Below are 71,619 nucleotides of genomic sequence, written 5' to 3'. Positions count from 1 at the left end.
AAAATAGCCTGGATGGGGGTTTGGGGGGGGGGGAGGAGAAGAAGAAGAGCTAACCCAGTAAATCCATTATTAAAGGGACTTGGAGAAGCTTATTTTGGGGTTTTCTTTCTTTCTTTCTTGACCATGTGACAAAATTTGCCATGCAAATGAACATGAAGTCACTCACAGAAGGCTGTAAAAACAAATTCTGGCATTGGTGCGATTTGCTTTGTTTTCTCCAAAGAACAACACTTAGATTGAGCTGCAGGAGTCTTGGAGAAATCAAAGGGTAAAACTCCCTCTGCCCTTCAAATATTTTAGCAATGCTAAAGCAAACATCAGGCACTGAGAAGAGAACAGAAAACCAAGCCAAATCTTTCTTGGTCCACAGCAGATAAGATGAGGAACTCACAGCAAGATAATGCTAGCTGAATGGTTTTATTCCTCTTCCTTTTACTGTATTTTTGTAGGTTTTGTATGCCTTTGCATACTACCCTGAAATAGATTTTTGAATGAAGGGTGCTTTATTATTGTATTTAAACAAACAAGCACACAGAATCAAGTAAGGACTTATCTCTACAAACCCTACCCTGTGTCTGGACTATACCATTTCAAATTGCTGGGGTACACAACTGAATAGTGCATGAAAATCCCCTACAGTAGAAAAGGAAGCATCAGGGAGACCTGTGCTCTAGTCTAGCAACAATAGATTTCTACGCATAGGGGTAATCTTGTATGCAAACGTTCCCTCATGTGAGCATTTACCTACAGTTATGAAAGGCAGATCCCAGGCACAGATTTACCACTTCACCTGCTATTTGTAGGAACTAGGCCTGTGATGCTCAGATCATAGCCTATAGTCTTGGGTCCAGCTGCAACCATTTCTGTTGTTCATAACTTTGTGAACTAAGGCCTGGTCTTCAACCTAGGATATATTGTAACAAAAGTGCCAGACTAGTGGAGTGGTCATGGTGTTGAAGACAGGTTCCAACCCCCACTGGGTCTGTCACTGTCTCTTATCCTAACCAAAATAGGTGATGATGGACAAAATAGGTGATGATGACTATGTTTGCTACCTTGAGTTTTTTGCAAGAAAGGACTACCAATGTCATAAATACAACTTTAATCGAAATAGATGGAATTCAGCTTACACCTAACGCACTGAGGGTGTAAGTTTTATGGTAGGAGGTTTTCCCCATCACCCAGAACCTGATTTTCTATGAAGCAGAAAATGGAACATTGAAAGCAACCCGTTAAAGAAGTATGCTTCCTTGCTCCAGTATGTACATGCGCTAGTATATTGAAAGTATTTGGATGTTAGACAGAAAACTATTTAAAGCTGCAGCCCTATACCCACTTACTTAGGAGCAGGTCCCATTGAGTTCAGTGGGAGTAGACGTATAGGGGACTGCAGTGTTGGTTACCTTGATGGAATAATTTTGAGCCCAAACACTCCAATGCAATGGATTGTGTAGTCATTCTAAGCAGGCTTCCTTCTCAGCTATGTCATCATTCTAAGCAGACACGCAAGGCAATTTCTTCCCACTTCTCTGTCACTGGCGGCAAGGAGGTCATTTCAGATTTCAGTAGGCACAGGGCACAAGAGATTTCAGCAGAGAGATGCACAGTTCTGAGCAAGAGAGTTAAGAGTTCACTCTTGGATGTAGTCAAGAGTCCACTTCACAGTGTTTTAAGAGCCTTTCTTGAAACCTTCCTTTTTATATCACATAATAGCCCCATAGCAATGCTGTAAGCACAAATCAAGCGATTCACCTTATTTTCTTTCTTATGGAAAATGTCGTATCCCATTCACATACTTAAGCAGAACGCAGGACCATTTAATTGTTTCATAACAATGGGTGCTTTGTGAACAGGGGTGGCACTTTAGGATTTTGACAGAGAGAGAGAGATTTTCCAGCTGGGGTGGGAAATGCAAGATTCGCAGGAAGACCCCTGTCTTAGATACCTTCAGCCTCATCCTACCCAATCTGGCCTACCACAAGCCCTGTGCATTTTAAGAGCATTTTGCTGGAGTTACATTTCATATCTCTTTTTTAAAAAAATCCAGCCAGAGATATAGCTGCTCCTACAGAAGAAAGGCATAATCGCATATGTTCTGAATCATGGAAGGTGGGAGAGATTACCTTCCCCCCCCCCCCCCACTCCCAAGTGGCATTGATGATCAATGGGACCAAATGAGAGGACTTCTGTGTAATTGGGTTATAGATCTTGCAGTGAGTGGAATAAAAGATGCTGTGTGTTTGTGTCCCTCTTCGGAAGGGCTGATAACCTTGTGCTCCTGAGAAGGGCTCGGTTTTTTGGTGAATTTTATTGAGAGAGAGAGAGAGATCCATTTTGTTTGAGACTGAAGCTGCCATAAATTGCCTTCTTCACCCTGCTGTGGTCCCCATGACATGTTAGCAGGGTGCCCCTGGATTTCGCCTCTGTGTGGGTGTGTGGTTTTTCCTTCTCTTTTCTTCTCTGTATCTCTCTCCCCCCCCCACCCCCGATTCCTCTCCAGTGTTCTCTCCTCATTTGCCGAGGCTGGGATTTGATAAAAGCAGACAGTATTAGAGAAAGAATTTGATTGAAATGGCGTGTGCCAAGCGGATGGGAGCCAGCGAGGGACAAAAGCGCCCAGAATCCATGGCCACTCGAGCAATTATTCCTCCACGCTAAAGGTGGATTAGTGCTATGGAAAGAAGCATATGTTTGGCCTGGGGCGACTCTCCCCCTGGCTGGCTTTAGAGAATGAGCGCCGGGAAAGGAGAGAGAGAGGGAGAGGGAGAGGGAAAGGCTGAACCTGGAATATCAAACTAGGAGAAGGCCAGGCAAGCGCGCTCGCAGCCCCCGCCGAAGGGGAAGGGAAAGAGGGGCCAGAGGTGAACATCGCCCTGAAAATGACAATGGGAACAAATAAGCAGCCGGTCTCCAAATCTCCGGCCCTAAATGGAGGGATCGGGGACAAGTCTTTGCTGGGCTCCTTCCTGCCCAGATCTGGTTCTCCGGCAGCAGCGTCAACAGCCAAAAATCTTGCCCATATTCAGAAGCAGATCAGTTCTAGCTTGTGTTGTGCTTGACCGCATTTCCTCACTCAGATAAAGCGCACACTGGATTTGCAAGCGTCTCTTTTGCACGTTGTATATCGCTAGGGCAAAACGCACGCACGTGCCACTCTCCTCCTGTCTTTCAGTGAGTTGGTTCGTTTGACTTATTCTTTGGGGATGTTTTCCTGAGATCTGGTTTCTGCGCGCAGGTGAGCTTTCAAAAATCCTTTGGCAGTATTGTGCAAAAGAAGCCACATTCTGGAAGGGCGTCAGTCACCAAGACGCCCCAAAGGGCTCTTCTTTCTCGTGTCACCTTCGGGCTGCTCATTTTGCAGATCCACCATGTGGAAGAAACGGGTTATTTGGAGCATATCCTCTCTCCCACCGTCCTCTTCCTGCCTGCGATGATCTTTAAGGCAGCAGGCTGATTCGCCCTCGAAGGCTCCCCTCCTGATTTCTGCACCTTTGCAGGAGGCCCTGTCGAAGCACATAGGAAAGTTGAAAGTTCTCGCTGCGTTCGCGAGTCCTCGTGTGAACCGGCCACTCCTTGTCTCCTTTAGGGTGTCGGCTATTCAAGTCTCTCCCACGATGGATTTTCTAAGAAAATATTTTGCACTGTGTGGGAAGTCGAGATCAGAGAAGACACCTTCAAAAAGAATACGGTTAGATTCAGGGGCCAAAACCGACGTTCCTTTAACTCAATACAGGCTAGTGTTTTCCTGGTTCAGCTGCGGTCAAAGCTCCAGTTTCATTTCACTTTTAATTTGTATACCGCCTTTCGATATTACTAAACACAAGGCGGTTTACAAGCTGAAGAAACAACTAAACAGACAGCAAATATCACACACCGAATAACAATCTGATCCAATACAAAAAAAGTCATAATAAAAACATAACTTTAAAATAAACCGATTGTATCAAATAAAGCAATATTCCATATTCCATTAGAATGTTGAACATAAAAAAATCAAGAAGGATGCCCAAGAAACGAATTCCACTGAAACTAGTAGGGCTAACAAAAAAAACCAGACATAACAACAACAGTGACAATGCTACTTATACTGGTGGTGATAACGATAATTAGTAATAATATTTAATAATTACTACTAATACTTTTTATTTTATTTATCTTCCAGTTCAAGGCTGCGTGCATTGCTCTCAAACTCCTCCTTTTATCTCCACAACAACCCTGGGGGGTAGGTTAGGCGGAGAGACTATGACCTGGACCCAGTGAGTGAGCTTCATGGCCGAGTACACTTTTGAACACTCTAACCACTCCTCCACGCTGCCTCTCCTAAAAACTGCCCAGTGCTGTTGGGCGATGTATATACATGATAAATTATCCATGAGTGTGAACAATTAATTGCGGGGGGTGTCAAAGATTTCTGGATGCCTGGGCAGGAAGTGCTTGTTAAAATTATCTCTCCTCTCTCTTCATGCGTCCTGGGTACAGATAACCCTTTTCTGAACCTAGTGCAGATCAATTTTCCCTAATTGTATGTTATTTTCATTCAAGTCCCAAATCAAGTCTGTTTTCCCTGGGCGGAGCGAAATAATAAATAGCCCGACAACCTGTATACTACTAGACCAAAAACAATGCAGAGAATCTCCTTGCTCTGGACAACATTCCAAGATTACCGGGGGGGGGTGGCGGGGTCCGGATAAATTGCCATCGAAGTTACAGTGGGAAACCCTCGATCGTCTGCTTGGAATCACCTGTGGAAACTAATCCCAGAGAATACTCCCATGTCTTCTACAAGACCTCCGTGAGATTATCCCCGAAATAAGTGCCAGCTGGTAGTGTTTTGCAACAGTCCTCTAATCCTTTTTAGGGTTGTATATGGAAGACAGGGTTAAAATTGACGAATATGATGCCCAATTATGGTTATAGACGTAGTGCGTTCTCCTCCCCTCCTCTTCCAGCTGCGTTGCAGCCCGGAAGGAAAAGCTGGAATATGTAGACTCAAAGTCCAGAGGCACAAGAAAGCACCTATATTGCATTGGCTTTCTTCACATTTTTTAAAAGGTGCTTAATTTAGGCTGGGTTGTGCTATTTCAAACAGCTGCGAAGAATACAGTGTGGTTAAAGTGTGGTCGAGGTAACCTGACCCAGGAAGATTTGTTAAGGCGCAACCTTCCAGAATTAATGAGTGTCTGCTGCGATAATAAAAAGGGGTCAGCAACAAAGAAAGGGTAGAATCCCGCTGAAGTTAACCACTTTCGGTGCAATCCTATGCATGTCTACCCAGAATTCCTCAGGTAAATGTGTATAATAGGGTGGCAGTCCCTTCCAGTCCCACTGATTTGAATGGCAGAAATTCACTCCCATTAAAGTCAATGAGGTTTTCTAGGACTTTGTTTTGGCTGGATTGCTGCTCATGTTAAAGATGTAATTAGGGGTTCGGTCTCATTGAACTCATTGAGTTCATCTTTGAGAAATCTTTCTCCTCTACGTGATTGCTGGGAATAAAAGTAAGATATCCAAAGTTCCTGTGCATCGTTATTAGAACAATAGTTTACCAATGTAAGTATCAAGGTGATTTAAGTTTGGCGGGTGGGGTTTTCCCCCCAAAATATATTTTTTTAAACATACATATTAAGTTTATTTCATTCTTTGTATACAATGAAAAATCTATTTTAAAAAAACTTTTAAAAATAATCTTAATGTAATGTAAGGTTTGACGTAATGCAGAGTGCAGTCTAAGAAAATTTTCAGAGATTCTGTAGTTCGAAGTAGGGGATCTCTGAAGTTCTTCCTTCTTCTAGGGTTTGTGATTAAATATATAAAACACGTTTCTAAAAGTATCTGCAGCCCGGCTATTTTCCAGACCTTGTTTTTCTCCGAGACCTTAAGGAAACGGTTCTATAAAGGCCATTTCCTGTTCAAAATTAAGCGTGCTGATGGTTTTCTTCTTTTAGATGCAGCACAAAGAGTATGGAATAGGCTTGGACCATGTGGAAAGTCCTGTTTCCTTAGGTGAGAATGGTGTTGGGTCTTTATTTGACCTTATGGCATGAGCTGGTCCATGCTGCACCTGCTGCACCCTCTCTGTCCGACAGTAGATTTCACTAAACACTGAAGCTGGCGACCCAAATCCTTCACGACATTCGCCTACCTTGTCCCAAGTCAGACTGTTATGCATAGCCTACTTAAACTGGCTGCAATTCTCCAGCGTCTTAGGCGAGGCTCAGCGGCACCACCCAGTCCTTTGAATTGAAGATGTTAAGGACTGGATCTGGGAATTCCTGCATCAAGAAGGTGAGCTGTTCCGCTGAGCAGCGGTACCCTAGGATGGAGTGCAGAGTGCTTTGACATAATCTATGGAGCGAAAGCAATCTGGGCCACGAGGCACGCCGACCACTAAAAATAGACTAACCTGCCAGAGATGCTGCGATCTAATCTTGTTGTGCGCAGAGAGTTTATGGCATTGACCCCACCCCCAACCCAACCATTCTGCATCACAGGGGACCTATTTCGAGAGGGGTGGGGGCAAGATTGTTAGCCCCAGCATATTAAGGGAGGGAGGGGTGTTTGGCTGGATCCATAGACTTGTGAAATCGAAATTTCGAACCGAAAACGACATGCACCACTGATCCTGGAGCATTTTTACTCTGAAGCAAGTCGCACAGAGCTCAGGGGGTTGAGCCCTGGGGATAACAGAAGAGGCTCAAAGCGAGTCCAACTCCGGTTTAAATCGAGCGTGGGGTGTGTAATTGCACCCATAGTTAGGATTGGAGGTTCCCGGGGGTGCGACGGAAGTGAAATAAGCAACATAATTATTTTACTGCGTATAGAGAAGAAACACTGTTTCGAACTTGCTGGTTTCGCTGTCCTCGCGAAAGAAACAAATCACGTTGTTTATACACAGCTTCGTGCACCTTTCTCCAAAAACGGTTGCGCAAATCCTGGGCAAAGCGATTCCAGGCTTCTTGCCCCCCCCCCCCGTTATGTAAGCTATCTGACTCCGGATTCGTTTATCCGAAATAACTGACGTGCCTGGTGGTTCAATGTTCAAAAAGCACGAATGAGGACTGGGATCTGGATCCCATCGTTCTGGGGAAATGAGATGGAGGGGGGGGATGTTTGTTCCTCGGAGGGATTTCCGGAGCATTTCTGAACGTTCAAAAGAGCAGCTAATTCGGGTGAAGCGAGGTTGAGTCCGAATAGCCGTTCGCTTCTCCTAGAAATTGTGTGTGTTCAAAGTGGGAAACACACACAAGCACACGGTCCAGTCTTCTCTTTCACGGGGGGCTGTTTTCCATTCTTTAAACGGGAGCCACCGAGCGTGACTCACGGAAACGATCAAGAAGTCCTCCTCTCGGTCGTCCTCCTCGTCCTCCTCCTCTAGCTTGTAGTAAGAAATCAGGTGCGAGGGGATGGGATGGAGGCTATTCTGCAGCGAGAAACATCTCACCTCTGCACGGTGGAAGGGTGTTGGTTTGGGAGTGGGGAGCGAGAGAGAGGGGGGAGCGATTAGTAATCCCGAACCTCTTCGCTTCCAGTCGCAACTCCAGCAGCAGCGGCGATGATGGAAAGTCCTTTGTCATGCCCGGCGCTCTCTCCCCCCCACCCCAGTCGTGATCTAACGATCTGCTTCTGCTTTATGGTCCTGACCTCTGCGCCCAAGACTCTCCGGCTTCTCCCCCTATAATGGGCCGATAAAGGGGAAGGGGCTTTAACTGGGGGTCGGTGTGGGAAAGGGAGCAGATGTTGGTTTTCCAGCACTTGTCTAACCTGATTATTCTTTGGACACGTTAGGCAAGCGGGAGTGATGGATAATGACGCTTCGTCGCGGAGGCCCCTTCCATCCCGAAAGAGCAGGGCTGGCTGGGCGGATGACGGCGCGAAGAGATGGAGGCGATGAGATCCGTACAGATCAGCCGCGGCCCCGGCCAGTAGAAAAGCGTGCAAACGAGTTGATAGTGTGATGGATTCGTAAGCCCGACGCGCGTGCTGTGGGCGGCTTTGTCTGTATGGGCGATCTAGCCAGATGTTGTTGCTGCTGCAAACTCCGTTTCTTATGAGGAGAGCTGCGGCTGAAGCCCCTGGTCCAAATCTCGACTTATTCACTAGATAAGCCTTGGACAAATGGTTATCTCGCACCCTTGCCTCCTTTGGCTGTGATATGGCGATAAAAAAATAACGGACGTACCTCGCAGGCTTGTTGTAAATACCAGTCACATAATGGATGAGCGCTCAAGCAGTGCTGCGCAAATGCCTCCACTTATAGCTCGATAGAGCATGAGACTCTTAATCTCAGGGCGGTGGGTTCGAGCCCCAAATTGGACAAAAGATTCCTGCATTGCAGAGGGGGTTGGACTAGATGGCCCTCGTGGTCCCTTCCAACTCTACGATTCCATGATTCTAGTACTGTAGTAGTGAAGCTGGCAGTTGTCTAAATTGTACGTGGAGAGAGATGCCACGCTCAGCACTAACGAATGAAGTGACGAAAGGGAGGTCTTTCAAGACAGCGATCGTTTCCCGCCTCTTTAATTCCATTAAGCGAGCTGCTGCGCCAAAAGCAGGGTTCCTGGTTTTCTTCTAAAAACTCCCTCGAAACATGCATATTCAGCTGTTTATTTAGGCTGTCGTTTTCCTCCGTTAAAATCAATGGGATTCATTCATTCAGTTTCTTTGGCTTCAAGAAAGAGCTGAATTGCGACCGTGCAGCCCAATCCTATGTATGCTGATCTGGAGGAAAATCCCACCGTCTTCAGATAGGATAGTATCCTTCCAGCCCAATCCTGTACCTGCGCGCCCAGAAGTCTCACGGAGTTCAATAGGCCTTCGCCCCCTTATAGGACTGGAGCCTTGGTTGTTAATGGCAAAAAGCCTTCGGGCGTTAATACTCCAAGTTGAGAGGGGCTATGGATTTTGCGATGGCACTTCTTTATTTTGGAAGAGTATATTCGTGAGATATACGTTATCCTCATCTTGGTTTTGGCAGTGAGTTAAGTGGCAGCCCAGCTAACGAATGACATACTGAAGAATCAAGCACATTTTCTACTTCATCCTATACATGTTTTGGAACTTCAGCCCGAAACACATTTACTTAAGAGTAGGTTCAGCCGGTTTCAATGAAACTTAATCCACATTCTGTGATCTAGCATCCTAGTTGTTTTAAGTCGAACTCAGCGAAATCGTAGCTTGCCTGTGTATGTATGTGTGTGTGTGTTAGAGAGAAAACGAGATATACCCATTATGGAATTTACAGCGATTCCAAGCAAACAAGCAAAGGCTTGATCTGATTATGCACTTAGATTTAACATGGGCAATCAAAGAAATCTCCTTTATATTTAAGGATTTGGATAAATGAATATTCCTAGCAAGTGAATAAAATGTATTCAATTAACTCAAAACCTCCTGCACTTCTGAACTGAAGTGGAATCGACTGTAATTGATTTATTTGAAACCAGAGGTTAAGGACTGAATTAGCTAAGTACAACTGGGTATTTCAAGCCACTGACTTATCAAATGTCAAATCTCTTCTATTTTAAATATTATTTCAGCTGCGGGGCATTGCTGTCCTGATGGCTGTTCCACCAGTTAAATCTCAAATTATATTAATATTCGATTTTGGAGGTTGGAAGGGAGGAGGGATAGATGATGATTTATTACAGAGGAGGGTGGTAACCATTCAACTCGAAGAAGCATTGTGCTACATTTTTAAAAATGCATAAATTAGCATAGCATGAAGGAACTGAGCTATAACTCATTAACATTTAACCATCCATCCTAATTTCAGTTAATCTAAAGAGCAAAGAAAAAAAACATTTTGGGGTTAGCAGCTAAAAGCATGGCCTAGAATTTGAAAGGCTGAAACAATGATTGATTACAATGTGTAAAATACCACCCTCCCCCCCCCCAAAAAAAAAGAATGTGAAAGTAATTAGCACGATTTGGTAACTGCACTTTGGTCACAGCAGATGAGCCCCAAACTTCAATGAGCAGCATTTCCATTAATTTCACATGCAAAAGTTACCAGTTCCCTTTGTTGTTTTTTAAAAAATGGTAAACAAAATGAAATAATAGCAGGATAGAAATTATTCAGTAATTTCATTCAATTTCTCCAAAGTGAAATAGTGAGGGTACCTTACTACCGTAATAATCAACACCATAGTTCTAAGTAGGTTACTTCCACTGAAAATGCAAATGAATGAGATTATGTTCAAGTAAGGATCTAAACAACTACACTGCACTGAAAATACATTTCAGGCTTATTCAGCTTATTTTGAGTGCAATGGAAGTCAGCATATATCAATGGTAAATTTCAAGAAAACTATCAATTAGCAGTTATAATGTTCACTTACTTCAAAGTAGACCCACTGATTTCAATTGACTTTACTTTGAAGTAAAGGTACTTAACATTGGATTGTGGGGGGGGCATAGAATGCAATGGCAAATCTCTAATTGATTTCACTAGGCCTAGATTGTAGTCTTAAAAATATAGAAGTCTAAAATCAATTGGTTAATTATATATAATACACCTTTTAATATTACGTATATCTGGGCTATGTATAAATGTTAGTCATTCCTTACACTGACTTTGTATAATAATGTTACAAGGCCACAATCATGAAAACATCTTAAAATAGTTGTTTGCAGTGTATCAAATACGCAATATTATTCATTGCATTTAATTTCTTAAATTGTATTTTATAGCCACATCCTTAAAATTATTAGGACCTCCTTGTGTTTCAAGATTAAGTCTGTTTTTATACATTGCCCAGCTACAGCCTAAAACGATTAGGTAGACTTTAAAAAAAAAAAAAGTAACAAGCATCTGTAAAACCAGATATGAATGAATGGTATTTAATAAGATTGTTTTTACTCATTTAAAAATGAGTATTTATGCATAGCTGGAGAAAGAGCAGCAGTGTGTGCATTGCTGTTTATGAATGCCATTGTGCCTGAGGTTAGGATCCCCCACACAATCTGTGATGCAGCCAACAAAAACAGCCCAGATAGACAATGCTTCACTTCACCTGCTACAACACTGTGCATTTCATTTATGTCAAGGCTGCGTGTACAGTTAGGGTTCATTCACCTCATTATTTTGTTACATCCACTTTACAGTTAACCAATGTATCTTGGGGAGGAAAAATGAATAAGCATTTTCAAAATGATGCCATCTTTACAAGCAGAAGATCTTCTCTCTCTCTCTCTCTCTCTCTCTCTCTCTCACACACACACACACACACACACACACACACACACACCCCATTTCACCAACAGTCTGTCGCTGTAAAAATAGCATTTCAATTTCACCGGCTCTCCTTCCTCTGCTTGACCACACTGGTTTTCTACTGCCTTCCCTAATGAGATTACCAAACTGGGAGAATGGAACATCTTGTGCTTTATCTTATGCATTTGGCCTCACCCACCTACCAACAGGAAAATCACAGAAGCAGCAGGCCCAATTCTCTTTGAAGGTACACTGAGACATGTATCAAGCTTGCTAACCTCTCTCAATTCTGCCTGAGAAATATAAAGCCTCCAAAAACACACAGTGCAAAGTTGCCTCATAAATACCATCACACATTCACCTATTTTGCAACGCTTCACGAAATACAAGATGGAGCCAACCAGATTGCACTGGGAGTTAAGTTTCACAATGTTTTGCTCAGTCAGACGCTTCAGGTTTAGCATTCCAAATAAGCACTGTGAGCAAATTGTTTTGCTGTTTTTTTTTTTTTCAAAGTTACCACAGGGAGAACATCTTAAGGACAGCCCTGGACATCCCTCCACATCCACTTCTATCAAAGCCACCTTTGCATAGACAACCCTGCACCACAAAACACCACAATGAAGCTGAAACAATGAGGCTAACTGCGTTTTTTTCCACCATTCTACATTCTGAGACAATTTAAGTTGGTTAAAAACAAGCAAGTATCTGTTTCCACTGAATACCTATTCTGACTGGAGCCGGGATCTGCACAATATGAGAATATTCTATATCCAATATTTAATTTGCACTGATAATAATTTGGAACATTTATTGCTGGGATGCCACACTTTTCACATCCTCCCTCATCCAAAACAATAAAAAATGCTGAAATCTATGAATAAATATGTACATCAGATATATATATATAAACTGAAACACAATTATTATCAAATATGAACAATAAGCATTGCTTCAGTATACCTTTATACCATTATATACTATAGTCACACATTAAATCAATTATTTAAAAGTTGTGTGCAAGCATTTGCATGTCTACACTTGCAGTTATCCTTAACCAGGTATATGCTTTCCCCTTCCTCCCCAACTGGCTAATTAAGATTATGTCGGACATTTATGATAAGTAATACTGATCCTTAATTATGAAGCAGGAATAAAAACCTAAAGATCAAATAAATAAAATAAAACTTTATTTTTTAAAAAATAAAAGTACCTTTCAGTTAAAGAAAAGTATGCCATTTCTTTAACAGTACAATTTTTTTTATCCAAAAGAGTACATTGTGTTTTATTGTGTAATTTGTCTGAATACAGACTCGGTGGAATATCTAAATGATACCCTGCTCTGAACTCCAACTTGAAAGTAAGTTTTTATTATACTTGAGGGAAACAATGGGTTCAGCTGCTTATTGCAAGGAGCAATTGTCAAGGGAGAGTTAAACTCAATTACTGTAACCATACTGAATAAAAAATACTGCCAAGAACAAAAATACGCCTGGGTAAAGACAGCCACTGAATAAAAAAAAAAATCGACATAAAGCGTATCAAATATTTATTTATCTGGGCAACAAAGGACTATGATACATTGACAGGCATGGAAACTACTGCCAGCACAACTCAATACAATACAACTATAACTGCTTCCAATATGGCTGGTGGAAATAGAGGATACCAGGTGGTTCCAAATGTATGGAAGTTCTTTGAATCAAAAAAACCCAACTCAAAATGAAGGGGGGGGGGGAGAGAAGATCCCTAAATCCTTTATCTGAATAGACAATATCAATTTATTGCTCTGATGATGCTTTCAGTAGAAGAACACGGGATATCAACTTTTTGTTTATTTTTTCCCCTTCTTTTTAAGCCACAACACATAAGGGGTTGTTAGAAACTACTAATACTTGAAAAAAATCTGTCCTGAAGGAGACTGAACATCATTTCAGGTGGTGGTTAGGGGTCCTTTTCCGCTTTTATCCATTAGAAACTAAAGGTCATACTAATAATATATATTTTTAAAATCCAGATTATTTTGTTTAGCTGCTTTATTGTTTCCTTTAAAAAAACATGCTACAACAGGGCTGAAGTGATGAATCCCAGAAAAATTCCACCCCCTCCCTCCAAAAAAGCTTCCCCCTCCCTTTTTTTTTTTATTTCTAAATAAGTAACCATGAACCACAGTGATGGAACTAAGGAGGGGGAAAGATTTAAAAACCCACTAAACAAGAGGCAAACGAGATCACCAGATAAATAAAAAAAAAAGTTTCAAACAGACTCACCATATTTACAATTCCCATTAAATTACACATAAATAAATATATACATACATGAACACTGATCCCCTTATAGAACAACTGCGGGTTGGTGTTACCATAAGAAAGTTCAAATTGGTCGCTTTACCTTGGGCAGGAGAAAAGTTCTACAACTGAAGACATGACATGGAACTGCATGTGGTTTGTGTTCAAGTTTATTCACAATACTGATAAAATGTCATCATCGTCCTTTTTGTCTCTCTCTCGCTCTCTCTCTTTTAAATATGGCTACAATCTTAAACGGAAGTTTATGTAAGGGAAGATGGTGATTCAGTCCGATGAAACTCATTTGTTTTCTCCACATTTACTTAATTGTTTATTAATTGTTTGTTTTAGTTCTCTCTCTCACTCACACTTTGTCTTTTTTTTTATATAGAAAAAAGTTCTATTTGTTTGTTTGTTTTTTGAATTTTTCATCGTTTTTGTTTGTTTTTGCTTTTTTAAAAAAATGGAAAGTCCACACAAACTGAGTCGACCAGAAATAAAAAATAAAAAATCCTAGGCTGGCTCCATCGCCTTGTTCATCTTCCTAGGCTCCAGACTGGGCAGCAACTGAGAGTGAACTGGGAAGTGCAGAAGGGAGAAAGGGAGGGAGGAGATTGGGGGCGGGGAGGGCCGTGGGTTTCCAGTCCTACAACGTGGGGTAGAAGATCTCTGGGCTTCTGCTGCTGTAGCCTTGGGGCTGATGAGGGAAGGAGGGAGAGACTGAAAGGAAAATGCAGAGAGAGCCAGGCTGGCTGGTTGGGCAGGGGGGTTTGGAGAAGCAAAAAAACCCTCATTTTCTGTGCTTCTCCTCTTTGTCGCCGCTTTTGGTGCTGTTGTCTGTGTGGCTGTTCGGGTTGTTGCTGAGGTACATTTTGTCCATGGCCTTGAGCGCCTCGGTGAGATAGTTCTGCAGGGCAGTGACTGCAGCGCACACAGCAGGGCTGCCGAAGCCGTGCGAGATGAGGTTGAAATGGGTCAGGCAGCTCTGGATGCCCGGCTCCAGGATGGGGGTGGGCCGAGAGTTCCCCAGAGGAGATCGGTCCTGAGCCAGCAGGTCGGTGAACTCCTTGCAGATCTGTCTGCAGCACAAATGGAGCAGAGAGAAGGAGAAGAGGAGGAAAATGAGCCAGCCTTGTCAGCAAGCAGCCAAGCCAAGGAGTCAATGCCTTCAGAGATCAGCGGACACAAACACACACACACACACACACACACACACACACACACACACACACACCCCTCCATGTGCACATTTCTTCTCCAGGAGCAATATTTTCCTTTCTGCTTTCTAACATATCTATGCATTTTTAAACTGAAGAAACCTCTTTTTTTGTCTGCAACACACACATTCTCGGCCAGCTTTCCTTTGTGTTTCTGCTAGTCTCCTAGGCAGTTTGCCTGAAGGAGGGGGCAGTGCCTTTATTTCCTTCTAAGAACAATATTTGGTTCCTGTTTACTTTAACTAACAACAACAACATTGTCAAGAACACACTGTCTCAATAAGCTTACTGAGCCACCCACAAAACCTTACAAAAGCACCATACAAATGCTATTAATAAATAATTTCAACCCTACTCCCCTACAACTATCAGGTGTAACCTATCTAGCATTTATTCCTCCACTTGCAGGCACTCAGGTTGACTTCAGACACACAAGACCTCTCTCTCACACACAATACAGGTCTCTCTCCCTTTAACACAACTCCTCACTTTCATAAACAGATGTGCATCTTCATACACACACTAAATACAGCAGAAACCACACAGGCACACCCCTTCACTACACAATTTCTCTTTCACTCCCTCTCTACATCTTCCTTTCCCCCCAAAAAAAATGCATCCCTTTCAACCATTTTTAAAACTGCCATACCCAAGTTCAAGTCAGCAGTTAGCTTATAGCGTGATTTTAAAAGCCATTATTTGTTGGAAGTAAGTTGAAGAGATTGCAATAACACTTACACCCAGTAAGATTTTAAAGAGATGGGGTCCTTTGAAAGTTCTGCTGGGCCTATCAACCCAAGGACTTCCCCTTTGACAGAAGTAAGAGCTACTTTCCCTGGAGCTGAAACGTGGAGGGTCTTGAGCAGAAGTCACATTCAGAACGGTATCTGAGCCAATTGTTTAGGGGTGGGGGAATACAGCAGAAAAATAAGTGGCATATTGAAACACTTGGCTCTCTAAAGGCCAGCGTTAAATATCTCCCAGGCATAAAGTACCTCCAACTTCAGCTGGTGGGTGCCCTCTGGCGAAGTGCCCTTTGGTGACATCGCCACCGGTAATTAAGGAGTGCTAAACAAGGCTTTTAATTTCCAGCAAACACATCATGCACAACAGCCCGGGCTTCTCTCTCTTCCTCCCCCACCCCACCCAACCTGGAAGTCTAGTTGGTTTTCTTATCCACTAGACTTTACAAACACATATCCTTCTGCTAAAATAACCCCCACTGGCATTTTTGCAGTTTGCAGGTTCAATTATTTCTTCAAGTTAATGGACAAACTTGTGGGGAAAGAGTAGGAAAATGTTGCCAGTTCTTAAGATCTAGTATGCAGTCTGTCTGATCTTACACGTGTTTTGGGTATCTCAAGTTCCACTGAGATCAATCCTATTTACTCCCAAGTAAGTGAACACAGAATTCTGATATCCTATGTATGTTTACTTGGGAATAAGTCCCACTGTGTTCAGTGAGGCTTTTTCAAGGTAAGTGTGCACAGGCTTACAGACTTAATGAGCCATTTTTACTTCACTGCTAAAAAAATGGAATATCCTTCCTCTTTGAATTTATAAGCTCAGATCTAACCATCACTTTGCAGACATCACAATCTCCGGGGGGGGGGGGCATGTGGAAGGGTCCTTCTCAGTCATCTACACAAACTTGGTTTGGACAACTTGGTGTATCTGAAGAAGTGTGCATGCACACGAAAGCTCATACCAAGAACTAACTTAGTTGGTCTTTAAGGTGCTACTGGAAGGAAATTTTTTTGTTTTGACTATGGCAGACCAACACGGCTACCTATCTGTAATTGGTTTGGACAGTAATAATATACTCTTGAATGAATGCATGTTTTATAAAGTTAATTATACAATGCAAATCTTGTATGCATGGTGAAAGCTATCGCCCACAATTAATAAATGTGAAAGCTAATAATCACACAATATCAGAACAAGCAAGCAAGCAATGGAAAACCTTCCTTACAGCTCAGTGATACTCCACAAAGGTAAATGTCTTACTTTGTAGCTAGAAGCATGTTTTTTCTTGTGACTTGCTCATTTGGATCGGAATGTTGTCGGTTGAGAAATTCAGCTACTGCTTTGGCAGGAAATTCTGTTTCACAGACATAACCAAAATCTCTTGCTAGATGAACGGCTTCTCCTGAAATGAGGGGTAGGTGGAGTGGGAAGACAAAGCTAATCAATACACAAAGCTCAAGCAGGGCTGAAAAGGAGAACTTGCTAACATGGTTGAGCAGCTAGCCCACTCCATTACAATCAATGGGAGCTTTCTAGTTGACTTCCTTGGTGTATAATTGCACCTTTGGACTTTTACCATATACGCCAGACAATGAAGACCCCAAACTACTAAAAAATCTGCAAATGTATAATTTGTAAGTAAAAAAAAAAAAAAAGCTGGTTTAAAGAAAGTACTATGAAAACACCTGATTGTTATAAATGTAAGATTTCAGTGCAAGGAATATTTTGTAAGCATTTCCTGCAGGAAATGATCAGTTCCTCATTAGCTGCACTAGGAGAACACAGCTTTTTAAAACCTTGTTTTAAAATCAAGCAATGGGCATTGTTTACATAATGAACATTAACACTGAACACTGTCTCTTCACAGGCAACAGATCATATTAAAGTTTGTTAAAATTTGCTGTGGGGGAGGGGACTGTGATTAATAAACACCTTGGTTAAACTGCTTATTAATCCACTAAGCTCTTTCAGTGTTATATCATACCGCAATATATTTTGTTTTAAAATACACAAAATTTATCCGGAATACTTATTTTCTGCAAATTGAATAGTGAGCTTGTGTTTGTACACGTAAGGAGATCCATTCACGCCTTATATACAGGAAGAAAATATATATATACATGCCTGGGCAAAAGCATATGTTTAAACTATGCTAATTCTTCTTATTTCTTATCACATACTAGAGATTAATATTGATTATTGATCACCATTAGAGCTCCCCTAAATGGATTGCATTAAACAGTTAAGTGTTTAAAATTTAACTTGATCGCATATAATTATCCACCCTTCCCTTCCCCCCTCCCTTCAAACGATTAACCATAAGAATTTTAGGGTCATTCTGCTGAGTCTGTCTGTTTTGTTGATTTTCAAATCTTTGGTTTTAATTTCCTGAACCAGTTGGTTTTTACTGCAGGGCTTCCTGCCATTAGCTTTAGGTCCGGAAGAACGCATGCGCCAATTAGAGCTTCAAAGCCTCAGTCCAGTGAGCTTGTTTCCATAAAATGGAGCGGATCATAAACAATAACAGTACTTTAGAAACTGCCTCATCACACAGGGACTCACAGCCAAAACAACTGTATATTATCTCTCAAAGGGAAAAAAATTGCCCACTATTATCAGTTTATCTGAGCATTAGCCTTTACTCCTTTGTTTTTTCTCTAATATAAGTGGATCAAACCCTAGCCAATTGTTATTTTTTATAAAACCTTTATAAAGAAAAGTATGAGGTCAGCAAATAGATCCTATTAAACCTTTTACATATTACTTAACATCGCAAAAGCATTAGCAGTGGCCAGTTGCCCCTGCCAATTCTTTTTGCATGTTTCCCATTTTATTATTTTCTTCAGTATACATTGAATTCTTTTTTTCCCTTCAGCTGCTTGTAAACTTTGTTTTGCTTTGCTTGGTTACGCATCAGTTACTTATGCCATGTAAATATACTTTAGTTACAAACGACAAATGAAAATCTCCTTGATACTCTTTCAGTTGTGGCTGGCATTCTTAAAATACTCCAGCTTTACATCTTTGAACCGTTCAATATTTTTTAAAGCAGGCCACAAAGCAAAGAAAACTATTAGGCTATTTCTAAGCAAAACCAAAGCTAACCAGGGGTCCAGAAAAGCTTAAAAAACACTCTACAGTTATTGAAATCGGGGTTAAAGACCTCGAGAATTAAACACTGGAGAAGAAAGGTTGCATGAGTATCAACCCCATATCAACTTCCTTGTGTCAACAGCTGGGGCAAACTAACCCCACTTAAAGCTGGACCAATATGTTTCTTTCCACATTATAAGGCATTTGGCTAAATGAAGCTTCCTAGCCCTTGCACTCTCATTAATGTTAGAATAGTATGTCCTTCCTCCCCCTTTTTACAATTGGAAAAGATATCAAAGAAGGTTCCCCCCATAATATGCAGCAATTGGGAACAAAGGAGGAGTTCAGTGGCTGGCTGCGAAGCTTTCAGGACACCATTAAATCATGACTTAGGTCAAGGATTCCAAAACTAATTCAGGAAGTAATGGTCACGCATTTCTCAAATGCAGATGTCAGAACAACTTAAATTATTTACTGGTATGCAGTTTGAAGCAGCAGAGGCTTACTTCTTTTCGGGTGGCTGCAGCACCTAGCATTTAGTGATGAACTGAGAATGAAAGGGGGAAGGCTGGTAGCTGCATTGAAAGATGGTCTGCTCAGATAGACCTGTTAGACTGCATCAATGCAGCACGTTAATAAATTGCCAAATGAAAACGAAGAAGGGTCTGGCCTAATTTCCAAACAAGTTTCTTTTTTCTACCCAACTTCACAGAAATTGGAAAATTTGTTTGAGGCAGGAATTTGTTGGTGTGGTGGTAGTCTTGGTGCAGCAACTGGCAAAGTCGGGGTCTTCCTAGCAAAGCGTAACGTTGCCATGCACTCTTTCAACGTAGGCCGTTCATATAGAATGTGAGAGGCTAGAACACTTTTAATACACTATTTAATCCTGAACAGCAATCACATCCCACAGATTAAAAGGCCAAGATGTTACTGGTAGTCTAGTACTACCCCTGATATATGTATTGGAGCTGTTGTGGTACAGGGGTTTGATTGCTGGACTAGGTCCAATGAGACCCTAGATCAATTTCCCTCTCACTCATAAAGCTCATGGGGTGACCTTACCCAGCCTTTCTCAACCTCAGGTCCCCAGATGTTGTCAGACTACAACTCCCATCATTCCTAGCCAGCATGATGGGAGTTCAAGAACATCTGGGGGCCTAAGTTTGAGAAAGGTTGGCTCGATCTCACAGGGTTTTTCTGAAGATAAAATGAGGCTGGGGAAAACAGATAAGCCACTTTGACTTCTTTGGAAGAAAGGTTGAATATAAACTCTAATAAATAAGTATTCTGTCCAGCTTTATATTTGTTACATTTATAAGGCCTTCACTGGTGATGGGACTTTTTGAGATTGGAAGTGGTCAACAATTATTGCAACATATTAACATTTTGAATTCATTATAATGTCCTTTCTGCAAGCATCTACTCATATAAGCAGCAAAGTAGCATGGGTCTCATTTTACACACAAAGCTCTTGCACAATTAAGAGTCATTTTGAACTTATTTAGGCCCATTCATTTCTGCAGAACTAACAGAACAGAACCACAGGCTTCAACAGTAATAGACTTTTCTCTCAGTATTGCAATGAGTATTATTTGTGCCTGATTGTCATCTGGATTCACAAACTAGCAAAACAGGAATGTTTGAATTCAACCTGATTTGAAGATTACATACAGACCTACAATGCACTTAAGTTAACATATTTGGCTTTTAACAAATTTACACCCAGATCCTAAACACGTTTAGGCTGCAATCAAACCAGGAGTACGGTATGTCTCATTGAACTCAATGTATTTTACTTCTGAGTAGACATTCATAGGATGGTACTGTCATTAAGATCTGTTAATTTATTTATAACATATTTAGAGAGAAGTCTATTTGGAGAGCAGCCTTCATTCAATTGATGTGAATGACCTAAACAGGTTTAAATGCAACTGGATTGCAGTTTTACATATCAATTTAAAACAAAAAGTTCTACCCATACTGACTGGTGAATTGGAATCCAGTAATCTATAGTAGCACAATTAATCAGTTAATTAATAAACACTAAGTTTCACTTCTCCCGAAAATAAACTTCTTTTGACTAAGAAGTCCAGCTAAGTCATATGTTGTTTATAAAACCATCACAACCCCCAGTCCCTGTTGTCTGAATTAAGATGTGTACAATGATTGTACACATCCTACCATGCCCCTTTCACTGGGGACTGCACTGATGAAAATCCAATTAAAATCCACCATGTCAATCAGTGATTAATAAATTAATTCATTAATTATGCTTAATTAATATTTTCAGCCCTACTTTTTTTTAATGCAAGTGAACAACCCAGTTAAACTGAACTTTCAGAATTTATAACCAACTTAGTTTCATTCACTTCATTGAGGCCTAGCAACCCAGATCCTAACCACATTACAGGGATTTAAGCCCAGATTTCAACAGAGCCGGCTTCAAATTATATTTAGACATAAATGGATTCTGGACTGGGCTGACAGCTTCAATTCACCTTTTGAAAAAGTACAAAGCAAAAAGGTCAAAATGAGCATTTTCCTCAGACATAATGATTTAAATTAAACAATGCCCATAAACATTTCAGCACAGGCCTCCAAAAGGTTCTGGTTTTGTTCAGTGGTAAAAACAAACGATAAAAATACACATTTCCCAAAGAATGCCCTTCTCCTCGCCAAATCCAAAGCCATCACTTACCTTCCACTAGTGATGTCAGCAGGGTAACATTAGCAGCCTTACGTCTCCCGGCTGGCAAATTTAATCCTATTTTGTCCAGTTTTTCTCTCAAAGATCTCCCTCCATTTTTTGATTTCGCCCTGTTCCACACGTTAAAAAAAACAACAGCAACACTTAACACATGACTAATATCTAGCAGTTCGTATTGCAACTCTTTCAAATATTTTCCTCCAAAGCTATTTTACAAATCCTTATTATAAATGATATAGTGGCATTCCATTTCAGGAAATGCTAGGTGTGGAAGACATGCTATGAAAGGGACAATTAAATGCAAAACAGGGAAATGCCCTGAAATATTTCCTTGTGTCTGAAATAACCATGGAGATAGAACAGCTAAAATTAAGCCCTTTACGTTCTCACAGTGTCTACTGCAAATCATAAACAGGCACCAGGTGGCCCTTACCTTATCATGGTCTTGACCAAAGTCATAACCACTATTAGTGCTTTCACACATTTGCAATCCAGTGGGGACTTGCTTAAGCCAACCCTCTTTGCATTGTTAACTAGCCTAATTCACAATTGTTAAGTGTGTTCATTTGTCTTCCATTATGGAAACTGCACTCAGTTTGCTCAAAATATGAAGTTGGAATGATACCTGCTATTTTGTCCCTCTTCAGGTGTGGTTTTCTTTTTAAAAGAAAATACTTCATCGTATCCCTGTAGCCGGCAACTTGGATCAAATCTTTTTAATATTCCTTATTGTATTGTAGCTTAGCATTACTCGCTTGTTGCAGCATTACTCAGCAAAGCAATGCTGGCAGTGCCCTCAGCTGGTGTGTGTAAGCTTTCAAGAAGCTTTGCTGAGATGCAGGCCCTTCTATGATGAGGGGACAGTGTTCCTTGCTGAGGCTGCTGACTCGATGCATTGGCGTTGTGTGGCAGTGTTGTGTGATTGTGGCACATGCTACATACAACAACAACCACAATGATAACAGCAGATATAATAGATGCTTTTTCATATTTAAGGTCATCTCTGCACTTTCAGGAAGCACTTTTCTATCTGCAGTTTACAAGATGCTGTGTAATGTGATCTCATTATTAACAACCCTGTGAGATGGGTGGTTCATTTTGCAGAGGGGTGTTGCTGTTTTTCAAGGCCCCAAACTAAGGCAGAAGAATAGTTACTTGCTCAACACATTTTCCAGGTTCAACGGCTTGAAAGCAAGTGATGTCCTCTCATTAAAGACACTCAGGTCACTACTGAGCTAAGATTCTGATCTCAAAATATTCTGCAGATCTGGTGTGTTAACTACTGCCTTCTCGTGCCCCATGTAACAACATATCCACACAAAAGGGATAACTTTTTACAATTGTGGACCCAGAACAAATATTAACACAAGAGGCATGGGGGCTTTGCGGTTGCACTGAGGCGAGAACAAAACCACTTAACACGTGAGTAATATCAGGTCTGCAATTGTCGGAAGTCAGGTGAGGCCACCACCTTGATGAAACTACACAAGTCTGGGTCTGGTTAGTGGCTGGATGGAGAGACTGCCTGGGAACCACATATATGCTAGCTTGGGTTCCATATTGGAAGAAAGGAGGGAAATAAACAGGTGAAAGATAAATAATACATTTCCCTCCAAAAATCTGTTACAAAGTATCCTTATTATGAAGGATACTTAGCTTATCCTGAAATGAAGCCATAGGCCATGAAGGCAGACTAGGCTGACATGCTTTTACTGTTTCAGGTAGGTAGCAGTGAGGGTCTGACGCAATCAAAATAAAAATTTAAATTTTAAAAATTGTCCAGTAGCACATTAGAGACCAAGTTTGTTTGAAAGCTTATACCCAGAGAACAAACTTAGTTGGTCTCTAAGGTGCTAATGGACAATTTTAAAAAATAAATAAATATTTATTTCGATTATTTTATTGAAATAATTGTGGAGCTTGGCTTAAAACGACCAGGTTGGCAGCACCTGCTCTGGTCTCTTCTTGAATGTGACCCTGAAGAGTGTGGAGCATCATTGACAACACAAGCAAGAGCAGTTTCCCCTTCCCTTCTGACTAACCCAAGGCACCGTGGAGGATCTGCCTAGGTTTCTAGCCTAGGGGGATGCACACTGAACAATGGTGCCTCGGGGCTTGGGAATTAAGCACTGGCAGAACTGTGGACGAGTGGCGCCCTTTGGCGAGCAAGTGATTGGACGGGGCGCTACCACCTCAAGTCGCGCGCACGGTCCCTTCCAATGGGCTCCCTTCCCTCCAAAAAGAGATCCCGCCCCGCCACCCGACCTCCTTTCCCCACGGCTGGGGCTGCCTCACCTCCGAAGCACTCCGCCCAGCAGAGACGCGTTGAGGCACTCCGGCGGGGACAGGCGCCTCTGCACTTCCGCCACCGTGACCTTGTACTTGGAGGTGGAGCTGAGGAGGGACAGGCGCCCGGGCACCGAGCAGAAGACTTCGTTGGGGTTCACCACGCCGCCGAAGAGCGTGTCCTTGTTGATGGGGATGGAGGAGACGGCGTTGGCGTTAGACTTGGACAGGGACACGGGGCCTGCAGAGTCCGGGAAGGGGGGGGCGGGTTGGGTAGGAGAGGAAGAGGGGAGGGCGAGGGGAGGGAGAGCCGCGTTAGTGCACAAATGCTGAGGGGATTAGCAGCTGCCAGCAGCCTGAGGGGGGAGGGGCGCCTGGGAGGGGGAGGGGCTGCCTCGGATAAACTTCGTGGTGGGGGGCGGGGGAGAAGACGACAACAACAAGCCAGGAAAGGTGGCGGCAGATGGAAGACGACAGGGATGAAGAGGAGGGGGGCGCTCAGTCGACCACTATGGCGGGCAAGAAGCGGAGCCCCCTCGGGCACTGTCCTCCGCGCCAAGGGACGCTGGAAAACCCCGGGGGCGGCTGGCTGGCTGACTGGCGGCTGCTTCTTTCTTTCTCCCCCCCAGCTCCAAGCACCACTTCCTCCTACCCCCTCGCTTTTTTTACTTTGAAGGCCGAAGGCTGAGAGAAGCCTTCCTTCCCGCACATTGCGCAGGAGGAGGCAGGGGTGCCAACTCGAATAAAATACTCGAGGGAGCGGGGGCAGGTTAGCCCCCCACCCACATAATCGATCACAGGACACGGCACATGCACACCATTTGAATGGCCAGGCCCATCTCAGATATTTTATTGGCTCCTATGCGAGGAGAGAGGGAATGGGGGACGACGACATGAAGGCCTGAAAGCCCAGACTCCGCCGCCTGTTCTGAAATGCCACCAAATAAACAGGCAAACAAGCAGCCGCACCACCTGACTCAACCCAAGATGTTATTTACAGAGCACGCCACGTTTTGTTTTGTTTTGTTTTGTTTTGTTTTGTTTCTGGGGGCGGGGAGACATTGTGGGGGGGGGGGTGGAGAGGTGAAAGCTCAAGGGGCTTGCAATCTCTGGCTTAAAAGCCTGATGCATATATTGACTATGCCTTGAACTGAATTAAGCTTCTTTAAAGGAGCTGGCATGAGGCAGGGACACCGACAAGGCGAGCGTCTGGGCTGGTTTGTTCTCCGCCCGCCCCCTTCGGGGGAAAGGCCAATCAGAAGCGGGGGTTGTGTCAAGCGGAGAGGAGGGGGCGGAGCTTACGGGGAATTGCCTCTCATCTGCTAAACGGTTCCAGGGGCATCTAAGTCCTATGGATCTCGCTGGAACTTGGAGCCAAATTAATGTTCTCAAGCTGGTAGCCTGATGAACACTTACCATACTCGCTATATCACACACAGAGAGAGATGTTACATCCATCCTTTTAGAGATAAAAGGGAGACGTTCAAACAATGCACCTTAGCCGGTTCTGGAACATCTAAGCGTGCCATTGTTCTAGAGTAGCCTCCCCGCTTCCCCAACACACACTGTCTCCAAGTGTTTCAAATAAACTGGGCCGAGTGTCGCAGCCTCTCTGCGTGCAACTTTTCACACTGGGAAGCGTGAAACAAGGGAGGCGGTTTCTAGCGTCAAAAGAACACGACAGTGGAGCGCTTTGTTTTAAAAAAAAGAAGCACGCAGCCAAAACAAAATAGGAAAACAGAAACTTCCTAGATCCTTAAAGAGCTGCTTCTCAAAATGGGAAGAAAACAAAAACAAACCACCTCCCTGCTGCCGCCTTCATATCTTTCCCCTTAAGAGACAGAAAGATCTAGGGCTTTGTTAGGAGATATCCAGGACCAGCACAAAACTCAGCAAGCCTTATTTTTCGTTTCCCAACTTGGCTAAGCATAAGTGAAAAAATAAGGGCAGCCGCCTTTGCATGCGATGGGCGCTGTGCTCACGTTCCAGGCCGGTTACACTATAAATATTTACTCTTTTGTCATCATCTGCTTCTTCCCCTCGTTCCCAATCCCACCCCCGTTTCACATCCTCACTTTAGTGGGCCTAATCCAAATGTTAAAGGGTGGAGCGAGGGGGGGGATATCTAGGTTTTGGATAGATCACTTGTGACATTAATAGCTCTGGGGAGGCTAATAGAGACAATAGGAGTTAAACGAACTCTTGAGATTACTAATAAAAGAGCCAATTATCATGTCGACTCGGAAAGAGCATCTCTTTAAGATTTATTCCTTGCACATCTAATTTGACGTGACAAAAGCTCCCCAGATTGAGGGGGGTGGGGTGGGTGAAACTTTAGCTTTCACTGTGGCAGTGCTGAGGTTTCCAAAGCTTTGTAGAGCATCAGACCCTGGCGGTGCCTAAAATACCCAGACACTCCGCTAGAGCGAAGGCAAACACGCGCCCCTTTCCCAGCGAATAATAGCCGAGCGCTCAACCCGGAGAGAGCTTCACTCTCTCCAACAGCAGTCCTTCCGAGCAGTACCCAAAAGGGGAGCCCATCGTTTCGCTCCCTTGCCAACACCGACAAACCAAGAAAGGAAAGCCCAAGCCCCTTGCAAAGTCATTTGAAAGGGGCTGAGAATGAGAGCACTCTGTCTTCTAGACACCCAACGACAGCACACCATTAAGAACCAGTAGCAGCAACAACAACCCAGGAGAGACTATTCCAGTTACAAGCGGAAGCCACCGCCGCGGAGACGACACCAAAGTCCCCTTCCCATATCCTTAGCTCGCTTGTTACAACAAAGCCTACTGATATAAACAATTCAGAACAATCTCATGAACCTGAAGTCCGCCGTGGGGGTTGGGGGGGGGGGAGAGACAGAGAGACCAGGGTCTGGAAAGGGTTGACGTGAGGTTCTGATCGCGAGAGATAATTTCCCTGTAGAAATTCGAAGTCAGTTCCGAACCGCGGATGGGATTATTAGGAAGAATTAAAACCTGGATCCGTTCAAGAGAGATAATATAATGGCACACATACAAAAAACACGGCGCGTCTGGGCTCGCGTGAAAGGTGGTTTGCAACCAGGACTGTCCATGTCGTTGTCCACTTTCAAAAGCCTGTTGTGAATTACATGGAAGGGGGTGAGGAGGGGAGGGGAACAATGGCTTTATCAAGTTCTCTCCGCAACAGCACCGAGCTTGTGAGGACATGCCTGGAATGTTAAAGGAAATGGCTTACCTTTCTTAATTACAGTTTGATCTGGGATGTTAATACCCGGGTCCTCTACGTGCTGCAACAAAAGGGATACACAAGGATGTGAATATTTAAACATACCAAAAGAAACATGTTACGAAGCTGCTTCTCTCTCTCTCTCTCTCTCTCTCTCTCTCTCTCTCTCTCTCTCTCTTTCTTTCTTTCTTTTTCTGATATTTCTGCCTTACGGTACTTGGATCCAAAACACACAAACAGATATGGATATATATGCAGTGCGGAAATGTTTCATTTCGATGCATTATCGTGCAAGGATTTAACAAACCGGGGGGGGGGATATTTTAACCACAGCCCCAGGTCTAACCGGGATGGGGCATTTGGCTGGGCTGTTGGAATCTTACAATTAATAGCTCAATCTTTTCACTACGTTTACTCGACAGTAAAGCCGCATCGGTTTCAATGCAACTTACTTCCAAAAACGCATACACACGATTACAGCCTGTGCAGGGGAACGCTGAACATATTTACTCGCAAGTAACACCCGCTGACTACAAATATGGGCGTCTATTTGCAGCCACGCAACGGAATCTTTTGCATGTTTACTCGGAAGTAAGTTGCAATTGTGTTCCCAGGAAATGTGCACAGGACTAGTGTCTTAGTCTTGCAGTATAAAAAAAAAGGTGATTAAAAGTGATTTGGAGATTTCGGAATGGTAATTTTGTGCCACCATTGGGCACAGAGAACAGAGGGGGAAATACAATGGAAACCAGGGAGAAGAAGCAGAATAATCCGTTTGGGAAGGAGGCACAGAGGTGAGGACATTTTTTAGGGGGAAACGAACTGGAGGGGAAAGGAAGCCAGCTTTATATTAGCTGAATAACCCAAGAACATGAAGCCTCGCTCGCGGCTCTATTGTCCACTAGCAGATTCGGCTTATGCCTTTTTAATTCTCCTACAGATGGATTTGCGCGCGCGTGTGTGTGCCCGCGTGCCCGCCAGGCGCGCCCTCGACTTCGAAACGTGATTAGAAAGTAAAATGAAAATCATGTTTTCTAATTCCCAACCTGACAGTCAATCTAATGTGTCTGTCTGTGTTTACAAATTAGCACTAGCGCTGCTGAGATATAGAACATTTCGCGGCCGCGTTGCAAAAATTGCAGGCGACCGGCCGCCGTTCAAAAGACAGGCGCGCAGAGATACCCCCAAACCCCCTTTCCCCCCCCCCTTCCTTCTCTGTCTCTGTCCAGCAATAATACCGAGCCTAACATTTTCCATTCTGCCTTGGATTTATGCTCCTGTTAATTGTGCCTGATCTCAATGATTCCGGGTGGATGGTACGAAGTTGCTTTATTACGGGTTTTATTGTACTCAATGCTCTCATTTGTAACTTGCCTAAAGTGCTTCTGGATTTGAGCATAATTAAATTGAGAAATGTTCAGAAATGACTAACGCTGCAGTTTTCTTTGGGGGTCTTTTTTTTTTTTAACTATATAGGGAAATATGATCCCTTCAAGCGGGAGGCCCCAAACCCATAAAGTAAATGTAGTGGGGCGTAACGTTTTTATTTGTCTGATCCCTCTACCTATATGGAGTCCACGCAAGCCACCGACTGTTAGGTTTTAAAATCCCGCCGAGATATTTATGCTTAAATAATTCTCGCCCTCGACTTAGCATGTCTTCAGAACCGAGGAGTCACTCCTAGGGAAAGGTTAACTGCGGCAGCAACGGGGACACTGAAAATGACCCTTTTTCTGTGACCCACATTTCTTGATAAAGGGATTCACAACCAACCCCACAAGCGATCTCTCTCTCTCTCGTGTGTGTGTGTGTGTTCAGTTGCCAAAGCAGTTTCATGCCACTTTTGTCTGCTTAATGGAACCACAACTGAAAGCAAGGTGCTCCTGCTTAACTGTGTTGTGGATCCGGCTCAGTTTAAGGGCGGGCGTGAGGAGTGGGAATTTAAACTAGCTGGCAACTGATTTTTCTGAAAACGTGCCAGCGATAAGTCATCTCTTGCCAGAGCAGGGAATAAAATGGGGTGTATTTTTCATTCAAATGCAATTTGCGCTTTGCAATAGACTTTGAACAAAACGAAATTCCGAAAGAGGAATATATTTTAGCTCATGTTCCTTGCAAGAACCGAAACCCCAGCTGCTAGCTTCAAAATCGTTTCCATCTTGACATGTGTTGGGAAGTCCCATTGGTTTCAACTGTACTCCTTTCTCTTGGAAGTAGATCCCGGCCATTTAAAAGGCGTCTCCATACAGAGAAGTATTTTTAAGAACCGCAGCCTGTCCCAAACGTGCTTTGCGTATTGTTCTGTTCTTTTAATCCCCAACCGTTCCCTAAATTCCCACACACGGGAATGCATGCGTTTGTTGCAAAACAACCGAAGGTAAGACTCGGTTTCGTAGGGAGGGCGGGATGTCACGAAATCCCCTATTCAACACCACCTCCAAGTATGATTTACTAAACCGGGAAGGAATAAAAGGCTTCCAAAATGACCCCCAAATAGGTGAACCCATCGGAACATTATCCTTGCAACATGAAACTGTAAATCATTAAACTGTCAGTGGACATATTGTTATAATATTTGATCCTGTAATTTGGGGTGGCGTTTTAGCAACAACAGCAAAAATCACATCCAGATACCAGGAGCTGCTTCTACCAGCCACCAGCCCCAGCTCCCCCCCCCCCCGCAAATGCTTTTTGCCTGGTATAATGAGCCTTGCATAATATTACTGGCCTACTCAAATACTCTTTTCAGCCGGGGAGCCAGAAGGCAAGGGGACCTCTGACGGTGAGTTCCCCTTTGGAGCCAAGCGCGTAAGGTGCTTCCCCGCGGACAATGGCCCTCTTCGCTTGCAAAGGGGCCGAGACCCGAACGCCGGGCTTCGTGAGAAATCTTCCCCAACGAGTAAGAGAGCCCAACTCCAGAAAGTGGGCAGCAGATATTCAGGGTACTAAAAGATATTGGTCAGAATATGACTACTTATCTGTTGTTAGCTACTAGTTCCTCTTCACCCCCCAACGAATAAACGACATTCATTTTAAAAAACACACCCAAAAATGATGCATTCTCTTTCCTCCATCCGCCTGGCTAACCACTTCAGACTATGCCAATTCTTCAGTCCGGAATAACGTGGTTTTTTGTTTTGTTTTTAATGGTTTGGTGTTGATTTGCAATTCATTTTGCAGGCTCCCTTTCTTCTCCTGGCCGAGAATAGCATGAAGCCTTAGGCATGTTTAGGTCGACTGATTGCTTTCCCAAGACATCTAGGATCCTACCGAAGGCAAGGCCCGAGGATCACATTATTAATTCTAATACTATTATTATTATTATTATTATTATTATTATTATTATTATTATTATTATTATTATTATTATTATTACTGCACGGCCTTCCCTATAGCTCCCACTCATTGTCATTGGGCATGGGGGAAAAACCGTCAAGGATTATTTTGGTTGGATCATTTCTCTCCTGGTGCGTCTCCCTCTCAACTCCCCGTTAATGCAGTGGTAGGGACAGATGCAAACAACTATTACTGTGTGCTGGGTATTACTACTATTATTCTATTTTTTGCAAGGGAGACGCTGGCGCGATTTAAGCGGCCCGGTTGCAAACGGATGGAGAGACACCCTCGCCTCACTGCCTTTCTCTGCGGTCATTTGGCTGGGTGCGCCCAGCGCAAGTCCCATCCACCAGCCCGAGGGCGCGCGGGATGTGCGCATGGCAGGCCGGAGAACGAGGCATTGCTGGTGTCAGCCGCCGCGAGGATACAGGCGCGGAGTTCTCCTTACCGGTACGTCTTCTAAAGAGTGAGGTATCGAATGAATGGGGATGTCTCCTAGTCCTGAGCTCAAGCCATGAGGTCCGTGCAATAGATCTTCATGCCGCCGGTAATCCCTTCGCGGATCCAAGCCGGAGAGCTGGTGCGGAAGTCCTCGGTGGGTGTGCAAAAGCCCCGTTTCCTGGTTCTGTCTCTGTCCCGGCCAGCCTGGGTGTTGGGGTTGGGGCTGGGCGTGAAGAGGGTTCAAGCTATAGGGGTCGTTAACGTGGGAATAGGGGTCTTGGGATTGAGGGTAGATGGGCTGGTACGGCGGCGGGAAGTAAGGGGGCTGGAAGTCAGCGTTGGGGGTGTGGGAGAGCGGTGGGGCGCTGGTGTAGGGTGACTGGCCCACGCTGCCCAACTGGGGTAGGCGGCCTGTCCCGTTGCTGGTGCCATCGTGACGGTCCTGGGGAACGAGGAAAAGAGGGGGAGAGAAAGAGAGAGGAGATCAAAATCAGGACGGTTTGAAGGCCTCGCACACCCCCCATTATACACACAACGCACACACACAAAGGATGCGATTTGCAAACATTTGGTTCCAAGCATCTTCCAAACGGAAAGGCGTTGAAATTCCTTACAACAAAAGGAAAATCATAAATAGAAAAACCAACCAAATCCGTACGCTGACGGCAGATCCGAGGGCGGGGAAAATCTTAGAGGGGATTTGGTTTTTTTGTCATTCGAAAATTCAGCCTATCTTTCTCCCCACCCCCACCCATCCAAAGCGTTCCCACACCATTTACGAAAAAGACTCTCATCTGCCTAGAACTTTTAAATGGGAACGACTGTAAATGGTGCAGAAGCGGACCTGTATCGTCGTCGCATTCCCAGGGCAAACCCAAAAGAGCTGCTATTCCTTCAAAGCGCGTCCATAAATATGATCAAAATGTGGGTTTGAATAAGTCATTTGCAGAAAGAAAAAAGTCTGACGACTCATAAAAAATGTGCTGCTTTGTTAGTTGGAACTGTGATATAATATAAAATATCACACACACACTATACATACATATATTGCATATGCACACATATTCTTCATAAAATAATGAAATGTCCAAAAATTCAGGGGAATAACTAGAAAACAAAAATAAAAATAAAGCGCGTGGGGGAAGAGGAACGAAAATGTAAATGGTTTTGCCGGCGTGCAATTGGGACTTGGAAGGTTATGAAATTATAGCCCACAGGTACGACTAAAGGAAATTAACAGCCACAGAAATGGAAAGGGGGGGGGGGACGGGCGAGGGCGGCAGTTGGGAATTATAAGAAAGATGTCGTTAAATGCCTTCGACTTCAATCTCTCAAGGAGCGTGATGATCCCCGGGAAAAAGAGAGGAGCGGAAAAGATGTGAAATCCAGCGGGGAAAGCGGGAAGGGACAGAACAGGACAAAAACACCAACACAATAGACGGGCATGGAAGCGGAAACGAGGATTTCTGTAGTTAACTTGCAGCAGCCAACGCAATAATAAAGAAGTTGGGTTTTTTTTTGTATTCTCGAAATAAAAATTTTTTTAAAAAAGGAGGAAAGACACAGAGGACAGACAGACCCTGGCGGGATGTGAAACACGCACACATATAAGCAAGACTGAGAAAAGGCACAGGCAAGACCAACCCATCCCGCCACCCCGCCAGCCCCCGATAGAGAATGCTAAGAAAGCCACTCACCATCGCTGAGAAACTGTGAACTAACATCTGCGCGGATTCGGGGGGACCAAGTCAGGGCACAGGAGAAAAACAAAAAGGCAGAGAAAAGTCGGCTCTTTTTCGCTCTGGCTCTCGGGCTCTCTCGCGCTGCCTGCGTCTCTTGCTCTCTGCCTCTCCCGCACGCGAGCAGCGCGCTCTCCCTATCCCTCTCCTCTCTCTCACACACACACACACGCACAAAAGGAGGAGAAGAAGCCCAGGTCTAGACTGTGACCACACCAAGTGCCCAACGCCCAGGCTGGTCCGCGAGCAGCACTGGGGACGCGGCGCGACTCAAATCCATCAGAACTTGACCCAAACGCCCAGCGATCTGCAGCGGCGAAAAAAAAGGCGAGGGAGAGCCGGATCCGGCGGTGCTATTGCGGTGCAAAGTTGTGTGTGTGTTCCTTAATCCGTGTGTGCGTGTGTGGTGCGTTGCCCCCCCACACCTCTCTCTCTCTCTCCCCCTCCCTCTCCGACTGCTTCACGTGAGCTCCTAATAAGAGAGAGAGAGGGAAAGAGAGAAGGAGGGAGGGAGAGATCTGCGGCTCGCTTTCCTCGAGAGTCCTAATAGCAGATATTCATGACTGTTAATATTACACGAATACTTAATAAGGGAAGAATGGCTGGAAATCGAGCGTGAAGCGAGGAAGCAACTCAAGGCAGAGGCTGTTCTAAATGACGTCCATTGAATGAAGAATCAGTGTATCTAATCAGAGGGGGGAGGGGGAGCGAGAGGGGGGGGGAGGACGGAGAGAGAGAGAGGGAGAGACAAAAAGAGAGCGAGGGGAGGGGGGGAGGGAGAGAGAGAGAGCCATGCCGCCGCCGCCGCCGCGTCTGACGAATCACAGGAAAGGGGCAACATTTTAAAAGGTTGTAGGGCATGAAGAAGTGAGAGAGAGAGAGAGCCAGGCAGAAGCAAGAGGGTGGGAGCAGGCAGGCAGGCGGGGGGGGGGGGGAGAGAGAAGAAAGGCGAGTGGATAGGAGAAGGAAGGGCAGAGGGGTAAGTAGAGAGGGAGGGGAGCGGGCAGCGCGCGTGGGAAAGGGAAAGAAAGAAGCGGCAGGCCGAGGAAAAGGTCCCGGGTGGGTTCCGGGGCTTGGGGTGAACTTGGGGAGGGGGCAGCAGGGGAATTTGGGGGGGGAGAGAGAGAAAGAAAGAGACTGAGAGGGGAAGGCAGGAAGGCAGTGAACGAGGAAAGCGAGAGGGAAGAGACGGCCCGACGAGGAACGCAGCGAGGAGGCAGGCAAAGAGGAGACCTGGGCCCGGTGGGGCAATCGTGGAAGGAGCGAGGGAGGCCCAGGCAAGGTCCTGGGGCAGCAGGGAAGCGAAGAAGGGCGCACCTCGGGCGGCGGAGGCTGGGCGAAGGCCGCGCCGTCGAAGGGCAGCGCCAAGAGCTGCGCGTCTCCGGCTGCCCTCTTGCTCCGCGAGGAGCCGCTCTCCGAGGAGCCCGCCTCGGCGCCGCCGCCTCCTTTTTGCTGCCCCGGTTCTCCTGGGCCTGGCGGCTCGGCTCCGGCGGCGTCCTGCTGCGTCACGTCCATGGCTCGAGGGCCCGAGGCGGCGGCGGAGACGGCGGCAGCAACAGGGCCTCGCCGGAGCCCCGGGCTGGAGGGGAAGGGCCCTCCCTGCTCCGCGCGTGGAATCTCCGCCGCCCTTTCGGAGCTCCGTTCTCCCAGAGGTTGTGGCGGCGCAGGGGACGGGAATCGGGGCGGCGGAGCTACTCTCGGGAACCCCGCGGAGCCCTTTTTTTCCCCTTTGGGGCTGAGGATCGTGGAAAAGGGGTGGTGAAGACTGTCGGGGGGGAGGGGAGGGAAAGAAAAAGGGAGGCGACTGGCGCTTGGCTGGCCCGGACAAGCTGGGGCTCCCAGGCTCGGCCCAACCCGCTCAACTGGCTGGGCAACTCGCAGCCAGTGAATCCTGGGAGGTGACAGGCATGCTTCACTTTTCCTGCTGCTGCTGCCGACTTATCATAACAACAGGCGCTCTTCCGCCGACCGAGCATGTCCCTGCAAAACTCCCAGAGAGTGCACCTCGCCGAGTGGAGAAGGATAAGGGGGGGGGGGCGGGGAGAGAAGCATGCACCTTCAGCTTTTGTAAGCCTGTTATCTCCCGACTTTCTATTTCCATATAGAGAAAAGCAGGAGAACTGTAGCTTCACCGCCGAAACACCCTCTCTTACGATTGCTTATGTCTCCAAATTGCTGCATGGGCGATTTGGGGCGCCATCCGAAGCCAAGCGCATTAAGCAAACGCCGAAGCAAGTTCAGTCCAGCTCAAGAGCACTACCGCGTTCCAGAAGCTGCTGCCGCACACAGACAGACTTTAGAAATAAAACTGAAATCAAGCCCATCTCCTCCGAACTCTGGAGCACTCCGTACCTTATGTATGTTTACCTGAAGTGAATCCCACTAGGATCAATGAGATTTACTTCTGCGTAAGTGGGCGGGTGTCACTGCAGCCATAAGCTGCAATTCTGCACCGAGTGACCTGGGAGCAAACCCCATTTAACTCCCATGCACGTCTAGGATTGCGCGCACGTCTAAGATTGCGTTGCTAGTCCATTTCAAGAGCTGCTAGTCAGCTTCAAGCGTGGTGCCACCGCCCTAACCGTAGCGATACCTTCTCTTAACAGAAGAAAATCGCGCCTAAGCACTCACAGCTCTCCAAACACACCACCCTCGCCTGCTCTGGAAGCCTCACCGCTGGATTGGTTTGTTTATCAGCTCCATGTGAAGCTACACAAGCCATTTCCAAGCAAATCCACAACCGCACGTTGTGCACTTCGCTTCGACACTGAGAATCGAACGGCTTTCGCCCCAAAACCGCTTTTTTTTTCGGAGGGGTGGGTGAAAAAGAGGGAGAGAACCACACATCCTTTTCCATTCTGTAGAGAAAGTGAGAATGAGATCTGCATGCCGCCTACTCTCAGTTTCTGACATTTGTAGACAGGCTCGCCTCTCCAAAGGAGCCATAAATCTCAGCACCAACCCACATTTGTTTTCTTAATTAATCTTCCAGGCTGGCGCTTGTCAGATTCTATTCTGTGCACAGAATTAAGGAAGTGTGCGTGTATTTGTGTGTGTTTGTGTGTGCGCGCAGAGAGAAATACTGTGTTGCTCACCAAACCGTTGGATTGAGATAGAAAAGAAAGACTTGCAAAACAGGAGTTTTGAAGCACCAAATCCCACCAGGGAAACAAATGTTTTAAAGTATTCAACAGTACAGCTCTTGTACACAGCCACGCTGAGATGCGTTCATTTGAAAAGCATCCTTGAGGTCACCCTAGCGGTTCAACCTATCCATCTGTGCCTGTCTATGCACCTATCTCTCTGGCTTTTTAAAAATAATAATCAACATCAGACATCACATATATGCATCTCTCCGTGTCCTTCATCAACCTCCAACATCATCTCTAGTTACATTTTATATACCTCTAATAAATATCAAGAGTCTTGTAAAGCGAAGGAACGAGTAAGCATCTTCTCCGCCACCGCGCGCAGAAGGCACCCCAGATCTGCTTCTGTCTCTCCTCCACACTACCTGTGCGAGGAGCATCTCCCAATAGCCTTCGAGGAGGCTTTTGGAGTTTGAAAGGCGTGCTCTTAAAAGCCCAGCAAGTCGTTAAAACCCTCACCAACTGGCTGAGGAGAGCGAGGAGAAGAGCAGCCAGCAAGATCTGACGCGGAAGTGACAACGGTCCAAACCAGAGGAAAAAGTCGCTCAGTGCGCCTCAGCAGAACTTGTGGCTCAAAAAAACCTCTGTCGGGGGCAGACCTCTTTAGGACATCTTGGGGCTCCTTCTGCTGACTCAGAAGGGTCGTCTCGCTCGTCCTCATTCATTCGTTTTACTCATCCATTCCATCTTCTCCCCCTCCTCTCCTCAATAACTATTTCAGCACTGGTGCAGAAAGATCTGCCTGGGCTTCCTCCTCCCACTCCACCCGCTTCCTATCTCCTTCTGGACTCCTTGGGCCGAGGAGGTCGATCCCCCACCCCCACCCCCATCCTTCCTCAACGCGTAGCCTCCTCCACCTGGCACCCAGGTATAAACCCACCACAGACGCCCTCTCTCCAGCTGCGAAGTCTGCTCAGTCGCCTAGCGCAGAAGTTGGTCTTCCAACGGCATCGCTAGCTTGTTGCAAGGTGCTTCCCCCAAACAGCTGGGTTTTCTGTTTGTTTGTTTGTTAGGTGGAGCGGGGGTGGGGAAGGCTGGACGGATTGGGGGACGGGGGACCGGGAGATCCTCTCTGATGTGTGCCCCAGCCGCGGGAAAGCGCTTACCTCACATTCCTCATATTTGATATTATCCGTCAGTTTCCAAAGCATTTTCATGGATTGGCGCGGCGAGAGAACGAGAGAGACAGACAGATACAGACAGAGTCAGAAAGAGAAAGAGGGAGGGAGAGAGAGAGAGAAGGAGAAAGAGAGAGAAGAGGCTCTTTTGCCCTGCCTGCCTGCCTTGCGCTCTCCTCTGGCATGCAGAGCGCGCCCGCTGGAGTGCTTGAGCAGGAGGAGGAGGAGGAGGAGGAGGAGGAAGAGCAGCAGGAGGAGGAGATCTCCCGTGCCCGCTCGGAGATCTCCCTCTAATGGTCGAAACTTTTCCCTTTTTTCTTTCCAAGCGAGTCTTTTCACCAACAGCCTAATCGCCTCATTAGCATAGCAACAATAGGCCAATTGCTCCGCTGCGCAACAACCTGCGCGCGAATGGACTCAGGTAGCCAAGAAAACGCCCGCCGCCGTCGCGTTTGGGTTGGGCTAAGCTACTTTTAAACACAGCAGGACTCTTGGCAGGCGAGAGGGAGGGAGGTGAGACAGGAGGGGAGGGGTTTATTGTGATGGAGGGGCGTATGTGTGTTTTTAAAGTCACTATTCTTGCGATCTTCTACCTTGAGTCCATTTACTTTTTCGTTCTCACATCCTTCTGTTCTTACTTTTGCTATCTAATTGCTCTCTGCCTCTCGCTTTCTCCCTCCTCTTTAAATAACTTTTAAACTTTAAACTAGATGCAGTTTTACTTGCAAAGCTGTCAAAAGGAACATTCCCATGGGCGCGAACGGAACTCAACGTGCAACCCGATCCTATGCACGTTTGCAAGTGTGCGGGGAGTGGCGCTAGTTTACTCCCGATTGTGATAAGGTTTTACCCGCGCAGCCCTGTCCTGTTCGTGTTTACCCAGAAGTGAGTGCTATCCCACCGAGTTCGATAGGATTCCTTTCCATAGGGTTGCAGTTCTTTGACTTAAGAACGCTACGGCGTTTAGGAGTTCCCAGCAAAGCACTCCATCCTTCCTTTTCTGATTTGGGTTTTGTTTCGCCAAACTGAGGCCTACTCTCCCCCCTACATCGTAAGGACCAGATTTGAAGCAGCAGCTCCTTTTAGGGGACGAAAACAACAACGCCCACTTCCTGGGGGTTTTAACATCTCCCACCCCCCCCCCGCCGTTTGGACAACCCAGAGTCTATTATGTATTTGTGTGGTTTTCTTTGCTTCTAAGGACAAGCGACGCTTGGGCTGAAAGATACATTCGTGCAAATAATCCTAGACTGCGCCAGTATTGTCCAAGCGTGGGATCCTGAGCGCAATTATTTCGGAACAAGTTCGGCAGAAATCGAGGAGAGCTGTGGCCAAGAAAGGCGACGGTGCAGTTCGGGGAATTGTAGACTCCGGAGTTAATGGACTTAGTGGGTGGGTGGGATATCGTTACTTCAAGATGTGCCCTGACGCCTTTGGGGGCCCTTCAACTTGTTCTGCTGAGTGGAGTCCTGAATTCTTCTGCCACCACCCCACGCCCCGCAATCCTGCCCTGTAAGGGCACCACTGAAGTACAGTATTAGGAACCGATCAGAGGGCAGAGACAGTGGACAGTGTAGGAAGTTGGGGTGGGGTGGGGAGTGGTCTCCTACTCTACCTGTTTGAACCCCATGCAAACCTTTCTCTCAGCCACTTGAAGAAAGGCATAAACGCTTAGCCCGCAGGCTATTTTGCGCTGTGATCCTAAGCAGACCGCATTCAGACGAGTACAGACAGGCAATAAGATTTACTTCCGGAAGACTGCCGTGTTTGGGGTCGGATGGAGGATGTGAGGGAAACGCAGTAGTACCACCGGAGTCAATGCCACCTGAGCTTAAACTGGGAGCTGCGAGATCCAGCTTCAGTTCCCGTTACCCTCACCCTCTTTTATGCAAAGGCTTCTGCCTGCTCTCTCTTTTCGGAACCCGAGGGCGGATGCTGGAGCATGTGACGTCATACTAAAAAGGAAAGTGCCTCATAAGCATGTGCAGAGTGTTTTTCTCTCAACAGCACTCTGTCCCCGCAGCATTCAGGTTTAAACAGCAGGTTGCAGAGCAGAGCATCCTGGCTGGTTCGACCAGGGTCCCGGCATTGCTGTTTTGATCAGCACTGACACCAGGGACAGACAGGTAGGTGCATATGTGAACTTGCCCCTAAAAAAAGTGAGGACTGCAACCTTGCGCTCTAATGGGAACGGCTGCGCCCCCTTCCTCTCCAGCTCCCCGAGTGCACACCTGATTCCTTTCTTATATTTGCTTTGTATAGCTCAAACACACTGTTTCATAATAAATCCCTTCGGACTGGGTTTTTATTTATTTATTGCCTTGGCTGACACTGTTTTTGATTTTTAATCCGGATTCATTTCGGATCGCTCGGGTTGGGGTCCTCCTCTGTCTTTTACTAGAAAACGTGCTTCCTGAGACAAAGAAGCAACATCTTTCCTACTCTCCCAGCTTTGCAGGTCAGGATCAAAAGACACCAGGTGTCAAGGCAGGTGTGCTGCCGGCCCTTTTACAAGCGAATCGTCGCATTTGGCGGATTCAGATACCGACATGCGTACATTCTCATTGGGGTCTGTACGTGTCTGGATAAAGAGGCCACCTAGAGCTGCAATTCGAGACCAGCCTCCTGAATAGAACCAACCTTCCGCGATGCGCTCCTATTGTTGAACCACAGCGAGATCTACAGGTCCAAGGAGGCAGAGGCATCCTTTGCACGGGAAACGCGCTGCAATTCGCCTGTCTGGGAGACTCTGAAGTTCCCCCAAAAGGAGAACCTAAACCAGTTAAACCGGATGAAATTGGATTAAGGTCCACTGGAGAATTTAGAATTTGGCATCGACTCAGGTTTGTTCCGGCTTAAGCAGCTTGTAGATCGGGATGGTAAGGGATTTTCTTTTCTTTTTTTGAGAGAGGAAAAAAACAACTACAAGTCAACGTCGCGGCACCAGAGATTCTGGACGACCCAAGAAACGGCGAGTTTCCCCAGAGATTCTGGACGGCCACAAAACGGTGAGCCCCCTTTATCGGATTCTGCAGGACCACCGCGCCTGGCTGGCTCCCTCGCCACCTCTGGGCTCTTCCTAGGAATAAAAGAGTCGGTGCACTGTCCGTTGATGGTCCACTTCCAAGGGAGCTGTGGGGAGGTGGCGAGAGAGAGGCCACTCCGACTAAGGCGCGGTCTCCCTTCCTCTCACCCCTCTGATACACAGGAGTCCAGGGTCCGTCTAAAACGCACATTGCCTTGACGCCAGGGCGCTCGGTGGCAGATCAATGTGCACGCGCGCGCGGCCCTGCGCCTTCCAGCGGCGATTGCGCCACTGGGCTCCCAGGCTCTAACGGGAGTGGAAGATTCCCCCCAACACACACACACACAGACACACACACACCTCAATACTACTGCCGGTTGCACGGACGCACGGGAAGGGGGTGGATCTCTCTCTCTCTTTCTCCGCTCCTCTCCTCTCTTCCGCTGCCGGAGAGAGAGGGAATCAGTCCAACCCGCCTCCTTGGCGGCACAGCCGTGTGGGAACTTCGCAAAGCTTTGGGTGCTCCCTCCCGCCGAAGACTTCGGCGGTTGCGAAACCCAACAGAGAGCTAGAGGCGTGCAGCTTTTGCAAGACTCGGGGAAATGCATTGCCGGACAGGGCTTCAAGCCCTCGCAGGAACCAAAGCTAGTGGTAGTAGTTCCCCAGGTGGCTGCAGAAAACCGACCTAAACACACACACACACGCGCGCACTCACACGCGCGTATCTATAAAGATTAGCGAGCGAAGGGCCTCAAGGCGCCGCGTCGCCTTCTCCTCCCTCTCCCTCGCAGCGCCTTCCTTCTGTTGCCCGCCTGATAGCGGCTGGATGAGTCCCAGTTGACTTCAGAGCCACAGGTCGAAAGCGAGGCGACTACTTGGGAGTAAGTGGAAAGAATGGCCGGCCCTGGGAATGTAAGGAAAACGCGGGGTCCTAATCAATCGCTTAGGGTCTTCTGTCCCCTTGAGCTGAAATCAGTGGCGCTTCCTTCCTTAGAATTAGTGGGGGAGGGGGTGCTGCAAAGCCCACACCTTTTGTGACAATCCCCATACTGTTTGTACTGTTTGTACAGCGCTATGGGGAAAGCATGATTAAGATGAAATTGGGACTAGTCCGGAATAAGATCTACTTGGGTGGCTACCCACCTCGCGGTGGGGGGGGGGAGAAGATTCAGTCCGAGGGGGTTAGGCTCAGAATACTATAAATATTTGCGACCCCGATCAATATCTGCATAGCTGTACTTAAGCCAATGCCATTCTGTTAAATAGGGACAAAATAGGAAGACCAAACAAAAAACCTTAACTTTTATCCAGCCTCATTTGGACACATTTTCCACGGAAGTGTGCTTAGGATCAGGTTTCTTATAGGTAAGTTATGCTCCATTCAAACAAATGTCAGGTGTGCGCCCCCCCCCCAAGCAAATGCCTTAAAGATTTAGAATTGCTCTCCATGACTCAGCCAAAGTTAAGCACTCTTAAGTCCCTGGAGATTTTCAGTTGGAGAGAGTTTAGCTTCTGGTAAACCTCCCCGGTGAAGTCAATGGGGTCCCCTGTTTACGGTCGTTCCCAAAGGATAATTGGGGTACTGAAAAACCATTCGGAATAAAAGAAACTGAAGGCAAGAGCTGAATTTTAACTTCCTCGGATCGTTTACTCGACGAGGAAAAGCCACCGGTTTCAATAGCGCACCGAGTTCACTTTTCCCTGTTTGCGGGGCCTGAAATCGGGGAAAAAAGGCGCGAGCCACAAGGAAGCGGCGCAAGTTCGGCCACAGGTTGAGCATGGAAGTTCGACGCGGAGAGGGAGAGTTTCCCAACCCTGCTTCCCTTTGGAAAAGAAGGCCCCTACCTTTCACCCAGTAAAAGCCTGCGAGGCCTAGTCTAGCGCGGAGCAGCGTTCGGCTTTGAAAGTGCTCAGAACTGGAGTACTTTAAAGAGTTAGAACTCCTGCAAAACTTAGGCTGGGTCTATTAAAACCTTCTTAAAAACCTTTCACACAAACCAGTTTTCGGCGCCCAACATAAAGAGAACCAGTTTACAGGAGAACTCCACCACCGGTTTGCCAGATCAGCGATCACGCGGCAAGTATCCTTCGAAATGTTGGTGGGGGCGATTGTCGTGGACGAGGAAGCCCGTGGCGCCGTTTGCTGCTCCGTGGGCTCTCTTCCCCCACCTGTTGAGCAGCCATCAAAGGTCTCCTTTACGCAAACAATTTTACGCGCTGTGAATTGTCCTTATGAGGTGGCTTGTCCTCCCCAAAATGCCCCGAGAGAGGAACCCCAAGTCGCTCTTCGTCTGTTGGGTCTGGATCCGAGCCTCCTAGTTTTTCCTATCCTTAATCCCCAAGCAAAACGAGGAAGAAAAGCAAAGGCGGGCGGGGGTGGAGAGGAGAGAAGAGAAATCGCGTTACCTGCCAGTCTCCCATTTTCGCAAGGAGTGACATTCTGGCTCCGGGCTGCCTATCACAAGGTCCCTGCCGGTCATGGAAGGAGTGATCTGCCCGCCTGCCTCTCCTGCGATCTCTTTAGGCAAAGCCTTCTTTTACCTGCCTGAGGAGCTCACCTGGTCAAAAAAAAAAAAAAAAAAAAAAAAAGGCAGGGTGCTGCGTGCCCGCGCCTGCGCACTGGCGCAGGAATGCTTTTCGACCAGCTCCCTTCCAGAGCTCGCAACCTGTCTCCGCGGATGATGGATTTATAGCAAACAGCAGCTCTCTGGAGCGGAGTTTCTTGACTTCCCACCTCCGGGGAGCCGTCCTGATCTCCTCCTGGAGGGGATCAAAACAGCAGGGAGTCAGAGGAGCTGCTGGGATTCCTCTTTCCCCTCTCGTCGCCTTTCTCCCCTCACCCCCACTCTCCTTCTATTGTTTGGCTTTGCTGCAGTGTGGAGAAAAGCCAGGGGAGTGAAATTGGGTGTATATTGGTGGGTGGGCGAAGAAAAAGGAGAGCGAGAGAGATGGAGACCGGCAACTAACTCCCGCGGGCCCCAGAGATCCGGAGCGTGGAGCCGGCGCTGCTGGGCAACCTGATTTTGAGCTGGGGGGGGGAGGGAGGGGGCAACTACAGAAATAAGGAGAGACGAAGAGTTGTGTGCCGAAAAAGCAACTGCCACAGGGGTTCAGTTGCAGATTTGGGTGCTTTAGGTCTCCTGTTGCTCGGGGAAAATAAAGACTTCGCTAGAGAGAGGCTGTCTGCTGGGACAAGCAACCCCCCCCCCCCCCCGCGCGCTTCCAACGGAGGGCAATTGCTCTCCAACCCCCCCCCCTTCTTTTCCCCGGCTTTGAGACATGACTGGCGAGGATTCCCCTTCCCCTGGTTCTGATAGCGGGCCGCGCGGCTCTGTTTGCGCGGCCCTTTGCCAAGACGACCCACTTGCGCAGAAGCGCCCGTCGAGTCCGGATTGGAACTCGATCGGCTTTGGCGCAAAATAGCCGGGGCTGTAGGACGAGTTGAGGGCCAGAGCAGCAGCAGAGATGATATGCACCGGATCTCTCACGTTTAAATAAAGCGGGGATTGTTTTAAAATGTGTTCGGTATCCGTTAGCAAGACAGTTAAGACTTTTTGGAAAACTAAGCCTGGGGCGCGGGAGGCAGTAAAAACAGTGCTGCGTACGCGGAAGAATTGCGGGTTCCAGTTGCTACAGCGAGAGGCACGATTCTGTTAAATCGTCGCCGTTCATGGGTTTAATTCAAATTGTGGATCGGGTTGTTAAATTCTGCACGGACTCTGTTTACCGAAACAATGCAGCTGTTGGAGTGATAATAGAATGGAGGAATGGGGTATAAGACAACTAAAAGCAGCATCTTTTATGGGTTTAATATTTTAAGTGTTCGGGGTCTTTTCAAACGCGTCTGGCTTCACTTTTCCATAGTGAACAAGGGGCTTCCACTATTGTTCCAGAAGAAGCTGGGTCTGCTTAAATGTATGAAAGGATATTTTTCACCTAATTACGGCGAGCGAGCAGCAGAGCCAGAGCAGATCACCGCAAACTGTAGTTTTCGTTTTACCAACTTTCAGAGACTTTCCACAAAATGTTAAACTTCCTCCCACAAAATAAATAAATAACAAATCTTCAGACTAGGTCTAGGAGTTTTCAAAGCCTTCTTTTCCCGAGAGTTTTAAAAAAAGGGGGGAGCCGCACTTCCTGTGACGCCATTGTGTGCAAGTATCGGACGAGAGATCTGCGCGGAACTGTGCTTGTATCAAGATGAAACTTTGTAGGTGGAAAGGGAAATGCGGTAATAAAAAGAGAGTCACGCTCCTTTCTCCTTTTCAGCTCTGGTCTCGATGCGCTGAGCCGGATCTCGGCTAGGAAATAAGTTTTGGCTAGGAAATAAGTTTTACTCTAGAGTAGCTCCGTAAAAAGTTTAGGGTCAGTGGCGTCTGTAGAATCTGCCCTCTCCCTAAATACCTGGAAAAAAGGACGGGAAAGAACCTGCATAGCCGCGAGGTGATTCTCTCTGGGTAGACAGAGAGACTTTGGTCAATTTCAGAATTAGGGGGAACAGTTGCATGGTCCCGTTTTCTGAGTTTCAGCAAGAGTGGGACATCAGAGAGGGAGGGAGGGAGGGAGGGAGGGAGGGAGGGAGGGAGGGAGAAAGAAAGAAAGAAGAAGGAAGGAAGGAAGGAAGGAAGGAAGGAAGGAAGGAAGGAAGGAAGGAAGGAAGGAAGGAAGGCATTAGAGAGAGAGCTAGCCATGTATGTAGGATTTGACTGAAAGCGCGCTTTGGATCCTGTTCACCAGTGATTCCTTCAGGGCGCAGGACCTTGGGACGGAAATCCAGGCCCCACCAAAACCAGCAGAAGGAGCAGGAGAGCTTCCCAAAGGCAACAGGTCCGGCTTCTCACATTTTGAAGCAAAACACCTCACCTGTCTAAAAAGGGAACTCGCGCCCTTCCCTCCTCACGGGACCACGAATCAGAGTCCACAGCGCCCTAACTGTGCCACTGCTGCTCAAAACAACCCCAATTTAAGCAGGGAATGAGAGACCCTTTAAGTCACCAGACCTACATCAGCTGCGTTGGGTTGCGGATCGGGGCCCTAGTTTTTACACAAGTTTTTCGCAAGGGGCTCCTTGGAAAAGATCCCTTTCCCCAAAGGAGGGAGGTTTTGCACGCGCCCTAAAGTGGGGTTCAGGTAGCTAAGCGATTTTTAAATTTTATTTTAAGGGAGCGTCCTTTATTTTTCCGAAGGGCAAAGAGTTCTTCCGACTAGCAATTACGAGATTTCTATCCCTGCGGAGGGGGCAGGGCGGGCTGGGAAGTAGAAATCAGATATTTGCAACGAAACAGCCACCTATGACCACCAAACACTGGCAACATCTTCACCACGGTGCTTTGAGCGCCAGGAGGGCTCAGAACCAAGCTATGCTCTGAATGAATCCAGCTCACGGATTTCCCCCCTGGTCAATTCTCCATTGGGATTGCTGATTTCAAAGGTCTCCGGCCGAAATCCCTTGTGAGTCTCAGTCCCACCAACGCCCACTGGCAAGCCTTTAAAATCAACGAGATTAGATCCAGTCCCATGTGCGAATCTCTGTGGCATCAAATTTTCCCTCTGCACCTGGTCCGTCCTATAAAAAAAGTTATATTAAGTGGCTCTAAACCCTTGGAGAAGGGCGAGAGGACGCGGTTTAATCGGAAAAGAAGCGTCCGGGTCTGCCCCATTTCTCCCCATGGACAGCAATAGCGCGAACAGGTTCACCCCGCTGCAGGGTAGGCTGTTCAGAGGGCGCAGCAACAGGTGAGAGTCGTTAGGAACTTCAACGGGGGAAGGCTGACAGATGGGCGGGGAATAATATTAATAATAATAATAATAATAATAATAATAATAATAATAATAATAATAATAATAATAATGGTTGTGGGTGCAAGTCGGCTCGGACCCCTGTAGTGTTCCATTTTGGGTATCTGCAAAAAAATAGCGGAGACTTCAAACCCTTTACTGGGATGCAGTGGGATGTACCTCCTGAACCACCAACCAATTGCTTGGATTATAAATTCCTATTGCAAGCAATGGAAACTTGATTCAAGAATGTATGAAACTCACCCGATACTCCACTTTTCGAGTTTCTGCCTGTTGCAACATGAAACTGGCAACCTTTCCTTGCTGATTCCCAGCAATATATACTTCTACTGTTACTGGAGGTTCCACTGAGTTATCATTCCGTTTGGAAAACCTCGCAATAGACACTCCCACCCCCCCTACACATCTCTTTTTTTAGCCGTCTAAACCAGCGGATGTCGCCACATCTAGCGACCCTTGGAGCCAAATCAGTGGGCATAGGATTGCAGCCTACATACCGACAAGTTTCTGGTGTGCTGCAATCTCATTAGTCTGCAACTGACGGCCAATCAGTTGCATTGGAGTATATGGGACAAGTGGAAAAAAGTTTTCTCTGCATTCTTAGAACGTTATGACCCCTTATCTTGCTTCTCGTCAGGATGAGCAAAAGGTAGTTTGGGATCTACTGGTAGATCTCTGGATGATTTAGATCAGCAAGGGTTTCCAAATCCCAAGAGCAGCAAAATTAGTTTGCTAGGGGAAGGGCGTTTATGGGGTGGACTGACTGACTTATTTAGTGTCAAATGACTTAGGAGCTTGATTCTGGTACTGATCACACATTCTTTAGCTCCTCCTGTTCTTAGAGGCACACCTTTACTTACTTGTTAACAGAGTCACGGTTGCATTTACAAAAATACAACAAAACCCCACAGCCCTGAAGTATGTGGACTAAGCTATGCGCAAATCTGCCCCAAGCAAATAAATGTGACTGAGGCGCTAGTCCGTGTGAATCGCGCAGCTATTGTTTAACATAGATTTAGAGCCAATAATAGTGCTAGGCGCTGCGGCTTCCCCCAATTACGCGGGGGACCACGAATCTGGGCTAATGTTGGACTTTGGGTGATCGTCATCGTCATCAGAACAACATACTGGTCCTAGTCTTGCTCCCTATTCCTGCTGAAGCCAGGTTCAATCCTATGCCTATGTATCCCGAAGGAAGTCCCACTGAATCCAAGGGGATTTACTCGGAGGTAAATGCGTATTGCAGCCCTGGATGCAGTGTGCTCCATGGAAACCGAGCCGTCAATAACTTCACCTGGATCGGCGCCAAAATCAATTCAACAGGACATCATTTCCAAGCTAGTCTTAGGATGGGGGTCCGAGGCAGAAAATACCCTTGAACTGTGTGGATTGAATCCCCAATCTCCCGGGGAATCGCGCGGACCATCGTAGATGGCGGGAATTTCTCAGCCTAGCCGCGCCCATGCAGAAACTATTCGACTTCATCCCAGTCCCAGCGCCTCGGGGCGACCTGCTGCAGTTAGAGTGAACCGGGAAACACGCGATCCGCATTATGCGAGGTTAGATACGTTTAGATCGTCGGACTGTAACAGCCGGCAAGGTAGAGACGTTGCATTAATTTCTCTCCCGCTCTCAAAGGTGGGATTCTACCTTGGGCCAAAAAAAGGGGGGGCGGGGAAAAGTTAGCAAGGATCTGGGAAAGAACCATAAACGCGCCTCTTTGGCAGTGGAAAGGAGGTTGAAGGTGACACCTCAAAGGAACCTACACTTTTGCACCTTGGAGATTGTAAGCCTTGAGGGGAGGGCTTGCCTCGTAGCAAAATTAATTGAGCAAAATTAAAGTGCTGCGTTCAGTAGGTTTCTTCCACAGTACTCAGTGCAGACTAGCCAAAATCTAATCTTGATACTTATACAGATATAACTGAAAGGAGAAAGGACACGATCCAGCCAACACTGAACTGTTTTAGATCTCTTTGGCTTCAGCTGAGGGATTCACTGCCTCTCTTCGAAATCAAGAAGACATAAAAATAGTTGGCTGGCTGGGTCGTCGTGCCTGCCTACATCTCCTCGGATTTCATTGATGTTTTCCCAGGTTGCAGCTCTGAAACCGCTGGTTCCCACTCATGTAACCTACACGTGAACACAAGGGTGTCAGGGGGTTTTCTGGCCCCAGTACACTGTATGTAGTCTGAGTCCTCCACTTCATCCGCAATATATTGGCAAAAACTATTATATCGCCTACCATACCCTCACTAGCTCCTCCTTTGGTTTATGGTTCTGTTGTTGTTGTTGTTGTTGTTGTTTAGGCTGCTACTTGGGAGTAAGTACCTTTGACTCTACTGGGACTTATTCCAGAGGAAACCTGCATAACAGGACCGTAAAAGGCCACAACCTTTTCGGAAAAGTGGTCCAAGCGGCGGCCTATGATGGCCCCATAGCCTTGGCCCATGAATTGTGCGTTTAATCAAAAAACCCGGTGAGATTATAACGTAGAATTTTATTTCTCTCGCACCCTCCCATTTGCTACCTAGGAACTGGCCAAGAACTGCCATCCCCGCAGAAGAGAACGTTGCGCCCGATCCTAAACAGATAACCAGTTGTCCGGAAGTGGAGTCGCTGCAGCCGACAGGAGTGGACTTCGACTTTCCAGGCAGCCTGATCTAACTCCGTTAAACTAAAGCCCAGTGGGGGCAAGGGATTAAAACTGGTTTAATCCCCAGTATTTTGGTTTACATCCGCCAACAAATACAACTAACCCAGCACTGGGTCCTCACCCCCTACCCAGCGATTATTTCTTCTGTGGATCCTTTCAAAGTGCGCGCGCGGAGAGGGGGGGCGTTTCTTCCCCCTCCCCTGCGGCGCAATTGGAGCGGGAGGATTGTTCTGTAAGCTTTCGCAAGTTGCTGCGGAGGCATGGCCATTATCAGCCTGAGATTTTCCTTCTGTTTACACAGCAATCCCGGCATCAAAGGAGGCGAAATCACCACTTATCCGTCCTGTCAAAAGTTTAATCCGCCCTGGAGGAAAAACCGTATAAATACTTGTGCGGGGAGAGGGACGGAGGCGAGGAAACCAGAGGACACACTTCAAAACGCAGCTTCTTCTGTGACTTAAAACGCATTTGAATATTGGCCAAGGCTGCCCGTGGAGCAAGACGCCCTCCCTCAATAAATCCATTGTCTGCTGCGTAATTTTCTTCTCGCCCCACAAAATAAGAAAAGACATTAGAAGGACATTATATACAATCCTATATCCATTTATCTGGAAGCCCCTTGAACTCACATTGAGTTTCTTCGGGGTAGAGTTGTATAAGATTGCGCAGATAGAGAAGTGTTTGAGGCAGTTTATAGAAGCGTCCACTCCTTAGCCTTTTGTTGCGGAATGATCACCCTCAAAAATCAGAGGGAAGGCAATAATACTTTCCATAAAGAACTTCCCTGTTCAACAAGGATCCTTATAAATGGACTAGGAGTTCAGCTGGGAATTCCCACTGTTTTCCATCGTGAAACGTCCACGGGTTGCAGCGGGGGAGGCTCAAATACGCCTCGGTAGAAAGCGAAGGGGATTGAGGTTCTAGGCGCACGCGCTTGTGAACCCCATTGGACTCATTCAGTGCGGCTTCTGCGCAAAGATTCTCAGCGCAGGGTTTACCTCCGGAGTTGCCTTTTGGCTAGAGATCGTGGCCCTGTCCGTTCACTTCACGTGATGAATTTGGGGGTGGAGGAAAGGGGTTGTTAAAAAAAAAAAGTTCTGGGTCACGAGCAATCCAGACAAGCAACGGGATCTGGATCCCGGAACATGTTAAGGTCTGAACTGAATGAGGTTTGGTGTGTAATTTGAGCGATAGATAGAGAGGACGGGTTGTTGCTCACATTACTGCCCTCGTTATAGTGACAAACCCACTTACCTGGAGGCAATGCGGAGCTGAAGACCAGTGGGTGACGGCTCGATCCTAAATATATTTACTCGGAAGTAAACAAGCCTCGGTTTTTTTGCTTATAAGGGAGACTGATACGCCTTCAGGCAGGGCTAATTGTCCCTAGATATACGTACGTGTGTACGTGTGTGTGTGCATTTATATATGTGTGTATACACGCCCCGCCCCGCCCCTCCGGGTTTTCACATTACAGTGGGAAAGAGGCTTCTACGTATTGTATATGAACCCTCTCTTATCCAGTTTTGTGTTTACTTATCTTTAACATATAATCTGAGCATTAGTTATAAATAATATGTACATTTAGAGTAACCCTCGTGAATTATGCTGTCACCCTCAAGACAATTATGCTGTCACCCTCAAGACAACCCTGAGAGGTAGGTCAGTGTTAGTAAACAGAGCGAGATTATATACCATGTTAAAATGCAATCCATGTTATACTTGGGTCTTCCTCCCTTTTACACACTTTCCCAAGCGTTTTGTATGAGTGTTGCTTTTTCCCCCTAAGGAAAATTTAAAAAAACGTTTTAAATACACAATCATAAAAAAACAAATCCGAAAAGACTCAAGCTATGCAATCAAAGCAAACCACCTTGAAGTCCCTTTGATTTTAACTGGAATGTGAAGCGTCTATTGAAGCCAATGGGATTCAACGAGCGCTTCGCTTTGCGTCCCGCGCAACCTTCCAGCCCGTGACGTTTATCGGGCACGAATGTTGCTCTGCGAGCCTTTTACTCTGGTGAGATCTCCCTGAAACCCGGCTGTAAGTGTTCTACTGGAGTTACTCCAAAACCATGCTTTGGGGTGGATTATAACCCTAGAAAAGGGCAAACGCTGCACCCACTGACGTGGGTGTCAGGCTCTACTTGTTTGAGGTGCTAACATAAATTATGCAATCTAGGATTCCGATATTTACGCAGGTTTTCTTAGACGTAACTGCCATTGGAAATAACGCAATTACTCCTGGGTAAATAAGAGGGGAGGGACCCTAGAACACGTTCAGTCCTCGGCACCTCCAGTTGCAGTGAATAGTAGTTATTCTTAGTCTGTGTACTATACATTTAAAGCACATTCTCTCCCCCCCCCCCGAGATTTCTGGGCTCCGCAGTCTGCTCCTCACAGAGTTACAAATCCTAGCAAACCTTAACGAACTGCAGAGCCCAGAATTCTTGGAGGGAAAGAAAGTGCTTAGAACATGCTTTAAATGTACCGTGTGAACACAGACTTCGTAAATGTGAAGTGCGTTTGCAACGTTTGCGTGTTCCAGGGCGGGACCTTTATGCAGGCCAGAGTTTTGGGGTCGGATTAAGCCTTAGTGCTGACTAATCGGTAGGGTAAGGCACTCACAGAAGAACGAGCCTGCTGCCCCCCCCCCCCCCACCTGCTATGGGAGTTTCACTGCTTGGTTGAAGCAGTAGAAGTTGACCGACGTTCACCGTATCCACCAGGGGTCGCCAAAGCGGAGAGATTTCCTGACAAGTTAGCGCGCAATCCTATAAAGGTAAAGGAACCCCTGACCATTAGGTCCAGTCGTGGCCGACTCTGGGGTTGCGGCACTCATCTCGCTTTTTTGGCCGAGGTAGCTATACGTCTCCCCAAAAGTAAGTCTCACTGAGTTCGGTAGGAGGACTCGCTTCAAGTCAATGGATAGGATTGCAAATTTAGTCACCCCCTTGGATAATCAGAGGCTCGCAGTCTTATGGACTCTTACCAGGCGGAGGAAACCTCTTAGGACTTACTATTTGTGAGTAAACATGCATAGGGTTGAGGGGGGGGGGGGAGTCAGCCTCAAATAAGACGTTGGCATTTATATGTGAATACACATGCAACTCCCATTCTTCTCAATGGGACTTAAGGATGACTCCCTTCTCTAGGTCGGACCCAAGGGTGTGTTAAAAAAACAACTCAGTGGGGATTTTGTTTTTGTCTTAGGAAGTCGGGTGACGCCGCTTCTCCTGCACAGCCCTTAAAGGTGCAAGGAACCCTCTTTTCTTGTTCACCTGGACTCTTCTGCAGACCAAAAGAGCAGAGAGTTTTGAAAGTTTCGCTTTCTGACAACTTCGAAAAACAGCTCTTCCTCATGACTGGGAAAGTAAAGTTTGGGGAAACGTGGATCTTTTTTCTATCGCGTTCAAGCTGATCATCTGCAACCACGAATGAAGAACTTAAAGCCCGTCCCTCTTGTGTGTAGGAGTGGCATTGTAGTTCCAGATGAATTACAAACTCGATCTTCAACTCAGTGGCTCTAGAACTGGATTTAGAAGAAATCCCCATTAGGGTGAATGGAACTGGTATTGTAACCAGCTGCGGATTTCGAGCAATTTATCTTGAGAAAAGCGATTGTTTAAAGCTGATTGCAACAGACTGAGCATTTTCAAGGACTGCAGTGTAACTTTATTCAGCTCTTCAGGCCGGATGCGCATGCTAAACGCACCTAAGTAGATTCAATTGATTTGAAATCGGAACTGTTTCCAAGCTTCTACGCATGTTTATTCGCCACTGTTTGATAGGGTTACCCAGGGAAGTTTGCAGATGCTTGCAGCCATGCTTCCCAATCCTATACAACGGTAAGGCAAAAAAGGCAAAGGATCCATGGACGGTGAAGTCCACTCAAAGGCTACTATGGGGTGCAGCGCTCATCTCGCTTTTCAGGCCGAGGGAACCGGCGTTTGTCCACAGACAGCTTTCCGGGCCATGTGGCTATCATGGCTAAACCGCTACTGGCGCACGGAGGACTGTGACAGAAGCCGGAGAGCGGGGAAACGCCGTTTACCTTCCCACAGCAGCGGTACCTATTTATCTCCTTGCACTGGTGTGCTTTTGAACTGCTAGAAGCTGGATAGAGCAACGGGAGCTCACCCTGTCGAGGGGATTCGGACCTCCGACGTTCCGATCAGCAAGCCCACGAGGCTCAGTGGTTTAGACCACAGCACCACCCACTCCCTTTTTCCTATACAAAGATCAACACCTGGCAGCCCGATCCCTATTTAGGTTTACTCGGAAGTAATTCCCACTGTGTTCAATGGGATTCACTCCCTTGAAAGAGCTGCAGTTTACCTCTGTGTAAGCTCCCGCTGTGCACTTGCAGTCGTCGGCACGTTTACCTGAGAGTGCACCTTTGGACAGTGTGACTTACTTCAAGTAAGGGCATATTATTGGGGTGCTCTCATCTTACTTTCAAAGATCAGCAAAGATGTTGAAATGAGTATTTGGCAGCACAGGCGGCATTCGGCAAGTAGGTTATCAGGAGATCAATTTCTCTCGAGTGAAACGCAACCCTCCCCCTCCCCCGCATCATTTAGAAAGCTACCTCCAACGTTTTTTGGATGTGGAAATATACTCTTGGCAAAAAGACTATCAGCACATAACGTGCTTTCCAGTCAGCAGAAGCCTCAATTAAAACCAGTCACAAAATTAATCTACATTTGAATTTCTAAAAAGTAAGACTTCCTCGATGAAGCACGACCAGTGCACCAAGTCTTACTTAAGGCACGCCAGGTGTGTTCAAAGTCAGGTTTCCCCAACCTGGTGCTCTACAGATTTTGGATCCCAGTTCGTATTTGCCCCAGCCAGCGGGATCCAAGTATGATGGTGAGCGGAGTCCAAACTCCCTGGAGGGCACCAGATGGGGAAGCGTGGTCGAGACAAAAAGCGCATCGCCCAGTAAAAAGTGTTATTGGAGCATAGACCATTTCAGACCGCAGGTGAAAGACTGGCGAATGATATTCTCAGAACACGCAATGCAGGAATATGCAGTTGCAAATCTCCTTGTGCACAGAAAACTCAGGCAAAAGGATTCCAGGCACGGAGTTTTTAACACCTATACAAAGCGATCCTCGCCTGCATGCAACAATATTGAGATGGATTGCCACATTACAAAAAAAAAACCCCAAACCCCTAAACGTGTGCTTCCGCTAGGTGTCTAAGACAGCGGCTTTAGTTTAAAAGAACGTTTTCTAGGCAAAAAAGCGAATCCTCCCCGCGGGTTCCTTCCTGGTATCTGTGTCAGCCAATAGCCGTCAAGGGACTTGACAAACGTTCGCCTTCCAAGCATTTGTTTGCTTTTCACACTTCTTCGCTTCCGATCTCTGGAATCCACCTGCAAAGCAACTCAGGAGGAGTCTCCTGCGGCAGGACTTGTTGGGCGGTTGCCAGCCGGGATTGGACAATCTATCCTTAGGTCAGGTGCCGAATTGCAGCTGAATTAGCCTCCCAAAACCTGGTGCCCTCCAGATATTTTGGATTGCAGTACAGTGTATACAATCCCCACGGTGCTGGGTGGGGCTTGTGTGTGTCGTAGTCCAAAATATCTGGAGGCTGCGAAAGCATTTCTTCCTCCAAGAAAGGCAAGATACGCAGGCAACCTCTGGATCCGGGATTCTGGGAAACCCAGGCCTGAGTTTCCCTTACCCCCTTCCAGCAAGGCATCCTTGGAACGCTACAGCGCCACCTTCCGAAGGAGAGGGAGACTCGCACATCCGGTTGTGGCTGGCGACACTTCCAGCAATGTTGGCAGCCACTGTCCCCATCGGTTAAGTGGGCATAACCGTGCCTCCTCCCCGCACAGTGTTGCCCTGAGGGTGACCACTGTAAAGATGAGAAAGAACTTTAAGGGGGCGGGCAGAGACACGGGGCGGGGGGAATTGAGGAGAGGCATAAATTGTGGGTTTCGCTTTGCTTCTGGTGCCAGATCTTGCGCGCGCGTTTATAACTGTTATAAAAGGACTAAACCTTTAAAGCTGCGATTCTTCGCGCCCATTGATAGGCATTTTAAACCCCCCCCCCCAAAAAAAACCCCGGAACGATTAGACTGCAGTCGGTTCAGTCCCAGTGCTGTTAACAGGAACGAAATCGCTTCCTAGGATTGACTGGGGCGCTCGCCTTTGGTGTCTGCTACTGAGCCATCCATCTGCCCTTAAAAACGCTGCAGTCCTCTTGGTGCCTGCTCTACTTGACGAAATGTAGCTGCTGGCAAGCGCGAGGCACCTTTGCCTTCCTCTTCTCCTTTGATCAGGACCTGCTTTTCCGGGTGGGGCTGTTTGAATTCCTTTGCCCTGAGAACTTTTGTCAGCTTCCTCCCCTAGCGCCTCGGGAACGTGAAGGCGCCGCCCTAAAGACTTTCTCTGCTTGGAGCAGCAGAATTTCAGAAGCCTCCTTTCCATTCGAATGACTCCCCTCCCCTGACTCCCAAAGCAGGAATTGGGAACCTGTGACCCTGCAGGTGTTGCTGGACTACAGAGCCTATCACCTGTGACCATGCTGGCTGGGGTTGATGGGAGTTGGAGTCCAACATTTAGAGACCTATTTGTTCCCTATCCAGAGGCACTAGCTGCAGAGCCTCTGGGAAGCTGCAGAGGACGCCACAACTGTTATTTAGAATGGAGTGTGCGAGAGGCGGCAACATTTTGGAGTTGCACAGGGTGCCACTGAAATTTGAGCCCTCAAGGTCCACCACTGCCCCATCCTTTTTAAAGAACTTGTGGGAGGAATACTGCGAAAGCAGAGAACATCTCCAATGTATTGTTGGTGGCTCAGGGAAAACACCCTTCTGTCCACCACCCCAAGTTGAGTCAAAATGGGGCATGGAAGGTCTTTTAAAGCTGCAGGCCTGCCCTCTTTGTCACCCACCAAGTGGAAAGCAGTGGAACAACCATGATGATCCTTTCGTTTTGCAGTTCCCCCGACAGGTATGAAGATCGGGGTCCATCCAACATAGTTGATGGGTTTGGTTTGGTTTTCAAGCCTGGATGAATAATTCAGCCCTGTATTCACAGGAAAGCATATCCCCAGATAATATTATTATTATTATTCCAAATCCTTGCTCACCTATGTTCAGTGTGTGACCTTGTGCACCCATTGTGCACAGTATTTATTAGGAAGGCTTACTGTGAAGTTTAAATGAATTCAACGTACACCACGATGAGCTCATCAGAGGATGGGCAGGAGATAAATGTCCTCACTGCCACTTAAGCACATTTGCAAGAGTGTGATATGATTGCTCCATCTGCACCCAGGTCCAGTCTGTTTTTTAGCTAGGAATGAAGTAAGTGAATCTAATATCCTGATCCCCAGCATTTCTTTCTTCCTATCTAAATTGCTGGAGTGCTGTTCCTGCAACTACATTTGACACATTTTTTGTCTGACATTGTGCTAGTATGCTGGTGGGTACATCCTTTAAAAAACTTTTAAAGCTGTCTTAAACATGTTAAACTCTCTGAAGTGGTGCTTCTATTGCAAGCGCAGACCAAGCCTCAATCTGCCTCCAGGATTTTCCATGAGAACCACAGCATAGTTTCCAATCCCAAAGACACCCCCCAACACTTTATTTTGCAAGCTGATTTTTGTTTTGCACCCCGGCAAAGGTTTCTTTAACCACTTTCTTCCAGTGTGAACAGTGGGCTGAACTCTAACAAAGTCTCTCTTGTTGTTCACATTTGGCAGAAGGGGCTTTTGGTGTGACAGGGCTTGTGCAGGAGCACATCAATGCTCAGAGCCAAACTGGCTGGTCCTTCCACCCATATTCAATTCAGAAGATGGCCTTGGATTCCCAAGTCATAAAATCATAGAATTGTAGAATTGGAAAGGACTCAGAGGATCATCTACTTCAGGGTTCCCCAAACTTGGGCCCCCAGCTGTTTTTGGACTACAACTCCCATCATCCCTAGCTAGCAGGACCAGTGGTCAGGGATGATGGGAACTGTAGTCCAAAACAGCTGGAGGCCCAAGTTTGGGAAACTCTGATCTAGTCCATCCCCCTGCAATGCAGGATTATGCAGCTGTCTCATATGGGGAATCTAACCTGCAACCTTGGTGTTATCAGCACCATGCTCTAACCAGCATGGTCAATGTGAGGTCCAAAGTTTCATTACAGGGAGCAGCATTGGTTTCTCTCTGCAAAGGCTCCAGTTTCCCAGTGCCAACTAAGGCTAACCCCAACTTACATGGGAGCGAGTGCCCATTGACTTCAGTAGGACTTTGGTTAGGCTTGCACAATGCACGAAACCTCTTGTGACTGAAGCCATGCATATGTCACTGCTGGGATGCCATGGTAGCGCAGACCTACAGGAGAGGAAGAGCTGGCAAAAGGTTTGTATTCAGGGGAAGGAGCTGAGGATGACACACTGCCGAGGCATGTCAGAGCGGCCTCCCTGAAACCCCGCCATTCAGCAGTTTCAGAGGGCAGGAGTATAGTGGCACAGAGGAACAAGGTTACTGAGTCCAAGGAGGAACACCAATTAGCCTGTGATGCAGTGGGTGGAAATGTACAGATCTATGATTGGAGAAGAGCCTGCCCAGCTGGATTCACTCGGCTTATTTGTGCATCAAATAATAACCTTTGTTTGACTTCTGAGTGGGCAGCAAACACTGCAGGATTCAAATCACTCACTGCTCCCAAGTGATCTTATCTTACTGCCGTGACAGTAAAAAGATTGCCATCACCACAGCCATGAAGCACAAAACATTTCCCCATTTCATCGTTCAGATAAAGTTACCACTATGTGTCTCTTAAATTACATTGACGAGAGATTGCCATGTCTATACAGGGTGCAAATATACAATGCATTACAACAATAGTAGGAATTGTGTTTGCTAAGGCTGGAAGAATACCAGCCCCTCCCCCAACAAACTAGACACAATTAGGAAAATATGGGAACAGCTCCATGTAATCCAACTATCAGTGATGTTATGAAAGAAAGATAATTGTGCTGATGTGCTAGACAAAGGAGTTTGATAGTTGAAGGGGTGGACTTCAGTCATAAGAGTTACCTATAACTTCAATATTTAATATTAATATTTTCTTAGATTTGTTACATTAGCACGGTGATGACTTAGGATGTATTTACTCTTTTGGGGTAGTTTCCCCCCTGCGTAATTTTGTAACAATTACTGTTATTAGAAAGCTGTGTAGCATGAAAATACTGTACCTGAATAAAACAGTAAAGTTACCGTAAGTCACCAGCAAGTATAATGAACTGCAGATATATCAAATGGTGTTGATAGAGGTGTGAATCCAGGAAGCAGCTATGAGTAGAAACAGGAAGTGGAGTGACACTCTGTTCTCTCTATCCCAAGCCAGGTGAGAAAGTTCAAGTTCAATGTTTAGACAAAGAGATATGTTTTTAGGAAGGTTGAGTATTGTTTCAGCAACATTATCAATCCAGGTATCAGCAGAGCCAGAATCTGCCCTGATACCATGAGATCAAAGCTATATGTGTTTACCTGGATGTGAGTCCCATTGATCACAGTGGTACTTACTTCTGAGTAGACAACACACAGCACTGCACTATATGGGTTCCTAAGTCCATACACTGAGTAGGGTCCTGTAATTTTAACGAGTTGCAGAAATGTAAGAATTCTACCATCAGTAACAGGAAAAACTGTGTTTGGTGGAACTCTGTCCTGTTCCATTCTTAAAGTTAGTAGAAGATTCATCTTGACCTGTCAGCCCTAATCAACTTTCTTCTTACTAAAATTAAAACAAGAGAACAGGCTAAACAAAAGTGAGAGTCAAGGTCTAAACTTAAGCTCTTACTTTTCCTTGAAGAAAGAGGTGATTTTATAAGGTTATACAAAATTTCAAACATTGGGTTATCTGCTGGCATGTTTCACAATCAAGGCGTGCATCAACCCACCAAGAATATATTAATCCTTAAAAGGATACTTTCAGTGGGGTTTATGTGAGTCCATTACACAACAATGGCATCATGAAGCATTGATCACCATGTGTATATGAGTCATCACAGATCAAACATTCAGGCAGAGCTTCCTATCACTGCAGCAACCATACCTCAATGGAAGCAAGTTCACATGGGAGTCATTGAGCAATTTTATTTGCATGGATTTGTGTCACAGTGATTTATCAGGTTACTGATGAGTGGCATACACGTGGCTGCAGTCCAGTCTTTAAGAAGATAAGGAAAGCTCTGCTGGATCAGCCTCAAGTCCTATCTAGTTCAGCATCCACAGATGTCCATGGAAAGCCTGGAAGCAGAACCTGAGAACAAAAGTCTTCCATCCACATAGTGTGATTTGTTGATTCCTCACCATCACACACACATTCTCTAGCAGGTAAAATGCTTACCTAACAAGTCTTTATTCCGGTCAGAAGAATGAAACGCACCACAAAGGGGCAAATCTTCATATAATCTTTAGATTGTCTCTTGCATTATTGTTGGACGATATTACTGAATGTAAAGTCCTTTTACTTCTTTGAATAAATTGAATAAGGCCAGGAAGAGGGACACTTGCTTCTTCTCACTGACTCTGTGTCTGCATCAAGCACCATCAGACATCCCTTTCAGCTAAGCAGTTTTTCTACTCCTTCATAATGTAAAGTAAATACATCTAGCTATCACCAGAAAGCTGCCAAGGGAGAGGCTCTTTTTTCTTTTTCTTTTTTAAGAGAATGGGAGTCATTTTGTTGTCGCCATCATTAAACAACTGGCAGACAGACACCCTTGTTGTATAAATGTCGGCATAAGATCTATGTGTACATCCAGATTTACTTACTTGCCCTAGAAATAATTTCCAAAGTGGAATGTACTCCACATTCAAGGTAGATCTAGGAGGCGGCATTGAAAATGCCCCGTGAAAACTTGTTATACACATCAAAACAGAAAGACTTGCCTTCATTTCTAAAACAGAAGGTTCTTTTTACCTGAACTGCTCCATGATTTTTATAATGGAATATTAAAAGGAGAAGTTTGGCTGTGGTAAGACATAAAAAGAACATTGAGGGAATCCCATTGATTCCCTGCATAACAACTGGTCACAAACCAAGAGTCTCAAATGCAATTAAACCCTTTGATGTCAACAGCTTAAGTGTGCTTAACTTTGTGTTGGACCAAGGCCACTCTGGAGACCTTCAAAATGTATTTGTGCCCTAGAATAGGGTTGCCAATTTGGAGCCTTTGCAGTTAACATACATACACATATTTAACTTATTTTCCTAAGCACATCTTTATTTTGTCCTGCATCGACAGTTGATGGTAGGTTTCAGGACATACAAAGTGATTATTATCTTAAAGCCGACTGCAAAAATGTGATTCTGGGTTTTTTTTTGGGGGGGGGGGAGATAGACAAATCCCCCATTTAAAGTGTGGAGCCCTTTAGGCATTTCTCTTTGGCTGCTTGTCCTCTCAAATGCTGCTCATTAATGGCTGGATCCTGAAGACATTATTCAGACAAAACCTCCATTGTAGAGTCAGACAATAAGACTCAATCCTGCTAAAATTTACATGTGTGCTTAATTTTACCCAGTGAGTCATTCAGCAGATTTCAGCAAGCCTTTAGATCAGGGTCTGGGATGTAGTAATAAAGTTTTGTAGATGTTTTGCCTTGGGACAAGGCCTCTGAAACTTGGCTGATCTTTCGTACCACAAAGGTCCATATTATGACAGTGATTGTATTGTTCCTTAGGGCTGTTGGGTCACTCCTGAGATTCTCACCTAACACACAGTACTGTAACTCGTCGTTTCTTACACCCAAGGTAAGCCGTTCTATCGCTTGACGCTTTGAGGTTTTGGAATCACACAAATTCAGACAGACCATCCTACCTCCTGAGACAGACAAAGAAGTTAAAAGCATTAAACAGGAATTTCCACAGAAATCCACCCCGAGAGTGCCATTTCAAGTGGTTGGATGAATATAAAGTTTTCAGTAGGAGCCTTGGGGCAAAATTTATGGCATGATTCAAAGCTCATTCTGGATTAAATTCCATACAAAATGGGAAAAGAAGACTATGGGTGGATCTACACACAGGAAAAATCAGCTATAAATAAGTCAGAAATTAAATCATTATAAGAAAAGGGGGGGGAAACACTATGGAAAATTGCAGATAACTTTTTTTTTTGCTCTCCAGCGCTATCTGGTGTTGCATGTTTATAATGCATTCAAAATGCTGGGTGTTGTTGTTTTACTAATGTAGCTGAATCCTATATTAAACCATTTGTTGATGATATTTTCTTCTGCATTAAGTTGTATAGCTGCCATCAATGCAGATCAAACAGTCACTGTTTTGCACACTTGGGGGGGCCTTGTGCCCTTGGTATGACTAGGCAAAGGGAGGACTGTTGACTTCCTGCACAAATTGTGGTCTTCTTGGAAGTATCTGGTTGGTTACTATAGGAAAGAGGATGCCAATACTTGTTGAACCTTTGGCCTGAATCAGCAAGATTCTTGTTTTTTTAAATTGTTCATAACAATAGACTTAATGTCTATAAAATCAGTGGAAGGTTCCACAGAGGTGTCCCCCCCCCATTCTCTTCAGTCAGGGATGGGGAACCCGTGGCCTTCCAGATATTGTTTGGCTACAGTTCTCATCATCTCTGACAGCTGGTATCTAACAACATCTGGAGGCAATCTTTTCCGTAACTGAAACCCTTGATTGACCCCTCTGGACAGTGATTGGCAAGATATGAGGTAGTAGTGAACAACAATTGTGTACCCTTTATGGATCCTAGCTGCTCAGACTGGTGTAATGTTGACAAGGACTTAGCTCAGATGCTGTGATACAACCCACCCCACCCCACCCCCCAACCTTCTGTTGTCTTGTCAACAGCAATAGCTGGCCAGAATGACACATCTCCACTCCCTTCTTTCCCAGCTAGTAGGATTCAGCAGTGGAAACATAAGAGACAGAAAATGACTAAAGTCACATAGAGACTGGTATTCTATTGAGAGTTGCCATTGACCATGCTTCCCTCTGGATTGATCACTCTGTACTGCCAAAATGAAAAAAAAAGCTGAGAGCAGAGGAAGGAAAGGAAACAGGACTGGGTTTCTGTAAGGAAGGACAATGTGCTATTCAGTTCTGGCACTCAAAAACAAATTCCTGGGCTCAGAATTCTGCAGTTTGAGTAAGTGAACCTGTCCATGCCTGGGAGATTTGGGGGTTCTAGTAAAAAAAAAAAAAAGGAAAGAAAGTACTATTTATTTTTATTCATTGGATTTGTTTATTGACCATCCAATTATGACCGTTCACAACAAAATAACTGGACAGTTCACAATATATTAATAAAACAATAAAAATACCAGCCATAAAACCATCGCATGTAGGTAAAACCAGGAATTTACAGCAAACAATAAGAGCAATTTAGATGACCCAGCCATATACTCATACCACCCAAAGGTCTGGATGAATAGGTGTGCCTTGAGGTGTTCCTCAAGGATCAATCGCTGGCATCTCCATGTAGGACTGGGAAATATTCCTTGCCTGAAACACCAGAAAGCCACTGCTGGATGGCATGGGCAGTACTGAGTTAGAGGGTCCACCAGTCTGACTCTGTATAAGGCTGAGTTTCTGTGTTCCTTTGTCCCCATACAGATCTGCTGGTCTGCACTGTTGTATGAAACGAGGATGAACCCGCAACATACCTAAGGCTTCCTGGGGGCTGAACGTTGCTTGGGGAAGATTGACAGCTATAAGCAAGCCATCTGCCACTGAGGACATCTTGTTTGACTCATTACCGATCATCACATCACAAGAAGCTTCAAGAAGCTTCCCAAGAATCCCAGGGATTCCTTAGAACAAAGCCTGGAACCCATTGTTCTTAGGGGTTGCTGCAGGTTTAGAATGCTTTTGATATCATTTACTTTGGGAATATGCAAACTTTGGACATAATTTCAATCTTGTAACCTTGCTTTATATAACTTCTTGGCTCCTCCCCTCATTCCACATGCACCAACATCCTTTCCCTCAGCTTTCATTTATTTTCAAACAGGTGCACGTCCCAAGACTTTCTCATCATTCAAGGCAGAAGATAAAACTGTAGTCCTCCATGCCCCAGCTTTGTTGCTAAAAATAATTCCTTTTGTTACAGTTGCCTGAAGGAGCATCTCTATCCCAGTTACTCAGTCCAGATACTGAAGCCCAGCTCTGAGGGCCTTCTGGTGGTTCCCTCTCTGTGAGAAGTGAAATTACAGGGAACCAGACAGAGTGGCCACATCCGCCCTGTGGAACACCCTCTTGGTAGATGTCAAAGAGTTGAACAACTGTATACGTTTTCGTAGACATCTGAAGGCAGCCCTGTTTTGGGAAGTTTTTAATGTTTGATGGTGTGCTTTTGTTGGAAGCTACCCAGGGTGGCTGAGGCAACCCAGTCAGATAGGTGGGGTATAAGAAATAAATTATTATTATTATTGCTTTTTAATGGATATTCTAATTAGTATTATTTTGTGTGTGTGCATGCGCGCACACCAGCTTAGCACCCTGTGCAGGGGAACCACCTGCATTGCCCTAAATCCAACACTTCTGTAGGGAAGTTGTACAGCTCCCATGATCCCGGACCATTGGTGATGCTGGCTAGGGCTGATGGGAGTTGGAGTCCAGCAACATCTGGAAAGCACCAGGATCCTTGCCTCTCTACTCTACTTGCTTATTTTTAGTATGCCAGGGTCTGCTGGAAGATGCAGACTTGCATCAGGACAATGGTTAAGAACTTAATCCCAGAGGTAAAATTAATTGCAGCTGCAGCAATCTGGTGTAGATTAAAGAACACCGCTTTGTAAGTTTCCTGTTAAAATTATCTTTTAAGGCTTTGGGGGAGGAGGGGTAGGGGGAGATTAATATTGTTCAGGACATTGCAATCTTCAATCGTCAGTTTCCAGTCATGTTTTCAAAAGGCTCTGATTTTTTGTAGTTATGAAACCCTTAGCATTGAACATAATCTTTCTGATCATTGCCCAGATATCCGAGATGACAATGGTGGGTAGGTGTATCTTTAAATCACAGACCAATGCCACATATTTCATATAAGCTGCTTACAAACAATAACATGCATCAGAAAAAAAACTCCACTTTGGTTTCATTGCTCAAATCTTTAAATCAAACAATCAAATCAAAATACTTCAACATTGAGTCCTGAAGCTTAGCAGTCTCTGGGCATGATCTACCAGAGTGTTCACCTGTGCAGACATCGGTGAAATTAAGAGGAACTACACAAGAGGGAAGCGGGTGGCACTGTGGGTTAAACCACAGAGCCTAGGACTTGCCGACCAGAAGGTCGGCGGTTTGAATCCCCGTGATGGGGTGAGCGCCCGTTGCTCAGTCCCAGCTCCTGCCAACTTAGCAGTTCGAAAGCACGTCAAAGTGCAAGTAGATAAATAGGTACCGCTCCGGTGGGAAGGTAAACGGCGTTTCCGTGTGCTGCTCTGGTTTGCCAGAAGCAGCTTAGTCATGCCAGCCACATGACCCGGAAGCTGTACGCCAGCTCCCTCAGCCAATAAAGCTAGATGAGCGCCACAACCCCAGAGTCAGCCACGACTGGACCTAATGGTCAGGGGTCCCTTTACCTTTACCTTTACACAAGAGCACAACCTGCCAGGAAGTTTTCCTGGGCAAGCCTGATTGACATGAAAGAGCCTCACTATCCTCTCAGGCAGCTCCCATTTAGTTCGATGGGATCCTGAATCAATGCATAGAGCTCAGCTTCTGAAAAATCAGTTTTTATCAGAGCAGAAAGGAGTTGCCTACTGCTATATCCTGAAGGGTCCCTGACTTCAGCTGGTGTTGGACATGAATGCCTTATTTACATTAGAACACAGTGAAGCTAACCCCCATCTCACCTGCAGTCCAGCTTGGGAGAAAGGTGGGAAATAAATTTATTTACTAATAATACTGGCAAATTTCTTCCTCATTCTCAGGTCTTATTAGAATTTCTTCAGAACTTTCGGAGGGCACAGGGTTTAGTTGTACTTTATCATTCCCAAGTGCCAATGGATGGTGCATGTGTTTTTCTTTCCACTAAATATTTCTACAGCAGTTATGAGTTACCGGTCTCTGCAGCCACAGCAGGCGCTGTGATTCTCCAGCAGTATGGCTTCACCCCCCGAGGTGCACTCCATTGTCTCTTGAGACAGACAGATGCCAACAATAACTGCAGCCCCCTTGGCTTGCTGCACTTCCTGATACGAAAAAGGCCCACAGAACGACCTGGGATTGGTGTGTCTGCTGATTTTGTTTTAAGGGAAGTATTTCCTTTGACCTTATAAAAAAAGAAAACAACACTGATGCCTTTAAAGGTTATGTTTAACAAAGTAAGAACAAGCAGCTATCAGTGAAGAGTAGGCAACCTCCCAGTGCTAACAGGAAAGCCCACTGGAGGATGTCATGGGGTTTGCAGGAAAGATGAGCACCCAGGAAGGCTGCAGCGTGCAGACCACCAGAGAAAAGATATGTAAAATGAAAGAGAAGACCCTCACAAATGTCCTTTGGCTCACCTTGAAAGTAAGGTAAGCAAAGCAAAACCCTGCACTCCACCCATGAGAATGTTGCTGAAATTTTCACTTATCTTGAATAACTTTCAAATGCAATTTCTATATCATTAATTGATGGAGAACGGTTAAAAATAATGTGACAGGTTTTTGTGTGTGTGCTTGAAACCCTGCAATATTCTGAAAACATACTTTTCAAACAGTGTAATCCATAGCCCAGAAAGTTCTTGGAGTGAAGTCAGTAACAATATATTTATTGGATCAATAGGAACTAACCAGTTAAAGCACGAATATTTCAACTTAACTGGCCACACAATCCTATGCAATTTTTTAAGGAAGTTAGCTCCATTGAGCTCAGTGGCACCTACCTCTGAGTTGTGCAGGACTGCACAACTCACTATGGATCAAAATTAAGACTTCATTAAGATTTACAGTACAATCCTGTTTTCATGAAACATATTCAACGCTGCCCGTTTTCAGAGCAGACAGTTTTAAAAAGAAAGTAAAGTACAAAAAAGGAAATAGTTTATTTCCATTTTATTGTTTAATTGCTTTATTTCATTACCACATTGTATCATGATCATCATTTTGCATTATGTTTGGTCCCACCGTGAAATGTTTTTCTGTAAACAACATAAAAATACAAAAAGAAGGACACAAATTACATAATAAAAGAAAAACAAACCAATAACTTGTCCTGCCCCCAAACACATTTAAAAGACCATAGAATGATCATCAGCCCAAGGCCTGGTTGTAGAGAGACGTTTTCACCTGGCACTTAAAGATATGTAATGAAGGTGCCAGGTGAGCCTCTCTGCGGAGAGAATTCCACAAACAGGGAGCCACTGCAGAAAAGGCCCGTTCTTGTGTTGCAACCCTCTGAACCTCTTGTGGAAGAGGCTCAAGTGACGATTGCAGGGTCACTAGCAAGCAAGCAACAACTATATGAAAAACAATTTATTGTTAATCCCCCCCCCCAAAGGTATGGAGACACGTTAAAGTGTCTCATGCAACACGTTTGTCAACATGACTAAGAATCATTTCCATTAATCACAGTTCTTATAAAATTTGGTAAACCATTAAAAAGAAATGCATTGAAATTCAACCAAGGGGAAGTGAGGAAGTCACTTAACAATGTTAATAAGTGTAATTTTTAATAAGGTTATGATTTATGTTTGTTTGTTATATGTATTTGTTTATAATTTTGTGAAAATCAATAAAAAAATGGGGGGGGGGGAGAGAATCATTTCCACTAATACTGCCTTTTTTCATTTCTGATACATTGTGTGTGCCGTGAATTGATTTTGAGGAGGCGCTGCCATAAAAGGAGCATTGAAAGACTCTAAACCTTTTCCTGAGCTTTTGGCGCCCTCATGTGTCTAGTCCTGTTTAAGGCTAGAGAAATTTTTTTGTCAATCGCATCCTTGCAAAATGGGAAGAGCAACTGGCACTGTGTGTGTGTCACAGTTTGTACTTGACGGGCAGGTATCAACTAGCATTCTTTTCACAAGTATGCTGAAATAACAACACAAAGAACATGATTAAAAAATAATTGCTTGGTTGCCAGGAAGTAGCATGGCTTAGCTTTTCCTTTACAGCAGTGGCAGGAGGCAGGTAGAGTTAGGCTTACTAGATGTCCCTGGTTCCCAGGTACAGTCCCCAGATTCACCAATCTGTCCCTGGACAAAATCCATCCCCGGAATGTCCCCAGAATTTATTTAATGTCCTCTGATTTTTCCCAGAGAATGGGAAAGCCAAGCTGAGGAGGTGCAGGACAGGCCCTTCCCTCACACACTGGGCCACTGCTCTTGCCCTCCAAGCAGCTGCCCCACCCACCTGTCACTCTCCTTGGGCATCCCCAAGTACCACCACCAGCAGCAGCAGCCCCAGCAGCAGCCAGAGGCACAGCACACTCGGTGATGGCCACCTCACGAGCAGCAAGAAGGTGCTTGGCACCTCCACCGCTGCACCATTGGGTGATCTCACTGCTCTTCTGCACAGAGCCCAACCTCTGTGGCTGTGTGGCACACGGGCAGAGAGAGAGAGAGAGAGAGAGAGAGAGAGAGAGAGAGGAGAGAGAAGAGGGAGGGAGGGAGGCGGAGGCGAGCTGTGCCCCCTGCGATGGGAGCAAGTCAGCGGGGCCTGTCACGAATTCCTCGCGGCGCTTTTAGCAGAATGCTCAGAGTCCCAGGTTCTTTAGTGCAGTATTTATTATTGTGAGCTAAATATATATACAAATATCTACAGAAGCAGTTCATATAATCAGACAGTGTACCTGGCTGCACCTTGAGGCAAAAAGAAGACACTCCTCTACACCACCACAATTACTATTGGACAGGCTTCCCTTTTATTTATTTTTTTATAAAATATTTATTAAGATTTTCCAATTGTTACAAAATGAAAACAGAAAAAAGAAAAATACAAAATAAAAATATTTAAAAACAATCCAATCTTTCCATTACTTAACTTTCATTTACTTATTTCCCGGACCTCCTCACGCCTCCCTTTTTTGTATTCCAGTTCATTTTATTAGTTCAGCAAATCCTTTCCCTCTTTATTTAACCAAATCTTTAATCTTAAAATGTTATAGCATTAAATTTTTACCTATTAATAATCCATTTTTTCATATTCCTTTATAGCATTACAACTAAAACCCCCTATACTTCAATCCAACATCATTTAACACTCATTAATTTTACAATATTTCTGTAAATAGTCTTTAAATTTCTTCCAATCTTCTTCCACCGACTCTTCTCCCTGGTCTAAAATCTTCCTTCCCCGGATCTAGTTGCTAAAATTCTGCAAATTCCTTTGTAAGGAAATCAATCAAGTTATCCTTCTCAAGTTCAGGTACAGCCCTGATCCTCAAATTCGTTTGTTTCTCCTTCAATTCGATCATAGACAACGTCAGCCTGTGGTCCTCGAGTTGCTTGTATATCGGTGGTATCTTCTCTTCCGTAGCAGTTGCTAATTCCTTTGCTTCTTCAGCTGTCTTCCGGGTCAAAGTAGATTCCTGCAACAATTTCTCAATAGTCTCTGTATTAGTATTCACCTTCTGTCCCAAATTATTAAGACTTGTAGTATTTTGCTCAATTTTAACTGATGCTTCAGCCACTTGTTTATTCGTTTCAGCCACTTGTTTACTTAAATTTTCCAGGGATTCATTAATTCTTCCTAGTGCCAAAGCTAAAACATCTTCAGACGACATTCCCTTTGATTTAGCTTGCACAGGTGCAGCCCCTGGTAGTCCAGATGGGCCAGATGTTGATACTCTTCGCTGCAACCCAGTCTCTGTACGGAAAGATTTTCCAGACCTCATTGTTTTTTCTTGAAGCAACTCTAACTTTTCCTTTCCATCTGCCATAACACTCTAGTTAAAGTCCAAGGCCAGTCCCATGGCTAGGCTTTGTTTTGAGGTGGAAAATTCCACTGGCACAGTTGTTATTGCAACGTCAAACTTCCTCTAGGGGGACACAGTAACAGTCAAAATTTGTAACTTTAAAGGGGAAAAAAATACCCTTTTTAAGCCCCCAATTCACAAAAAGACGACAGTTTCACTTGCACTTAATTACAGTTACTTTAAAACCAGGAGAAGCCAGCCAGAAACACTGTATCCCTCTTGCAGAGTTAACTGTCAAAAGTACTCTATTTACCAGTAGTGCTCACAGTACGGCATTTCTATTATTCATAGGCAGTCCGTTCCCAGGTTCTGAGCGGTAGATTTTAGCTTCCTTTTCTCTCTTTTTTAGCAGGGATATACAGTTCATACCCTTCCCCCTCCTCTCCTGCAAACTGGAGGGGGAACCACTTATTTGACGTTAAGATTTAAGCCCTTTTTCAAGCGTCTTTCTAAGCTTTAGCTTACAGTCTCTTTGCTTTGATCTGTTTACAAGAAACGGAAGGCGGACTTCCTGTTTATGCCTCCCCGCTTTGGTGCCGAATCAGTTATTTTCCTTTCTTTATATCCAATTTTTATCCTACTCATGGGTAGTTGCTTTTGTAGCCAAATTGCCTCAGGAAAAAGTCAGCGCTCTCCGGTAACGGCTGTGCGGCTTCACTCCTCGGAAGTAGCAGTCGACTCACAGCACCGCGCCACTCGCCCCGCTTCGCTCAGGAGCCCGTAAATGGGTTCCTTCGCAAGTTGGGGGGGCGTAAAAGGTGCCCGCCGAGTCCCACGCTCACAGGCTTCCTCCGCCTGTGATTTTTGAAGGGTCCCCGCTTCGCCGCAGCGGTGCAGACCCGATTTCCGCGGAGCCGGTTCCCTCAGAGTCAGAGGGAATCCGCCATTACCGATGGCGCCAACCCGGAAGTCCTGACACCTTCCGGGAAGTGACAGCCAATCATATTCTGACCCAGCACCTCCACAGAGAGTATTGCATCAGCCTGTTGTATAATCTAGCATACTGAAGCCTGCAGACTTACTTACACAGCATCCTGTGAATCCCAACAGGGCCAGCGGTGTGACCAGCAGGAGGAGAGAAGAGACATGCAATGGACGGCACTTGGCTAGGTGAGGAGGAGAGAAGAGAGGGATTGAGGGGGGAGACCAGATGCTTCGGAGAGGCAAGATTGGGTTGCTTTACCCACCGAGGAAGCGGGGGGGGGGAGCAGGAGAGATTTCGCCAGATTTCACGGAGGGTGGCAACCCCAGGAAGTGTTGGCTTGACAACAGTGCGTTATGAAAAGGATATAGGGTATTAGTAGACCAGAAGCTTAATATGCTTCAACAGGCTGATGCAGCAGCAAAAAATGATAATGTAATTCTAGGCTGCATCAACAGAAGTACAGTGTCCAGATCAAGGGAAGTAATAGTACCCTATTCTCCCTTGGTCAGGCCACACCTGGAGTCCTCTGTCCAGTTCTGGGCACCATAGTTTAAGAAGGATATGGACAAGCTGGAATGTGTGCCGAGAAGGTCAGCCAATATGATATTGGGTCTGGAAACCAAGCCTTATGAGCCAAGACGAATCTGGGTTGGCCAGGTTGGTCCTGTCAAGAGTGGCTGGGGGGGGGGGCGGCACAAAAATCATGCCTTGCTACTCTGGCATGGTGTGGCTAGAAGCCCACACACTCCCTGGACTGCTCCTCCACTGCTCTGGGTGACCAGGTGAGATGTGCAGGCTCCTCTGGCAAGGGCACATGAAGCAGGGGACACCGATACAGCTCCTTGCCATGGAATTGTAGCTCTGTGAAGGGAATGGGAGTCTCCGAGCAACTCGCACTAGCCTTGCCAAACTACACTTGCCAGGATCTTTGGAGGAACCCATGACTGTTTCAAGTTGTATGAAATTCAATGTAGCCCATCCACACACCATCCACACACCAGAGGGAACTGTGTGCTTAGAGTAACCTCAAGGTCAGCAGCACTCCCCAAAAATCTTTAGGGTGGGAAATCCTCAAGGGGGACCAAGGCCCAAAACAGCCCAATGCGGACTGGTCACAAAACGCTCAGAAATAGCTCAAAAATGTCCAATTTCTTTGCAAAAAGTTCAACTTCTAAAAACAGGTAGGTAGCTGTGTTGTTCTGACGCAATCGAAATGTACTTAAAAATATAAAAAAATTGTCCAGTAGCACCTTAGAGACCAACTAAGTTTGTTCTGGGTATAAGCTGTCTGAAGAAGTGTGCGTGCACACGAAAGCTTATACCCAGAACAAACCTATTTAAAAATTCTTTTTTAAACAAGTGTCCCCGGATTCATTGAAAAAAATCTGGTAACCATAGGTAGAGTGGAATCTACTCACATGCTGATTTGGGCTTGTATCTCAAGACATCGGAAGCTGTCTTAGGGCTTGTCCACACTTGACTTCTTCTGTGCCTAGGGAGGGCAGGTTCATGTGGATTCTGCTTGCCCTATGCAAGCAGATCTGAGCAGCTTTCCATTTGCCCTGCCACGTCCTCCCAGGGAAACTCAAGTTACATTTGCTCTGATTCAGCAGTAAAGAGCAGGTTTTCTTTCTTTCTTTTTTTTTTGAATAAATTTTTATTAGTTTTCCATAAGTAAAAAAGAAACAAAGCAAAAACTTAAACATAAACAAACACAAAATCGACTTCCCCGTACCACCCCTTTTCTGCATTCTTGTTTCAAGATTTTTCAGCAACCCTTTCGCAATAAACTTGTTTATATTTCATAAATTTGACTTCTATAAGTTATTAATACCACTGTAGTTCTTTATCTCTTATTACCCTGAGCCCCTAATTTTCCAAATTACAACAGTTTTTAAGATAAACTTTAAATTTGTTCCAATCTTCATCCACCGCCTCTTTCCCCCGGTCTCGGATTCTGCCAGTCATCTCTGCCAGTCCCATATAATCGATCACCTTCGTCTGCCATTCTTCCAACGTGGGTAAATCTTGCGTCTTCCAATACTTTGCTAGAAGAATTCTTGCTGCTGTTGTGGCGTACATAAAAAATGTCCTATCCTTCTTTGGCACCATTTGGCCCACCATGCCCAAGAGGAAGGCCTCTGGTTTTTTAGTAAAGGTTCTCTTCAGAACTTTTTTAATTTCATTATAGATCATTTCCCAGAAAGCCTTAATCTTCGGGCAGGTCCACCAAAGGTGATAGAAGGTTCCCTCCGTTTCATTGCATTTCCAACACTTATTATTGGGCAAATGATAGATCTTTGCTAACTTGGCCGGAGTCATGTACCACCTGTAGATCATTTTCATAATGTTTTCTCTTAAGGCATTACATGCCGTGAATTTAACACCTGTGGTCCATAACTGCTCCCAGTCAGCAAGCTCAATGTCATGCCCCATATCCTGTGCCCATTTAATCATACTAGATTTCACCATTTCATCTTGAGTATTCCATTTCAACAGCAAGTTGTACATTCTTGATAAATTTTTAGTATTGGGTTCTAACAGTTCTGTTTCTAATTTTGACTTCTCCACTTGGAAGCCTTTCTTTCTGTCCTGCTTAAAAACTTCATTTATCTGTCGATAATGTAACCAATCTCTGACCTTAAACTTCAGCTTCTCGAAACTCTGCAATTTTACTTTTTCACCATCTTGTTCTAAGATTTCAAAATATTTAGGCCAATTAGAACCCATATTCAATTTTTTCACCTCTTTTGCCTCCATTGGTGACAGCCACCTA

General features: G+C 45.6%; 1 protein-coding gene and 1 long non-coding RNA gene across 6 annotated transcripts; one reads left to right on the top strand and one right to left on the bottom strand.

Moving 5' to 3' along the window:
- Positions 1-12,744: 12,744 nt before the first annotated feature.
- Positions 12,745-42,097, bottom strand: TFAP2A (transcription factor AP-2 alpha). 5 transcript variants are annotated; one of them, XM_028737750.2, is made up of 8 exons: positions 36,536-36,814; positions 32,239-32,265; positions 30,549-30,983; positions 26,774-26,825; positions 23,560-23,791; positions 21,256-21,374; positions 16,725-16,866; positions 12,745-14,579 (listed from the first exon to the last, which is right to left on the bottom strand). In XM_028737750.2, exons 1-8 carry the CDS (start codon positions 36,584-36,586, stop codon positions 14,291-14,293), a joined length of 1,347 nt encoding a protein of 448 aa, XP_028593583.1. In that variant the 5' UTR covers positions 36,587-36,814; the 3' UTR covers positions 12,745-14,290. The 5 variants fall into 5 exon arrangements, with proteins under 5 accessions (XP_028593583.1, XP_028593585.1, XP_028593584.1 ...); XM_028737752.2 differs by lacking the exons at positions 32,239-32,265; positions 36,536-36,814 and adding an exon at positions 41,979-42,097; XM_028737751.2 differs by lacking the exon at positions 32,239-32,265 and having other exon boundaries at positions 36,536-36,813.
- On the top strand, positions 38,276-48,144 carry LOC114600914 (uncharacterized). Its single transcript, XR_003707694.2, has 2 exons — positions 38,276-39,555; positions 47,903-48,144. It is a non-coding gene; the product is annotated as an uncharacterized LOC114600914 (long non-coding RNA).
- The last annotated feature ends 23,475 nt before the right edge of the window (positions 48,145-71,619 follow it).

The sequence above is a fragment of the Podarcis muralis genome, chromosome 8 (assembly GCF_964188315.1).
Source record: "Podarcis muralis chromosome 8, rPodMur119.hap1.1, whole genome shotgun sequence".
Lineage (NCBI taxonomy): Eukaryota > Metazoa > Chordata > Lepidosauria > Squamata > Lacertidae > Podarcis > Podarcis muralis.
This window is presented reverse-complemented; position numbering and strand designations above follow the sequence as displayed.

What these genes read in the sequence shown, in the direction of transcription:
- TFAP2A (XM_028737749.2), bottom strand. Translation starts at nt 33,795, where the DNA reads ATGGACGTGACGCAGCAGGACGCCGCCGGAGCCGAGCCGCCAGGCCCA. An exon ending in CTGGGCGGAGTGCTTCGGAG is followed by an intron (nt 21,375 to 23,559) that starts GTGAGGCAGCCC and finishes CGTGTGGAACAG; the next exon opens with GGCGAAATCAAAAAATGGAG. An exon ending in AACATGCTTCTAGCTACAAA is followed by an intron (nt 14,580 to 16,724) that starts GTAAGACATTTA and finishes TTTGTGCTGCAG; the next exon opens with ACAGATCTGCAAGGAGTTCA.